The following is a 52,576-nucleotide window of genomic DNA, read 5'->3' on the forward strand; positions in this document are numbered from 1 at the left end:
TATCTTTCTCTGATTGACTAATTTTACTTAGCATAATGCATTCTAGCTCCATCCACGTCATTGCAAATGGCAAGATTTCATTCTTTTTGATGGCTGAGTAATATTCCATTTCATGGAATATGTAATGAAATCTTACCATTTGCAATGACATATATGTATATGTCATATATATGTCATATACATGTATAACATATATGACACACATATATAACATATGTCATATATGTGTGTGTGTGTGTGTATATATATATATATCTCACATCTTCTTTATCCATTCATTGGTTGTTGGACATTTAGGCTCTCTCCATAGTTTGGCTATTGTTGACAATGCTAACTTGCTTATCTCTTGATGTGAGATTAAAAATCAATAATGTAAAAAAAAAAGCACTAATATATTTAAAAACATTTTGCATATCATAAAGAACTCTCTGACTATTCTCATCCTTATTTCTAACACCCGAAAAGGTAGAAAGGACACCCATCCAAGGACTTAGAAAACATACGCGCCATTTATTTTGCTTTATAAACTTTTGTTAAAACACATAAGAGTAAGAAATGTTTTTTTGCTTCTCTGCCCCATCGGGCGGCAGAGTGACAGGGGCTCAGGTGTCAGCACAGGGGCTGGTGGCATTCACACCCACAGGAAGCAGCCCGCTTCCAGTATTGCTTGATGTGAATTTCACAATTCATCCCAATCAGGGCAAATCACAGAACAATTTGGCAAAAGCAATTGGCTTGGTCATCACAAAAATCTAGGAGCGTCCATTTCCCACCCTCTCCTCTGTCTACTCTGTGGGGAGTCATGCAGATTCTGGAAGCTTCTGAGAGCTGCCTGGAGAAGAGGCTGTCTCAGGGGAGGAACTGCAGGGTCCATGCTTGCCCTCCCAACCCTTGTTTATTTAGTCCTTCAGATTTCATTGTTTAGGACCAGAACTCAAGTGGCAGAGAAGAAGAGGGAGAGAGGGAGAGGGGGGGACAGAGAGAGAGAGAGAGGGATTTTCCAATGCCATGTCCTCAGAATCAGAAAAGCAAACTGCTCTTTGTTTTGTGCTTCCCACGTTACAATAAAATTATTTAAATGGAATGGATTTCTCCTGCTGGCAGGGTTAATTGGGGCTAAGGACTGAACCCCTGACCCAGAAGATTTTGCTACTATTAAAAGCCACTGCTACTCCAACTCCATCCTGTGGAAAACTCTTAACTCGATTCACTCCTATGACAGAGGCCCGAGCGACTTTGGGGGGCAGAGGAGCAAAGAGTGGGAATGACCGCAATGACAGAATAGTTCCAGCTTCCTCACCTTGTCCCAGATGAGTCTGAGCTCCCTGGCTGGAATTTCTGGGGACCCAGAGAGGGGCTTGGGAAGACTTGAGAGCTCTGAGTGGGGAGCAGTCTCTCTGGCACCAGGGACTTGGCTTGGTGGCTTGGGTAGGCTGCTCCTGGGACCACTGGAGATGTAGAGGTTTCCCTTGGACATATTGCCCTCGAACCCCTCATGCCTCTTTCACAAAAAGGAGCCATCACCAGTGGTGGAATCTGGGGGCACTGGAGTCCTGCCCCCCCATCCACTCAGAAGGGTCAGCCTGGGGTGGGGTAGGTAGCCAGTCTAACTGTTCACTCTCCTACCTAAGCACAGTGCCAGCCACAGGACCCATCTCTTTCATTCCCACTGGCTTAGTGGCATTTTGCAGAATTTTCCCAAAGCCTCCAAAATTCCACATGACATGCTGACTGTTCCATCTTGGGGCTTAATGTTTCTCAAATGTGCTCAAACCCAGGCCTTCTCATCCCTCCCTTGAACCACCCCCAAACCATCCTGCTCCCAGATGGCCAGGCCATATTGGTCCATCTCCCAAGAGCCAGACCCCTGACACCCGCCCTGGACTTGGGGAGTGAGGAGAGAAAAGGAGTCCAACAATTATAACTTCTCCTTTTCATCAGCAAACAGGATGCTGGACCCTGATTAGATATTAGTGTAGCTCCAAGCCAATCTTAGTCCTGGGCATTGGTGGGGCCCCTGGGAAGAATAAGACTTTGGCTTCTGAGGCTGGCGACAGGGGCAGGAAGCCCCTCAAACTGGATCATGGGGAGGACAGAAGGGCCCTTTTAGTCACCGTGGTCAAGAGCTCCTGTTCTGATCCAGGAAGATACAAGATCAAATCCTGACTCAGCCATTTACTAACTGTGGGTTCCAGAAAAGTCACTTAACCACTTAGATCTCAATTTCATCTTCGGTAACGATGAAAGAGACGATGCATGTGCTGCACTTAACACAGCGCCAGGAATGAGGCAGAGTCTGAGACGGGCCCTGGGGGGGCAATTCCTCCCTGACACCCTTCTGAGCCACGTGCACCCATCCATCTTCACCGCCGTCTCCAGGTGTCTTCCCTCTCACCTGCATTACATGCATCACCAGCCCCCATCTGGCCTGCCCGCTCCCTCCCGACCCGCCACACATCCTCCCAGCTAGTCATGGCCGAGGAGCCCACGTCTCAGTGCCTCAGTCTGGGGTTCAAGGCCCCCAGGCTTCTCCAGACAGCTCAGTCTTTTCATTGCCTTCCCCCCACGCCCTTCTTCTGACCTGAGTCCTCGCCCAGACTGTTTGCCCTACTTTGGAATGCTGTGTCTCACCTGCTCCACTAGCTGAAATCCAGCCCTTCCTTAAAGGCCTAATGCAGTCTGCCCCTTTCTTGGTGCTTTCTCTGGCCACCCTAGTCCCTCCAAGTTCCTGTTGCAGTTGCCCACCTTGGATTGTCCTCTCGGTGTTGACAGGCTGTAGGGAGCATCACCCCCATATCCACCCAAGTCCCAAAGAAGGGAAGAGCCATGGGTTACAGGTGGAATGGTGTCTTCCTTCTCAACAGTCTCCTACACTGTGCCTAGCCCAGCTAGTGCTTTAGAAATGCTCCTGGGATGACCGGGTGGTTGTCTGCAAGTCTTCTTCAGCCTCTGGAGAGGTGGCTGTGGAGAAATTAGCATGGCTGAGGTGGGTGACGGTGGCAAGTGGAGAGGAGCGTTGCAGGCAGGGGCAGCAAGACAGGGAGGGATCAGAGACCCCAATCTGACCCAGCCTTGAAGGGTTTTGTGTCTGGGCACTAGGAAAGTACTTGGAGAGAAGTACCAGTCTGAGGGGAAAGGGAGCTAGCTATGTCCAAGCAAGGTCCCATGTCATCTCCAGAGAGTTGTCCTTTGGGGGTGAAGAAGTTGGGGTTAGGTATGATGAAGGGGAAGGCAGTGGCTTTGGCAAGAGAAGAGTTGTCCAAGGCAACAGAGGATTTTCCAGCTGGGGTCTCCCCAAGTCAAAGCCCCATCATCCAGAGCAGGGGGTGGAGGGTAGCAATGGGATGTGGCCCGCAGCCCAAGTTCTTGGGCCCTTCGCCCTTTCCATTGCTGCCCTGAGACTGGCCTTGTTGTCACGGCTTCCTTCACTGTGAACAAGTGACCACCGGGGCTCTCTGAGGGGGCTGGGGGGCCGGCAGAGCCCCCGACCCCCAGCGGCTTGCTAGATGACTTCCTGCTTGGTGATGGTCGGCTGGGGGATGGCGGAGGGGGGCTTGACAATCGTGGCGATCGCTCCTGGCAGGAGCTTGTAGGGCTCAGACGCTGAGCCACCTGGTGGTGAGGGCTGTGGAGTCTCAGGGGTGGCTGGAAGGACAGAGAGACAGACAGGGGCTGCTGAGAATTCCAGCCCTTTAGGGAATAAATGAAGACTCCTGAGTAGGTTCTTCCCCCACTCTGAGACATAGTTCCCTCTTCTATAAAATGAGAGAATTAAACTAGATAATCTCTAAGGTCTCTTAAAATTCAAACCTTCTGAGTTCCAGATCATGAAGTCTAAGTATGGTGAGTCTGGGAGGCTGCAGATGGGCCAGGTGTGGTCAGAGCCTTTTGCCTAGGTCCTACCAACACCCATCTCCTCCACCATTTAACATGGAGATCTGGGCTGCTTCTCCCAGACCAGAGCCCAAGTCTGACTTTGTTTGAGGACAATGGGGCATGTGACAGTAATATCCTTTCTTGGAGAGAAGGGATAACAGTTGATGAGACCCAAGGGTCTGGCCAACTGGCTCAAAAAATACTATTTATTTGATATTTAGGTAGATGGATAATGGAAACTAATTGGCCTCACAGCATCACACATTTGGAAGTTAACTTTGACCATGACCCACTTGGCCAACTTTATTCAATGGACAACTTTCCCAAAGAACAATCTCAATGAAATGCAATCTCATTTTAGCGGACGACCTCCTCATCACAATGATAATCTTACTTTTTGAAGAACTTTGTCCACTGACAAACTCACACTTCTGAGATTTCACCTCAGAATGAAATATATGTATATATGGCCCCCAGTGGACATCCCCACCCAAGGAGTAGTCTCATCCAATTGTATAATGGCTAGTCTTACCTACTGGGCAGTCTTACTTCAAAGAACAATGTTACCTGATGGGCAACATCACCTAATGGAATTCTTGCCCCGACGGACATATTCATCCAATGGATCCCTCATCCCAAGGACAGCTTCATTCAATAAAGGCTATTAATTACCTTGCTGAGTAAAGGACCTCACTGAAAAAAACAGCCTTAAAAAAAGGCCAGTCTCACTCCTCACTCCTTACCCCAGAGCACAGAGAACTGCTGTATCCCAGTTCCCATCTTCTAGACCCATCCTTCTCCTGGCTCCCCCCTTGGGCCCCCAACCCCATCCCTTGCTGGGTAGAGCTCAAGTTGCCCACCTGCCTGCCCCCTGGGTCGGGGCCACTCACACATCTGTCCATTGCTGAGGTGAGAGGGCATTGTGTTGGCAACAATGACGTTCGTGCCCATGTGTTCCTGCATCAGGTGAGGGTGCAGGGGATGATGGGCATGAGGTGCATCACTGGAGGATCCTGCAGGTAAAGAGGGGACTCAATCAGGATGGAGAGTCTGAGATAAAGACCATGGTCCTTGAGGTACATCTTCAGGTGTGGCCAATAAACCTGTTCATTCAATACTGACATTGCCTGTTGGCTACCTATTTCTGGATTAGTAAGCTGGGGCTTACCACTCCTATCCATAGGTTTCATGAGGGTACCGAGAAGACCCAACAAACCAAGAGAACAGAAGTTGAAAGAAAGAAGGAGCGTGTAAGGAAGCTGTGAGATCAAAATATTATAATGAATAGTGTATTGATTGACTATTAAGATAAGAGATTTAACCAATAGCCCTCAAATCTCCTTGGCATGCAAGTCCTTCAAGAATTTGGTGCCAACTCACCTTTAGCCTTGTCCCCCCGATAGCCTCTGCTTCAGCCAAACCTACTTATGGCACCTGAGTGTTCCCTATACTTCCCTATTTCTATGCTTTTGCTCTTATAATACCATATAAGGTATAGGTTGGTTTGGTAATGGCTGTGGTCACTGGTGTGACAATGGTGGGATTTTAGGGCTTGCAAGAGACCTCTAAAGTATACTGTTTCCATGATAGCTATCAATTATTGAGCATCTAATATGTGCCAGGTACTGTTTCACAGCACTTTTCATGTTTAAAATAATTTAACCCTCATCACAGTCCTATAAGGTGGATATCATTATCATTATTGTCCCATTCTATAACCAGATGAGATTACAGGGCCCAGAGATGAGATTACAGGGCCCTGTTATCTCCCAACAGAGCACAAGCTCCATCTTGATCCTATTTTTTTTTTTAAGATTTTATTTTTAAGTGATCTCTACACCCAACATGGGGCTCAAGATCACAACTCCAAGATCAAGAGTCATAGGCTCTGCCGACCAAGTCGGTCAGGTGCCCCTGTCCTGACCCGGATCTCGATGACACTCGATCCATAATTCACAGGGTCAAAGTGAAAATGAAATGAGTTATCATCTGACAGTAGTTCTCAACTGGGGGAGATCTGGGGCCCTTAGGGGACATTTGATAATATCTTAAGATGTTTTTGGCTGTGCTGCTGAGGAGTGCTACTGGCATCTCATGGGTAGCGAGGCCAGGGATGTGGCCGAACAGGGTACACAACAGCCCCCACAAAAAAGAATGATCCAGTCCCAAATATAGGCCCAGGTGGCCCTTGGCCAAGCCATCACTAGTAACCACATCACTTCCAAAATCCTGAGTTCAAGCACCCTCACTCAGATCCTGCTTCCTAGCCTCCCAGCCCACTTCCTCTTGTACCATCACTGCAAAAACTCTTCAACCCGGCTAAATCTGTCAATTCACTGATGCCCACTTTTCAGTATCTATCACCATGGCCCCTACCTGCTGGAGCACCACGAAGCTGTCTTCCCTCCAGAGCTTTGCACTTGTGCTTGAGCAACAGACTCAATCAAACATGCAACTTCCTCCTGATAATTCCCCTTGGATATCTACAGTCATCTCCAGCTTTGTTGAAGTCTAAACAGTCTCTTGGCTCGTCTCTCACTGCTGCTACCATCCCAGCCTCAACCTGCTTTTCCCCTGGCTTCCTCATCTCAGTAAGTTATTCCATGAGTGCCCCTGTCACTCAAAGCAAACATGTGGGTTTCATCTTTGTTTCTTCCCTTCCCTCGCTTCCCAAATCCGGTCAATCAGCAAATCCTGTGCGTTCTTCCAGTCATGCCTTCGTCCCAGCTTTCACTGTCCTACTCCGGCCTGGAGACAAGTAATGGTTAGGGGTCTCCTGCCTCCACTGTGCCACCCCTGGAATGTACTTTCTACCTAGCAACCAGAGTAGTTTGCTAAAAAGAGTAGTCTGATGTTCACTCCTCTGCAATGAAAATGAAATCCAAATTTCTGACCGTGACCTACAAGACCGCATGTTGCCGATTTGGTGTCTGCCCATATCAGTTTTCATCTCATGACCTTATCCTTCTTTCTCGAACACACGAACCTCTCCTGCCTCAGGGCTTTTGCATGAGTTACTTCCGCTGGGAATGCTTTTCTTTTGGCTTTTAAATGTTCTATTTCCTTTCATCCATTGGGTTTTAGCTCAAAAGTCCCACTTCAGAGAAGTCTGTCTCTGTTGGACAACCTACCAAAATAGACCCCTTTCCAGTTACACTCTATCATATTACCTGCTTATTTCAAAATCTCTAGCTATCCTTTGGTTATTGTCAGTTTCCATGAGCCTTTATGCACGCACACACACACACACACACACACACACACGCATTCACACGCAACCTCCAGAAGGGCAGAGCTCTTGTTCTCTGCTGAATCTCCAGCACTTACAACCGTGACTGGCACACACTAGGTTCCCAGTGCCTGAATAAATGGACCGTTGGTCCCATTTTTCTGATGAGGAAACTGAGGCTTAGGTAGGTTAAGGGATGTGGCCAAGGCCACAGAGGGAGGAGTTGATGGAGCTGAGAGGTGGGGCCTAGGTATGAAGCTTATCTTTTGCCAGGGGGCCCGCCCACCTCTCAGCCCCTCCTGGGCCTGGCACGGACCTCCCAGCAGCATCTCCTGCAGCAGGTTGTCGATCTTGGCCATGCCGAAGAGCTTGATGAACTGGATCTGCTCGATCATCTGCCAGGTGATGCTCTGCAGGGTGGGCAGCAGTAGCAACAGCTCGCCGAAGCGGCCACGCGAGTCATACTGGCGGTCATTGATGTAGTCCTCCAGGCTCACCTGCACCTGGGAGCGCAGCCGCTTGATCTTGCCCGGGTCGCTCAGCCCCTTGGCGTCTGCAACGGGGAGGGCACAGGTGAGGGAGGGCAGGGGGGCCCAGTCGGAGCCTCTGGGGAGCCGAGATCCAGCTCTCCCCTGACTCCTGGGGCCCTGAGAGCAGGTCTTGAGGCCCAAGGTCACCTAGGGAGTCCTTAGCCGTGCTAGGACAGGTTTTGGGGTCCTCAGGAACCAGGGTACACTAGCACATCTGTAGCTTCCTGGACGGAGGCAGAAAAGCATTTCTGTCACATTTCCTGAGATGCAGAACCAGGAGATGGGGGTGGGGGGTGGGAGGAGTAGGACTTCAAGAACTTACCCACGAGGGCACCAAGCAACCTCCTCATTACACATGGGGAAATGAGGCAGAGAGCAGGGAAAGGACTTGGCCCATGTCATACATCCAATTGTTAGTAGATCCATGATGGGGACTTGGGGCTCCTGATCAGCATTGAGGTCCCACTGACCAGACCTCAACTCATGCTGCTCCCACTGCCTTAGAAGAGTCTCCCTGTTTCCCTGCTCCCTTGCCTGTGTCATCCTGGGGTCTCAGCTTAGGTTCCACCTCCTCCAGGAAGCCTTCTCCATTCCACCCTCCCAAGCCTGCTTTATGAGTGTCCATCATATCCCAGATTTCTGTGGCTTTTCTGTTGCTAGTGGCCACACGGGATGTAACTGTCTCTTCCACCAGACTATGAGCTCTGGGTGGGCAAGCATGTCTTGTTTGTTGTTTTAAATTTTTTAAATGCTTATTTATTTTTGAGAGAGAGAGAGAGAGAGAGAGAGAGAGAGAGAGAGAGAGTGTGTGTGTAAGGCAGGGGACGGACAGAGAACAAGGGAGACAGAGGTCTGAAGCAGGCTCTGCATTGACAGCACAGAGCCCAATGTGAGGCTTGAACTCACAAACCGTGAGATCATGACCTGAGCGGAAGTCAGACACTTAACTGACTGAGCCACCCAGGAGCCCCTTGTTTGTCATTTTAAATCCACTACCTAGCACCATGCATGGTCAATATTTGTTGAATAGGTAACTCGATGAAGGGATGGGTAGATGGATGGAAGGATGAATGAATGAAAAAAAAAATCAATGGATAAATTCTAGATCCTTAACCTAGAAGGGGATTCAAATGGTTGTCCAAGAGTTAAATTCAACCTTTATGGAAGTAATGCATTTATCACTCTTTAATGCAAAAGTAAGTTGCAGATAGAGAATTTCACTCACATTTCCATTCCAGGGCTCACTCCACTGAGCCACATTTGTGCATTCCTTCATTCAGTCAACAAACATTTATGGAGCATCACCTACATGCCAGGCCCTATACTAGGTCACCTGGCCCTCCAAGCCAGGTTGCTTACCCTGACTCAGCATCAATAATCCCATCTTATTGAGCAATTACTACCTGTCCAGCTCTGTGCTGAGCACTGCAGAGGATAAGCCTGGGCCAGGTGCTCAAGGAAACTAGAACCAGAAGTCTTACCCTTCAAGAAATGGGGAAGAGTGTGCAGTAGGTAAGAATATAGGTTTGAGTGCTAGATAGTCTGAAGTTCAAATCCAAGCTCTGCCATCTCCTGGTTGTGTAACCTTGGCCAAATTAGCCAATCTCCCTATGCCTCAGTTTCCTTATCTGCAAAATGGAGATAATAACAATTCCTACCTCAGAGGTACCGTGTTGCAAGCAAGAAGTGGCATAATCCACATCAAGTCTTTAGAATGGTGCCTTAGTGAGCATTCCAGAAACTGTGGTCATCTTCCTCTTCGTTACCGTTATTACTGGAGGTGATCTCCATGTTGGTGGGGTCTAGCACTAAGGGCAGTGGGCAATGCCTGGGCACATGGTGGGTCCCCTCTAACATGTAAGGAGGTAAGTTAGCAAGCAAGCCTTTGAAGTCCAGGCATCTTGATATGGTAAAATGAAATCGGGCTTTGCACAAAGACATAACTATAAGGACATTCTGTAAAAATGCAGGTGGAAAGTCAGTAGATGGGATGGGGAGAGGAGAGCCAACAACATTGTAAAGATAATCAGCAGACACCAGACTAGCCCTGAAAATATAGGAAGAAGATGGGAGAGAGAAGACGGAATGGCGAAAGGGAACAGTGAGATCCTCCACGAGTGTAGGAGGGCAACTGTGATCGGAAACAGCTACATCAGGAAGGAGAAGGCTTAGCATTTTATTTAGAGCCAGAAGAAACAGTTAAAAGAATCAGAGATGATGCCCCCCGGGAAGGAGGCTTTAGCAGGGAATGTGGAGTGGGGCGACTATTTGAATTTAAATGCGTGCAGATATTATTTTGGTAAAAACGTTTCAGGGAAAGAGAAAAGATGAAAGGAAAGAAAAGAAGGAAGGGAGGAGGTAGGGAGAGGAGGAAGGGAGGAGGGGACAGAAGGGAAAGGAGAAAAAGGACAGAACCAAGCCCCTGGAGCCCATGTGCCTTGTCAAGGCACATCAGCTCTCTGAACCTGGTTTTCCTCGTCTGGGAAACAGCGAATGCAAACAGCCTCTCCCAGTTGTTGTCCTGCAGAGGGAGGCTGTGAATGTAGGGCACACCACAGGAGAAGTGTGACAGAGGGTCTGCAGCATCGGGGGCGGGAGGGAGGGGCGGACTGTACCTGGGTCAAAGAAGATGATGGCTTTGAGGCAGGCATACTCATTGTCATCTATCTGCAGCTCCTGGAAGGGCAGCACCAGCTCGTCGAGGATGCGCACGGACACCCGGCTCATCTCTGCCAGCTCCGGGCAGTGCCGAGGGACGATGTAGTCATTGCCTGGGTGGGTTGGGAAGGAAAGGGGATCAGGACACCCCCTTGGGTGTACCCTTCTCCCCAGCTTTGCATAGGCCCTGTCCTTTGCAGCTGCAATGCAACTGGTGCCCATGGGAGAAGGCCCCATGGGGATTATCACGCCCATTTCACAGATGAAGAAATGGAGGCCCAGATGAAAGGAATGAATTGCTTGAAGTCATCGGACTGGGCCTGGAGCCTGGCTTTCTAGGAGCCTTTCACATCACCCGTGCTCCATTCTCTGACATGACCCGTAAGAGTAGTGACATTCGAGGGCCACTTAGGAGGCAACAACACATCAAGGTTAAGGGCCCAGATTCTAGAACTAGACTGCCTGGGGTTGAAATCCAGTTCCACCACGAACTAACCATATATATTTGGATAAATTACTTTCTGTGCTTCAGTTTTTTTTCATCTGCAAAATGGGGATAAATAACAGAGCCTACCTCCTAGGGTCGTTGTATTAAAGGAGTAGTGTTTGTAAAGAGTTAAGACTAGGATCTGGCCCATAGTGTGATCTATACGAGCATCTAAAATAATAAATAAACACACCATGGGAGCAGACGTGACACAGGCCAAGGTTTGTGCCATTCCTGCCTGCGTCTTGCCCCTGCTCCAGAAAGCACATCAGAGTGCAAGGGCAATTCCAGGGATAACCCCTACTGTGCTCTAACTTTAACCTTGGAGACCTTCCTTGCCTGGTGTCCACACTTCTTGCATCTGAGTAGAGGATCCAGATGGGAACACTGGGAAAAGTCTATTCCTTTTTTTTTTTTTTTTTTTAATGTTTACTTATTTATTTTGAGAGAGAGAGAGAGAGAGAGAGAGCACGAGAGCAAGCAAGCAGGGGAGGGGCAGAAAGGGAGGAAGAGAGAGAATCCCAAGCAAGGCTCCACACTGTCAGTGCAGAGCCTGACATGGGGCTCAATCTCACAAACCTTGAGATCATGACCTGAGCCAAGATCAAGAGTCAAACGCTTAACCGACTGAGCCACCCAGGTGCCCTGGGAAGAGGCTACTCTTGATCTTTCTCCCTTGCCCCTGCATGCCACCTTGGAAGTCTCCTGTGCCTGGGTGCATTCCATACTAGGCATGCCCTCCGCAGAGCCCTGGCTGGGGCAGGCAGCCTGCTTACCTAGAAGCAGAACGTCCTTGAACACCATGGATCGCTTGGTGGCTCCAAGCAGCAGGTGCTCACCGGCGTGGGCTCTGAGCAGGGCCACCTGGAAGAGAAAAGGGATGGTGTCTGGCCGTGGTACTCCTGAAAAGCTGTCTGCACCCCCTGGAAAGTTGCTCCTAGCTGTCTGCACCCCCTGGAAAGTTGCTCCTAGCCAACTCAGTGACCCTGGGAAAGCTGGCTTAATGCTTCCCTTGCCTTTACCTGCCTGAACTACAATAAAAGGGCTTCAGAAAGCTGTCGCCTTCCTCCCACAACGGAGAAAACCTGGAAAAGGTACAACAGGAACCTGGAAGGGAAGAGAACATGCACTCAGAGCTAGGAGGCCAGATGCGAACTTTATCTTTGAACTACTGTGGCCTTGGGCAAGCTGCCTCTTCCCTCTGGGCCTTGTTTCTGTGCCTGATGAAACTTAACAACATTCTGGGTGTTTTTGTTTTTGTTTTTGCAGCAGAGTTTCATCAGACTCTCAAGAGGGTCTATGAGCCAGGAAGTTCTAAAACCATAGGTCCTGAACTCCTACCCGTGGACCAGCTATAGAAGATTATGAAGAGTATTTTGTAAAATGCAGATTCTTAGGCTCTACTCCCAGAGATTCTGAGTCTGTAAAAGTGGGCCCAAGGATCTGTATTTAACAAGCTTCCCAGTGATTCTGATGTGCAATCGTGTTTGGGAAATCCCTACTCTGGAAGATCTCCAGGGTACCTGCTCACTTGACATTGTAAGATTCTAGGATTCTGAGAGTGAGTTCCAAGCATTTGGACATGGGTGTTGGTTCCCAAAGCAAAGGCGTGAGCACTGGTCCTTGGCAGGGGATGGGTTTGACATATTCCTTCCCTGCAGAGAAGACAAAGCAGCTTTGGAAGACTGAAGTCCGAGGCAGGGGCCTGGCCAGGAGGACACTGTCAGTCCTTTCCGAACCATCTGCTTTGGTGTTTATGTCAGGCCCAGAGGATGGGAAAAATGGCAACTGGTGAAAATAGTCACAGGCTGGTCACCTCAACGATCTTGTCTGCAAGGTTGGATTGGGGAATTTTGGAGACTTTTTTAGCAGGCTAAACTAGGACGCAAAAATGTTTTGATTGTTCCTTCTCTCATTTATCAAATGTTGAGTGCCTCCTAAGCGACAGACACTTCTTAGGAAGGAAGGACAAGACAGATGGAGGGAGGTGAGAGTCACGTGATAAAGAGATATGGGACAAGAGGGGCTACACTGGGTGGGGAGGGCAGAGAAATTCTAAGGAGGCGAAATTGTCTAGGGCATGGAAGGCAGCTGGCACACAATAAACCGTCAATAAATATTTATTTGAAAGAAGAAAGGAAGGAATGGGTGAAGGGATGAATGAATGAATGAATGAATGAGCAAATTAGTTAACTTCCTTTCTAGATCCAGCCCCTCCTGGGCAGCCACCAGCTCTTCTTCATCTATTCTCCCATGATCACACCTTATGAGGGTGACAAGAAAAGAGGAGAATGGTAAAGAGGCCTGCAGGTGAGTCCACATTCTACGACCAGGACAAAGGAGGCCAAGGATGCTTATTATCAAGCACCTCCCATTCTCGAGGTGCTGTGGAGGGCTTTCGCCACTGACCCCAGTGACTCTCAAACCGAGGGGGCAAGAGACCTGCAGTCAGATCCCAGCCCTGTGGCTGCCTTGCTCTGCGACCTGGGGCAGACCGCTTTCCCTCTCTAGACCTTAGCCCCTGTATTCAATGCTACCCAGCCTCCTGGGTTTCAATGGATTGGTGCCCAAAACAAATGAAGAAGCAAACAAACTTGGAAAGTGGCTCCTGGAGCAATGTTGACAGATTTGGGGTGTCCTTTGGAGGACAGTGTCCCCCAACTCTCCCACGTGTGTCCCAACTATCTTGGGCAAGATGGGCTCCTTATACACCATGAACGGGGAGCTGGGAGCCCTCCTGACATGGCAGCTATTCTGGGGGTGGGCAGGCAGGGGGTGCGGGGATGTTAATGATTGTCCTGCGTTGCTGGCCACCCATCACTGCTCTCTAAGAATGCTCTGAGCCCCAGCCAGGGAGGTTTGGGTGGGAAATTGAGGTTAACAATTGCTCAGCTTGGGGGTATCTTATTGCCCTGCTGAGCCCCTGGGAAGGAGCAGAAGGGATTAAACATTAATATAGACTCTCCAGCAGAGGAGACCAGGGCCAGCACATAAGGAACAGGGGTAAAGGCAGGGACAACTCGGCCAAGATCCCTGGCCTGTTATCCTTCCCAAAGTGGGGAGGGATCTATGGGACAGAGCATCCGATCCAGGTCCCAGTGTGAAGGTGAGGACCAGCCACACCAGTGTTTCCATAGTGTGTCGACCCTAGCATACAAATAGGTGCTCCAGGAGAGTCTGGCGGTCAGGGGAGTTTGAGAAGCCCTGGGTTTCACAAAGTTCAGTTTCACAAAGTTCAGTTCACAAAGTTCACTTCTCAGAAACTTTAATAGACTAACATACATTGCCAATGTTTTGTGCAAATGTGCACACTAGAGAAGCAAATGCACCAGGAGCTGAGGTCTGGGGCGCTGTCCACTGGTGCCCCTGAGCTCCCTCCCAGCTGAGAAGGTGACCCAGTCCAGCAACCCTTTCCCAGAAAGTGCAGAGGCCTAGGGGGTGCCTAGTCAGGAGCCATCATTTGCAATATCTCTGAAACTCACCTGTCCTCAGAAATGTACCCGTGCCTCCCTGGGACCTTTTCGGTATTCCAAAGAATGTACGTGGGAAATAAAATGCTGAGTGAAACCATCTTGGTGGGATACAAGAAAGTGACACTTAGGGAGGCCAGCTGCGGCCTGGGCACAATGGAGGTGCTCCATTACATGATCATTTCAAATAGTGACGTCTTTAATTTTTTATGAAGCAGATATTATAATTCCCACTTTACACATAAGAAAACTGAGGCTCAGAGAGAGGAAGCAATTTGCCCAAGATCACACAAAGCACCAGTCTTAGAGCCAGGGCTCAAGCTCAAATTTCCTGATCCCTGGCTCTGGGGCCCTGTCAACATGTCCCCAGGAGACCTGTCTCGTGCAGGAGTGCAGTGGCTAGAAGCCTGGACTTTGGAGCTTGCCTGCCAAAGCACACTTGCATGCACAGTGTTCTAATCCCAGCTGTGCTGGGTACTAGCTGTGTGACCTTGAGCAGGTTACTTAAGCTCTCTGTGCCCCAGTTTCATCACCTATAAGATGGGGATGATAATAGTACCTATCTCATAGGGCTGTTGGATGGATTAAATGAGTTAATATTTGTATAGTGATTTAAACAGCTCGAGACACACACGAGCACCATGTGTGTTTTGTTAAATAAAATCAAACCAGTCCAAGGCTATATCCCAGGTGGGCCAGCAGGATCTACCTGCCCAGTGCCCCCACTGCCCACAGACCATGTCTCCTCTCACCTGGTCATCCAGAGGGAGCTCGCAGAAAGCAGGAATGTACTTGGCCCACTCAACGAGCACCAGCAACTGCTCCTTCATGGACTCGCACACATCTGCGATGCTGGCGATCTTTTTCGCCCGAATGTCTCCGTTGATCCCGGAGACGGGGGAGGTGATCTGGGGGAAGAGAAGGAAAATGCTGAGGATGGCCAAGCCCTCCTACAGTCTCTGTCCTCTGCACAGAGCGCCCTCCCCCCAGATAGTTTCCAGGTCTGCAAAAGGGGAGATGGACTACAGATGCCTTCTAGGCTCCGGAGGAAGCTCAGAGGCAGGTGGAGAGCAGAAAGGATGCTGAAGAAGTCAGCTATGAGGGAGGAGGCCTCCCCCCAGGCCTTCACCTGCTGCCCAATTCCCAATGTCAGCTTCTTAGAACCCCAAGGAGACTCTCGGCCCTATAGGAGAAGCAGGGCAAAAATCATCATCCTCATCTGATGGGTAAAGAAACCAGCCCAGAGAGGTGCTGTGACTTGCCCAAGGTCACAGAGCAGGGGACGGGCTGAGCCCCAGTTTGCTAATCTGTCTGCTTGTGCACTAATCTGTTCTCTTAGGGCTCAGGTGATCTCAGGCCCTCATGACAGTAAACTCTGCTTGGCCTGCAGAATGCACGCATGCAAAGGGACGGACTAGAAAGTACCACAGTGTGCCAGACCCGAGTTTGAGTTCTGCCTTTGCTACTCAACTGGCTGTGTGACACTGGACTCGGTTTCCCTTCTGTGATATCCCAGGACCCTTCTAGCTGTTGCTTCAGGACCTGGCTGGAGAGGACAGGGGTGGAGGCGAGACCCCTCCTTGGTGTGGGGGATCCCCAGGTGGGTAGAGGGTCGTCCCGGTACCTGCTGGGACAGGACCTCGGCCTGCAACAATGCATTGATGGAGGGCAGGCTGCTGTCCTCGTAGCTTGATCGGCGAGTGCTGATCCGGTCCCGCTCATTTTGCACAGCTGGGAGGAGGAGAGAGCGATGAGGAGGGAGGCCAGGGATGGGGCGGAGGGGAGGGTGGTCCCCTGACTGCTGAGGAGCGGGTGAGGCGCGAGGGGAGAGAGCTCGACCCAGCAGGAGATACTGCAGGGCTGAACTGGAGTAAAGGAAACACGGTTGGAGGTGGGAATAGGAGGGAGCGTCCAGGGGGCAGAGCCCGGCTCAGCATGTGGGAATGAGGAGAGATGCATTCCAACCCAGCACGTGGGAGAAACTTCGAAGCACCAGAACTGCCCCCAACACAATGGGGTGCTGAGGGAGTGATCCACCTGTCCCTGGACGGATGCAACACAGTGATGCCTTGGAGAGGGTTTAAGATGGGTCTTGAGTATTGAAGAGGGGATCTGTCTAGATGACAGATGTTTAAGCTCTGTTTTGGAGAAGGGTCCCTTTTTTCCCAGATGAAAGTGGGTAAAAGAGGCAAAAAATGCCTCTGGGTGACACAGAGATGGCCCAGGGGTTCCTGAACACGGAGACGGAAGGCCTGGAAAAGGGGATCTGGAGGCCCCCACCTGCCTGGCACGTGCTCCAGGCTAACCTCAGAGACAGCAAGAAGCAGCCCTGGACCCCTCCCGTCCCACCGGTGCACTCTCCTCCAGGAACTCAGAGATCTGGGCCTCCACCTGCGGGGGCCCCCACACCTCCCTGCACATCCCCATCCGTGTCAGTCCCGGCGTAAGATTTAAGATGGACCTTCTGTTGCCCTGGCCGTCCCCTAGAGTCCAAGAGGCCTCACTGTGGAACGAGGCTTTGCTGAAGCTGGCAGGAGGGAGCACGAGGCGGCCGGAGACCTGGGTGGCTGTCTGGAATTTGCCACTTACTCTGTGTGCTGGTAGAAATCAAGTCCTCTCTTGGGGCCTCGGTTTCCCCATCTCTAAACTTTTTCCCTCCCAGACCCACTCCTCTTCAGTCTTGCCCACGTCAGGAATAGGCTAGTTTATTCTTCCTCTCCCAGCCTGGGAGTCCTCTCTTTATTTCACGGGCCGCCTCTGCTCACGCCCACGTGCTGTCCAGAATCCCCACAGAGTCCACGCACGCCCCCGCCCCCCCGCCCCCCGCTCCGGTCTGGACCCTGCTATGTCTTCCCTCGAGCAGCTCAGGCTCTCCTCCCTGGTCTCTTTGCTTTTGGCCTCGCCTTGACCGTCTGGGCACCTCGCAGAAGACGAGGGGATCCGCTAACACTGAACTCAGTCACAATCCCCCACTGCTCAAAACCAGTGATTCCCCAGCCCACGCGGAATGAAGCCACAACCCCTACCGTGGCCCCTCTTCTCGGGTCCCACTCCACCCGCTCTCGCTCAGCACCTCTGCCAAGGATTCTGACCCCACCCCCCAGCTTAGCCTCTTGACTTCTCGCCTGGTTCCGTGCCAACGTCACCTTTCCAGAGACACCCTCTCTGACCACCCTGCCCGACGTGGCATCCCTCCCTCATGCTCTGCCCTTTATTTACACTGCTTCACTTTTCTTTGGGGCCCTTATTGTAGAATCCTTTGTTCATTCTTTACTCTCTGTCCCTCAATGGGAAGGAAAGCTCCAGAACGCTAGCACTATGGTCCTGTTCGCTGCCGTAGCCCCAGTGACTAGAACGCAGCTTGGCACACAGTGGGTGCTCAGTACGTGTTTGTCAGGTGAATGCAACAAGTTCTGGTTCCCAGTTGGGCCCGATGCCCTCTCTCTCCGCGGGACCCCCACATTGCAGCCATCCAGCTTCCTCTCGATTTCACACAGTCTTGAAGTCGGAGAATGAAAATCAAAGAGTCTGAACGGAGCCCCGGAGTGGGTGGGGTATGACCGATGTCCCAGGTAAGAAATCTCTCCTGTGACCCACCTCCCGGGAGAGGACCGGCTCCTGGGACTGCTCCCCTGCACACGTGGCGGCCCTGCCCGCTGCCGACACCCCTCCCATGGCTGCCAGCGCCCGCACCCACCAGGGCGCCGAGTGGAGGCGGGCCCAATAAAAGGGCCGCTGTCAGCAGCTGCGGATTGGGCTCCTCAAGGTTAGCCGGTGTTATCAGTGCCCAGCGAGAGCTCAGTCACGGAATGATGTTTTCCAAATGTTTGCTCAGTATTAGCAGGGTCGGGGACCTAATGTAACTTCTATTGAATATTAACCGACCCGGCCAGAGGCAGAGAGGAGGATGAGCCTGTCTTCCCAGAGAACCCCTGGACGGGGCCCATGGGGGGCTGGGCTGGGGTTCTGAGGAAAGACCCATCAGACCACCCCGGCCCACCACCAACCTGTACCTGCTGCACCCACCCTTGGCCCAGCTTCCTGAGTGGGCTTCCGTCCAGGAGCTGGGTATTTGTCCTGGGTCTGCCAGTCAAGACCCAGGTAGGTGTTGTCTCAGGTTATAGGAGAGAATTCAAGACCTGCTGTTGGGCCCACTGACCCCCAGCTTTCTCCCCAGAGTCTTCGACCCTTCAAGGGAACCCACTTCTGGCCACCATGGAATAACCTCTGGCCAAGACTCACAGGCCTGTGGGATTTGGAGCCCTTCCCTGTGGTCAAGAGGAAGTTTCAGGAACCTAGACCAGAGAAGATGCCTCCAGGCTGAGCCTCCCAATGTCCATCCAGGGAGCTTGGTGTCTGCCCAGCTCAGGGGAGCCCAAGTTCTAGTCCTGACCCCACCCAATCATGTCACCTGTCTGGCTTGAATTTCCCCATCTGTAAAGTAGGGAGGGGGTAGATTTGACGCCCTTGCATACGCCCGGCCGGTCCGTAAATCCTGTGTTTGCAGCAAATGCTTTCCTGTCATCAGGGACCACTTTTGGGTTTCAATTCCTGAATCCTAAGGCCATCAAAGAAGAGAAATGAAAACTTGTCCCAAGTCTCTGGATCACGGAGGCTTCCACTGAGAATCTCTCTTGGCTTTGAGGACTTCCCAGCAGGCTGACAAGGGGTGTTGGGACTAGCAGACTTGGGTAGACCTGGTAATCCTCTTTCTTCCCAGAGCTTGACGGTGACAGCAACTGACTACTTTTCTGCCCTGGCCTAGTCTCGAAGCAACCAAGCTACTGCATGCATCATGATCTTCCGGTTGACCAAGGCATACAAATAAGCATCAACATCTACAGGCCAACACTCACCTGCCATCAGCCAATCTTCCCATCCTCCTGGCATAAAGCTGCCTTCCCTGAGCCATAAAGCACTGGCTATTTTCAAGGTTACGCCAAGGCAGAATGGCCTGGAACTCCCCTTCCCCTTCCAGGAGCCAGGACACGGGTCTGCTGTCTCCTTGGCAGCTCAAGGGGAGGACCAGGGAACAAACACACATGTCCCCATGGGGAGTGGTACATCAGTGAGTGTGTAGCTGGACTCACAGAGCTGGAAGGCACCATTATCACCTTCCGCACCTTATGGATGGGAAAACCAGAGTCCAGAAGGAATGCCCCTGGAGTGACACCCATGCCAACGCCTCTGGAGGTTTAGCAAGAGACACATATGAAGACTGAACACATGCAGGCACCAGGCCACATACGGCCCAGGAAGGCTGTCGATCCTTCTGCTGCCTGCCTGTCATAAGGCCTGAAACTTTACCATGAGACATCCACGCTCTCGAACTTGAAACCTTAGGCTGTTGGGGAGTAAAACCACCGGCTGTGAGAACCATAGACCACGAGGCCCCTAGACTCCAGTTCTCAGGCTTGTCCTTGCCTCCAGCCGCTCATCCACATGCCACAGTCCCGCCTCTCACATTCCTCATTCCACAATGTGGTACCCAACTCAGAGGAGAGAGACTCGACCTCACTGAGAACTGGGTAGGGGGAGGTGGGGGGTGTCGACCTTTGAAAAAGGCCCTCCCCATCTGAGAGTCCCCGACCCCTCCCAGATCTGGGAGCTACCATGGTGGAGTTGGCAACAGGAGGGGACCTTGGGGACCACCCACTGCTTCATAGGGGTCAGCAGGCCCAACTCCCTAACAGGACTCATGAGCAAGTCCCCTCAGGGGTGGCATGCAGAAATATGTCCTAGGGAGGGGTCGGGGAGAACAGGGGCTCCGAGGCAGAGACGGGGAGGGGTGCCCTCCCTTCGCTTGGGCGAAGTCGGCTTGGGCAGGCTGGTCCCAGCTTCCTGCCCTGGGGTGTGGTGTGTCGGGGGGTGTCATACAGGACCGGACAGGGGGCTGGGTGTGCCACACGGCTGCAGGCTAGGGGTGAAGGTCTGGTGCCCGAGCTGGGGAAGGGGAGAGGAGGGGAGAAGGAGATGAAGAAGTTAAAGGATTTTTGCTTCCTGAGCTCAGGCTGCCAACATTTTAACTGTTCCTGAGGCCTGGAGGTCATAAAGGAAGCAGCGTTGAGGGACCACGAGACAGCACTGAACTCTAGTCTGGAGCACTGGGCGCAAACCTCGGATCTTGCACTGACAAGCTGTGTGGCCTTAGGCAAGTTGCTGAACCACTCTGGGCCTCTGTTCCCTCCTCCAGGAAGAGGGGGAATGACAATTCCCCGGCCACCTAGGGTGCCACGTCATCACTCGTGGAAAAGCCCAGCCCAGTGACTGGCATCTGCTGGTGGCAGGAGGCCTGGAAAGACCTTAATAAACATGCTCTGGTCTTCCCCTCTGCCTCCACCCAGGTCAAGTCTGACACCTCGTTCCCATTCCCTAAAACATGAAAACTTTGGGCCACCTGATACTCAACACTGAAAACTAAGGAACGGGTGCACCTGTCCCTGGGACCAGAAGCTCAGGAAGAAAGCCCCCACTTCCCACCCCACGCTGTCCACATTTGCTGAGTCTGCATGGTGGATACGTGGACGTGTGTAATGTCATTCTCTGCTCTCTTCCTGTTCGAAATAGTATATTAAGAGAAAACGCCCAAATGGGCTTCCCGTGGCGGTGAGGCAGGTACGGGTGGTGACGGCTGGGAACCTGAGCGCCCCAGAGTGCGAGTTTATCTCTTCCAATCTTTCTCAAGACCAAGCCCAGCCCCTCCCTGTGGTCAGATTGCCAGGCCCTCCCTCCTCTCAGCCATTAGCCATTCACCCTGGAGCCTGTCGCCAAGTCATAAAGTGTGGCCGCAGTTGTAAATGACTGTCCAGGACTGCGGGTGTGGGTGGGGCGGTGGGGTGGGAGGGGGAGGGCCGAGGCTCACCTTCCTTCTTCATGCCAGCCCGGAAGCACTTCTTGAGCCTGCAGTAGCGGCACTGGTTCCTCTTGTCTTTGTCCACCACGCACTGCCGACTAAATCTGAGGAGGGCTTGGATGGTTGGATGGAGAAGGGACGGCCCTCCCACCCCAGGACTGAACTAGAACCCTGGCCACCTGTTGACTCCCAGCCTCCTCGCCTCCATCACAAGAGCTATGTGAACCACGAGAAAGGCCCTATGGACTCTCTGAGAATCCAACCCTGACCGGCTGAACATGGGGAAACTGAGGCTCAGAGAGGTGACCTGTTGCCCAGGATCGCTCGACCTGGTGGTAGAACTGAGTTTGGAAACTTGCCCCTTGAATACCAGGGCACTGCTATCACAGAATGTGATAGAGCCCACAGCAGGCTCCTGGTTACGGTTCAGAGTCAATACTTGGTTCACATAAGTGACTCTCTGGAGGGGACATAAACAGAGGCAGTGCCCCACAGGGGTTATGGGTGGAGCCCTCAGTATCATCCTGGGCTCTGCCATTCATTCAAGCTGGATGACCTTGGACAAATTCCTGGCCCTCTCCAAGTCACAGCTTCCTCATCTATAAAATGGGAAGAATAATAGTCACCATGTCAGAGGGGTGTTGACAGGTAGAAATAAGATAATATGTGGACGGGGCTTGGCACAGCGTCAGCACATGCCAAATACTCATAACCGAATGCCATTATTTTATTATTGTTGTTTCTCACCATGGGAGATGCTTTTGAAGGCAGGATCCCGAGGAAGGCTTTGGGAAGCCCTTGGGGTATATGGAAAGGCCTGGGGCCAATCCCCTATTTGCCCCAGGAAAAGCATCAGGTTGAGGGATGGGCCCCATCCTCTGAGGCTTCACAGTGGGCTTGATCCCAAGCCTCATGGATCCTCATTTGCTAAATAAGAAAAGTAACAATGGGCTTGCGGGGCCAGTTAAATACATGCAAAGATTCAGTTTGTCTGGCATATAGTAAGTGCTCAGTAAAGGGCAGCTGGTAGCTTTATGCTCAGTAAATGAGGTTCCTAGAATGGATGTTCCCATTTGGATCCCCAAAGCCTAAGAAACCAGAAGAAGCTTTAAGTCCTCAGAAGGAGGTTGTTTCTGGGACCTAGTCCGGGAGTAGACAAACTGGGGAACATCATTAGCTCAAGTGGACTCACTTTCCAGCTAGAGAAATCAAGGCTCCAAACAGGGGCTCCTCACCTGCAGGAGTACATGTGGTTCTTTCTCACACTCCTCCGGAAGAAGCCCTTGCAACCGTCACAGCTGGAGGCACCGTAGTGTTTCCCTGTGGCCCGGTCCCCACAGATGGCGCACAGGGCGCTGACACCCAGGCTGTTGGGTGCGTTGAGGTTGGCACCTTCTGATGGGGATGTGTCTACACCAGAGGAGACAAGAGTGAGAGCTCAGGAGGGACAGAAATTCACGTCCCAGAGGCCCTGCACCCCTGGTGGTTTAGATTCAGAAACCAATATGAGCGTCATGGGGATCTCCCCCCGGGGCTTCAGCCTCATTCAGACCGAGGTTCCCACTCCCCCAATGACCTTAGGCAAGTCCCTTGGCATGCGGAATGCCCGTTTTGCATCATTACTTAGGGATGGTTGTGACACTGACTTCACAGAGTCCTTTGTGAGGACCTGTTTCTCCCCAAGGTGGAGAGAGCTGGGCCCAGCTTTCTCTGGGAAGTAATGAAAATCTGGCCACCCGCTCCGATGCATCTGACCCTTACAGACCGTGACTGACGGGGCCGAGGGGGCTGTGGAAGGGACAAACACACTGTAGCATCTACTCAGGCCCTGCTCAGGTCCTGTCCCTCATTTCTCAATGTACCCACACGCCTTGCGAACTGTCCCGGGGAACAGGAAGACACGCACCAGAGACAGTGGCCCATTTGTCCTGCTGGGAGGGTCGTGGCAAGGATCTGGGTACCTCTAGAATATGTCCTGTCCCAGAGGCAAAATCTACTGCATCTCTATAAATCTGAGAAGGGGGATACGAGGCAGGTTGCAAAGATGGGGATGGGGTGCTTGGAGTCCTGGGTGCTACTGCTGATGCTGCTGCTAACTCACCTGTGACTTTGGACAAATTCCTTTCCCTCGCTTCAAGTCGTACTGGGCCTCAGTTTCCCTAACTGTAAAAGGTGGTGGTTCGACTGGTCTGGTTGTTTCCAATTTTTTTGTGTGTTAATTTCAGTAGCTGAAGCATATTTTTGTAAGCAAATCTTCCACCTCTTGGAGAAGATACTAAATGCCATGGGCCATCTCCCCAGAAAAACGCGTGCATATGTACACCACACAGTCAGGCATGCACACATGTTTGCATAGAAACCTTGAATCTGACCTTGAGTTCCCAGGGCACACCCCACTGAGAACCGGAGAGGGGCGTCGCGCTGCAGTCAAGAGCACGCGCTCTGTAGCCCTCCTGCCAAGCTTCAGTCTCAGCTTGCCCACTTCTTAGCCATGTGTCGTCGGCTAAGACTCCTACAAGGATTCAGTGAATCAATGTATGTGACGTGCTTGGTACATAAAAAGCACTGTATCAGCATTTGTGAAATAAAATCTTTCCTGCAAAATCAAACTCCTGGAGCAGGTGTTGTCCAACCTCCGGGCATAAAAGGACACCGCTGCATCTTTGCTTTCGCCTGGCTGAACATCTCCTAGACCCCTGAGGGTGCCCGGGGGCGCAGCCCCCTCCACTTGGTGAATTATTCCCGGAGATGGGGATAATTGTTAAGCCGTGTCGGTGCCCTTTCTCCCTCAGCCTCACCTCCCCCAGCCCCTGGGGAGATATGACCCCCACAACTCCTGGCCATTTCGGTGGAGGCTGGGGGCAGGGCTTCCTACACCCTGGGCGGAAGGGGCTGAGTGCCGCCTGGTGTATCACTTCACCCCTGGGTTCAGCTGATAGCCCCATTCTCCAATCGAGCACACCAAGGCTCAGAAAGGACAAGTGACTTGCCCAGGGTCATCACACTTGTTAAGTAGAGGATGCGGATTTACACCCCGAGGGGTGCTGGACGACTCTGGCCAGTGCTGCTGTTGTTGGGGTGCCTGCTGAGGCCTCTGATAAACAAAGACCCTGCTGCTGCTGCTGCTGCTGCTGCTGCTGCTGCTTCTGAATGTGGGGTGGGGGACAGTTGGGGATCTCTCCATGGAGTCCTGGAGGCACCAGCCCAGGATGTATTTAAAATGGGATCCCAACACTCAGACCCCTTCAAATGTCATAAGGAAACACAGCCCTTTCTTACAGATGCCGAACGTTCTTGAGAAGACCCATGTGGGGCCGGGATCAGTTACCAGTGCTAAGCGCCGGGTGCCTTGTATTATTTAATCCTCTGGTTACCTCTGAGAGGCAGGCGCCATTATTTATTCCCATTTGACAGATGAGGAAACAGAAGTTCATAGAGGAAAATGGCTTGCAGAGCTCACATAGTTGGGAAGGATCAATGCTAGTATCCGAGCCCAGATTCTTCTGGCTCCTGAGCGGGAGGCTGTTCTGTCTGGGGGACACCCAGTGGCGGCCTCTGCCTCAAGTGCACAGGATTCCTGGGAGGTGTAGGCTCTGAAGGGGTGATGGGGCTGGCCCCAGGGAGTAGTCTGGGGCTGGGAAGTGGCCTGGAGTGTGACAGCACACAATGTCCCTGCAGGGTCACACGACACTCTGCCTAGTGCAGAAGCTTCTTGTTTACCATTTCCTGTGTGTTGTCTCCTCAATTCCCTTATGCGGACACTCCTAAAAGGCGGCTGGCCAGCAGACCTGAGGTGATTAAGCCCATTTTACAGAAGATAGAGAGGCCAGAAAGGGGATATGATATGCCCAAGGTCACACAGTGAGTGAATGGCAGGGGCAGATGAGCAGCTGGTGAGGCCGACCATGGGCAGGGCAGTCACATCTTTCTGGCTGAGCCAAAGTGACCACACGCGTTACAGACCTCTGCTGAAGCCGCGCAGCCATGGAAGGAAGGCAGGTGGCAGGCTGACCTTGGCCACCTGCCAGCCACCTCTCCTCTGAGGCTGGCCTAGGGGCCTTCCCCTCTAGAAGCTTCCTGCCTTCCAGGCCTCCTCCCTTCCCCTACCTCCTTGCGGAGGAGACCCTCCCACCCGATTCAGATGTGCTCTTGGTGATATGGGAGCGGATATACAAACCTGAGGAGAAACACACTCAGAGAAGAAGATCTGCTCAGAGAGAAACAGACATGTGGCTGATGTGAATCTCCTTTGGCAAACGGCAATATCAAAACCCTGCATATCATGTCTGCATAATCATGTTTACCAGAGAGTACGGACACTCAGCACAGGGACGTGCACCGAGCACCTGTAGACAGGTGGGTACAAACAGGGCCACGAGACAGAACGTGCATACAGGACACGCATCCAGAAAGCACAGGGCACACGAACAGACCCACATCCGTGGCACATGTACATACATTCACTGCTGCCTATGTACATAAGCGAGACAAACACATGTGCCCCTAGAGACATCAACAGACACAGACACACTCGATGACCAAATACAAATGGAAATCGACATGGAACAGGCACGCACGGGCACAAATACGCCAATGAATTCCCGAAGGAATGTGTTTGCCAACACGGTACACCCCCACCCAACACACTTACACAGAAACTGGTGCAGGCACACCAAGAGGAAGTCATGAGCACACACACAGCACTCACTGCTGATTGGCATCTCACTGAGCAAAACTTCCCTTAAGAACTCCTTTTCTTCCTAAGCGGGGCGTTCACCCCAGGAAAGTCCCAAAGACACCCGGTTGTGTCTCCATCCAGCATCTTCAGGGACAGAAGACACCTTTCCATGTCTCGGGACCTATGCCCAAAGGGTTCGTGAAGGGGCCTAGTTGGGCCCAAGTACTGGAGCCAGATGCCAACGGGTAGCTCACGGTCGTGTCCTCACGCTCCAGTGACGCTCTGAGCAGACCTAGTTTTGAGGTAACAGGGACCAGAAGGGCCAGGCGGGAATCCCGGGGCCTACTTTCACCGGGGACTTGCCCGCTCAGGCCTCCCGCACCCAGAATGCCTCTGGTCACTGTACCCGGGCACATTTTTTTCACCTGGCGACACCCATACTGGCCTATAGGCCCAACCTGCCATTTTCTGTCATTCTCCCCCCGGCCCAGCGTCGAGTGCCACAGACACGCTCCGGTATCTTGGCATACCCACCCCCAGTGGCACGCCTGGGTACACCTGTCCCCACCTACCATTGCCCATCGTCAACACCTGCACATTCTCGAATTCCAGGGTGGTGTAGGCTGGGTCCAGCGCGGCACTATAGTCGGCCATGTCCATGTCGACAAGGGTTTTGGAGAGGCGCATCCTCCCCTTCCACACCTCAGCCGCTTGCCCTGCCCAGGATGCCCACCCCGAAGGCTCCGGGCAGAGCCCCGGCCCCCGCCCTCCGCCCTCCCACCGCCTCCTCCCAGGGGCCCCCTCTGCCTTCCTGCGTTTCAAACCGTCCTCTGGGAGGATCTGCTGGGAGTCTTGGCCTAGCCCCTGCGAAGGGGTGGAGGCTCTGCCGGGGAGGGGTGGGGGTTAATGGTTAATCGGCTCCCCCACTGGAGGAGAGGCTGGGCGGGGCTGCAGGGATTTGGCTGTTTGTTGGCTCCCGGTGGACACCAGGGTGCTGTTACAACAGCTGGGGCCCTAACTCCCCGATATTCAGGTATGGATTTTTGTAAAACGGGCACGCTAACTCACCGGCACTCATTTGACCCCTGACTCAGCCATGCCCCCAAGCAACTGTCACCCCGAGTCCGGCATTCTAACTGATGTGCTCAGACACTGGCAGCCCACCTCCAAGATGCCCTAATTCAGTAACCTCCCAAATCAGTGACTTCTACCTTCAATGCTCTTGAGATGGAGCTGCCTTGTGGCACATGAATTAAAAACCTAAATCCCAGCGCCCAGACACCAGTCTTCCAGATTCTCCTCCTGGGAACTCCCTTCCAGTTTCCCATCTCCCCTGGGGAGCAGCATGGATTCACCCCTGGTTCCCCGCCCTGCTCTCCATGACCCCACTATGGCCACCACCAGCCCCCATAGCACCAGCTGCTCAGGTCAGACGTCACCTCCTCCTGGTTCCTTCCCCCGCCCCCCTAGACAGCCAGAGACGAGGCTTGCAGCCCCACAGACCTGGATTACACTCAGGCGCCTACCCCCTACTAATCGGGACTTTGGGTAAATGATTCTCCTCTTGGGGCCTCAGTTTCCTCCTCCGTAAAAGGCATAATCGACCTCAAAGGGTGGCTTGAGTATTAAATGAGATGGTATCAGGCAACCATAAGGCAGCACCCAGCAAGTGCCCATCCCGTCTTCCCCGCCCCATCCCTTTCCTATCTCCCTCTTCTCTCCACCCATCGCCTCCCCCAGAAGGGCCGTCTGTGAGCCAATCACCCAAGCAGTTAGGTCCCTGTGCTTGGTTTCATGCTCTGCTGTTGCCAAAATTCTTAACGATTTCCGAACAAGGGGCCCTGCAAATTCTGCAGCTGGTCCTGCCAACCTTCCGCAGGCGTTCACCCTTTTCTTGTCTCTCCCTCCAGCCCCAAGGCCCTCTCCTCGGGCCCTGTCAAGAGCTCCCCACCTAGCCGGGGAGGTGAGGTCGCAATGAAGGAGGTAGAAAGCACAGGCGAGGGCAGAAGGGCCTAGATTTGGGAGTCTGGGAGCCTGTCCTCTCTGCCAGCCGGAGCACCAGTGGGTGAATTAACGATAGCTGAGTAGGGAGGGGTGCGGAGGTGAGGTAGTGACAGAGTGAATCAATGAACGAGTGGGTGAATTAGGAAAGGGTGAATCAGTGAGTACGTACGTGGGGGAGTTTATGTGCGGGTAAATCAGTGGGCGAGGTGGTGTGTGAGGACATGCAGAGGCACCCCCCTCATATTCTTCCAGTTAGAAGCCTTTTCTGTGCCCTGTGTAGGCTAGTTCTGCCCCCCTCCAAGGTCTCCCCAGGCCTGAGATGACTGGGGCTGTGGGGGGAAGCCATGGTTCTAGAGGATAAGAAAGGCTGGATTTGGTGTCAGGAGACCTCCGTTTAGGAGCTATCTCTGTCACTGTTCGGATGACTTTGTCCAAATCACATCTCCCTCGGGGCCTCAATTTCCCCATCTGTAAAATGGGGGAGATCTTGGCCCATTTGTCCGTTGGTCAAGACCCCCCAGAGAGGGAGGAAGAGAGAGCTCCCCTTCCCCCAATCTGCACTTTGACATTTGTTAAGGGCCAAAGGAGACTTCAGCCACTGGCGGATTCCTCCCGTGCCTACCTGAGGATGTCTGATCCTGGCTCCAGTAGCCGGTACAGAGTTCAGCTGGGCAGGAGACCGGATTGAGGGACAAACACAGAGGAGAAGGAGGGACAGCTCTGGGAGGGGCCCCCCAGGGCTGAGCCCAGGTCCTACCACCTGTCTGGCACCTGCGATGGGCCACACACAGCTACCCCCCTCACAAGCCAGCAATACGTGGCCTGCACATACAGCGATTTGTCAGTTCTAAGAGGCACACTTCCCCATTACCAAAATGGGGCGTGATTATCGGCACATCGGAGTTTAACGGGTAGCGAAAATAGCAAATTTTCAACCTCTATAGATGACACCCTAGATTGAACTAAATAAGGTCTATGATCAACTGGGGTGAGCCATGTCAGGTCACGTGCATGACCCGGCACACATAAGAACCACCAGACGGACAGTCTGCACATGACAAGCTACTAAGTTCGCAGACCGTGACACGAACACTTTACCAAACGCACAACACACATGACCCACTGCTTCTGAGTCACAGTCCAGAAACCTGTTTCATACCCTGCCCATGTCCCACTCTTGAACTCTAACTACTCACACACGAGCTTTTCCAATCTATTACGTATGTGGTTCCTTTTGCTCTTAGCCAACCCCAAGCAATGGCTTCTAGATACATGTCCCCCATATAAACAACACTCCACCTGTGAGATCAACTGGCTCTGTGATCTCAGGCGAGTTATTATTTTGGAGCCTCAGTTTCTCCTTCCATAAGATGGGCCTACTGTGTAGTTTGTTGTGAAGATCAAATAAAAAGATAAAATAAGCCACAGGCCTTGGAATCAGACAGAGCTAGGTCAAAATCCGGGCACTGCCAACTTCCCAAACTATGATGTCAGGTCCTACCCCACCCGGCCTTAGTTTTGGCCTCAGATAAATGAGTTGATGCCTTCTTCGCAGGGACGCTGTAGGCTATGCCACGTGTAGGCATCTGGCATAACAGAGGCAATTATCGTCACTGGCGATTGACTCCTTGACACCCTAGCCACACAATCGGTCGCAATCAGGACCCTGCTCGGGAGAGCTCCCAGGGATACAAAGGCTGGCCTCGGTGCTGTCAACTCAGCAGCCATTCTTTCCCTCTGCCCTGCCCCTTGGGCTGTCTGACCCCACTCCACATGAGGTGGCTCCCAGCAGATAACAGAGGCCCTCAGAGCTCACCAAGAGAGCCAGCTCCTTCATGTGGCAGATAGTGAAACGGAGGCCTCTAGGAGGGAAGGAGAGCTCTAGAAGGGAAGAGGGGCTCCTTTGGGGCAGCTGGGGGGGGGGGGGGAAGGGGTTGCCTCACACCCAGCTGTGGGCAGGGCACTCAAGCCTCTGGTGTGGACTATGGTTAAGAGCTGCCACTCTGGACCACTTCATTTTTCTTTTAAACTATAATAATGGCTAACGTTTCTGGAGAGATTCTGTGCTAGGCCCGGAGCTAAGAATCTTCTGCTCCCCTCAGTTTATCTGTTCTGCTTTACAGATGACAAAACTAAGGCTCAGAGACAGGAAGTGACTTGCCTAAGGTCACAAAGGAGGGGCTGTCATTTGAGCCCAAATCTGACTGCAGAGTTTAAGGGCTTCACCCCATACCTCTGCCTCCTTCCGGGAGTCCCAGAAAGGACAACAGAATTCTGGAGCCCTGGAGCCTGCGACTCTGTCATGTTCCTGCCGGGAGCTCAGGGGTCTGAGGAGCCAAGGAGCCTGTCCCTAGGCATGTGCAAATCCAGAGGCATCGTCCAGACACTGGCCACCCCAGGCCACCTGGCATCTTAGCTCCCCGTGGGTACTAACTACCCTACTATCTCCTGTCTCTCCTCGCCCCGCCCCACCACCCGGGGAACTGGGACTTATCAAGACAAAGAACAAAAGTCGTGGGGGAAAGAAGCCAAGAGCCATCTCCACTCTGGGGTAGGGCCCTCCAGTTTCGCCCCTTTGAAATTTCAAATTCCAGTTTGTGGACAAAGTCCTAACTTTCTCACAATATAGGTCCCCAACCACTGACCAAACTCCAGTCCAGGCAGCCAGCAGGCCCGGGGCTGGTCCGGCCTTGCTGTCTTTCCCCTGGCAGTTCTCAAGTCCAGGGGGAGGGGTCCTGGGCCAACTGGGGTCTGCCAGGCCATCCCCGCAGCCCTACTCCACCCCACCCCACAGAGACCCCTGCCTCCCATCTGAGAGGACAGCTCTCTTCCCGGAGCTGGGATCTGACGCTTGCTGGTGCCAACAGCAGATATCAGGTAGGCCCCCTCCCTGTTCTGGGCACCTTCTCTCCCCCCTGAATTCCTAAAGCACGGCCCATACAACCCTCCTCACCCTGAAACCCTCCTCACCCTGGATAAGGCCACATTGGCCTAATCCAATCATGACCTCGCAAAACTTCAAGACTGGAAAGGGTGTCTCAGCCAACCCACCCATTTGGTGGATGGAGACACTGAGGTCCCCAGGGTAGTAGCAGCTGGCTGTAGGCTGCACCACAGACCTTAGGGCCCTCACTGAGCCCCAGAGGGTGGAAGGAACATGCTCAAAGCCACACAGTGGTGGTGGGGGGCGGGGAGCTTTGCCTTAACAAGAAGACCGCAAGCTCTGTGAGGACACTGGTGCTTCATCACAGCCCTCAAGGGCCCTGGAAACACCTCCTGGGGACCGTGGATGGTGGAGCGTTCGTTCCCTCAATCACTGATGGCCACTGGGTTGCCACGGGAGTACTTCCGAGAGGAAGATGAGGGAACTCAGGGCTGAAGGCCAGCGGATTTGGAAGGAAACAAACTTCGTGTGGTTAACTGATAACTGACCCCATCCTTGGGCCCCCAGAAGCCTCCTTCCTCCCTCTACTCAGCACGATTAAGATGAAATTACCTGCCTGCTAATCATTGCTGAGCCTGTTGATTTTGCCTTAAAAAATTAACTGGGCATGAGTTTGTGGTTTGCCTCACCCCTAACCCTGAAAAGGCCTGGGTGGGCAGGAGGCCACCCGGGTTATGCAAGAGGCTGCTGGCCTCCCCACGCACATCCAGCGCCTCCTCTCCTGTTCTCCAAAGACTAGGTTTTGCTCAAGAGTCAACAGTCTGCTTGTTCCCTCTGCTCTGGGTCCTGAGCAAATTTGCTCTTTTACCAAAGAGAGATAAAGGCAGCTGGGGGGGGAGGGGGGGCTTTACAAACAGGGATGCAGGGCGGCAGCTTTGAGCATGGGATTCTAGAATCCTGCAGTGTCAGAGGCTGGAGAGTGCGGGCCAGAGCCTTTCAAATGGGATCTGAGGTTCCTAGGAGCCAAGGGAGGGTACGCACAGGCCTGCTTCACCCAGGGCCTGCCTCTTAGATGCTCTCCCATTAATACTTCCTTTGAAAGGTAGAGGCAGAGCCGGTGATGGGAACCTGAAAGATGCTGGGCCAACCTCAGGATATCCCTTCCCTCCATGTGCAGATGGTGGAGGGATGGGGGCTCATCCAGGGACAGGAGGTCGCCCCCCGTGTCCTAGGTCTCCAGCTAGCCTGAGGAAGACAGGGGCTCTCTCTGGACTCGGTGATGTGTTCTAGACATTAGGGAACAAGATGCACTGAAAATGCCCTGCTTTGCCGATCACCCCCCCACCCATGGCTGGCTCGAGCAGAGAGGTGCCTAGAGCCACTTCTGGAGAATTCACCTGGCCCTGAGTCCTGTGGACCCTCTGAGGAACAGCCATGAGCAGCAAACAAGGCCTCCAAGTTATGGCCCGCCTCGGCCGTGTCCTCAGTGTCAGACCACAGAGCAAGACGCAGGGCCCTTCCCTGACTCTGCTCCTCTCTTGAATCTGGTTCCTCGCCCGCGATTGGGAATAACAATACCTAACTCATAGGCTCGCTATGAGGACGAAACGGAGCACGGATGACCATGGCTGATGCTAAGGAAACTGTTTTGCAGGCTTTACACGTGTTACCACATTAACCCTCACAACCAATCTGTGAGGTAGGCAGTATTTTTATCACCATCTCGCAGACCTGAGGCACAGAGGTTTGAGTCATATGCCCAAGCTCACACAGTGTGTGAGAAGCAAGAGCTGGGATTCCAGCCTGAGCGGTCTGGCTCTCCAGAGTCTGTGCTCTTAACCCCGAGGCTACACCGCCCGTCCAGGTGCCCAATGCAAGTTGGCGAGTATGACATTAAAATAAGCTCCCTCCTGAGGCGGGTGCAGGCTCTGTGCATGGACTGTGCGGGCTGGAGAAGGCCTGAGATGGAAGGTCGGTCTCTGGGCTGGAGTGGTCAGGGATGGATTCCTGGAGGAAGTGGCGTCCTGGGCAGAAGGGACACCCAGAAGTGGAGAACGTGGTGAGTGATGACGGAAGGACATGGAAGCCTCTCTGGCCAGAGAGCAGGGCATTGTGGGAGATGCCGACTACAAGGCTCAGGAGGTAGGGTAGAGCCTGTGGTCTGGAGAATGATCAGGAAGCAAGCCAGGAGGACTTGGGTCTGTGTAGGCGGGGCCTCTCTGAGGGCTGCCTCCTGCCAGGTGGCTTGTGACTTCTGGGCTGAGGCTGTTGTTGTTCTGTTTATGTCCTTCCCTCCCCCCCCCCCCCCGCCCCGATTATGTTCCTGACTTTATCTGCAGAAGTGACCTTCGGAGTTAGATGGGGCCTGCCCAGCCCCTGTGGGGCCTGAAGGATGATAGCAAGCCCCTGCCTGGCCCAGGCCCTGGTCATGGTGTAAGGGGTGAACCCATATCCCAGGAACCACCCTGGGTCTCCCTGCACCCTTGTACTGAAGGGCCCCAGATATTTGCCTGAAAGTCACTGAGATGTACCTTTTGGGAGTCCTGAGATGCAGGCGAGGAATCAGTTGTACAGGTTGCTCACTGCACAAAGTTGTACAGGTTGTACAACTGCATACAGTTGTACAGGTTGCTCACTGCACGAAGCTTCTCTGTGCAAGGAGGTGAGTCAGTGTAGAAATCTAGTCCTTGTTCCACTTACCAAACCAAGTGCCTATGGAAATTTGTCTGCCCAGAGGACAGCACGTCTTATTTATTTTCAAAAAGGCTCCATGAGAGCCCTGCCTCAGCTCAGCTTCCAGCCACTGACCTTGGGCAAGGTCATTTTCCTCCCTGGCCTCGGTTTCCTATTTGAAAAGTTGTCTAGCATAAAGCAGCGATTCAGCCCTGACAGTGAATTAGAATCACTTGGGACCTTTAAAAGAATATTGATGCCCAGGACCCATCACAGACCAATGATCAAATCTTGGGATTGGGGTGAGTGGGTGCTAGGCATCAATATTTTTTAAAGTTCCTAAGTGATTCTAGGGGCGCCTGGGTGGCTCAGTCAGTTAAGCGTCTAACTTCGGCTCAGGTCATGATCTCGCAGTTCATGAGTTCGAGCCCTGTATTGGGCTCTGTGTTGACAGCCTGGAGGCTGGAGCCTGCTTCGGATTCTGTGTCTCCCTCTCTCTCTGCACACCTCCCCCCCACCCCACCCCTGCCTCGCTTGTTCTCTGTCTCTCTCTCTGTCTCTTTCTGTCTCTATCTCAAAAATAAATACACATAAAAAAAAATTAAAAAAAAAAAAGAGAGAGAGAGGCCTAGAGGTGCATCCATGGTCTGCAACTCACTAGTTGCAACTTCAGTGAGGCTCAGTTTCCTCATCTGTAAAATGGGAATGATGATAGCTTCCTGGTAATCAGAATGCCTACTCAGTGAGAAGATATTCAGATAGCACCTGGCACTATGGCTAGCATATAGAGACCTCCTGATTCTTGGTACCAGTGACCATTATTTTGCAGTTGGCAAACGAGATTGGCTTGAAATAAAGGGCCTTTCCAGGTCAAAGTCAGAGACTCAAAGGCAGGCTTTCTCTGTGACTTGTGTCAAGTCCTAGCACTTTGGTCTCAGTCTTGGCTATACTCCTGTTATATTGTTGAGGTATGTGTGATTGTCATTGCTACGTGATATTTTACCAATTTGTTAAAATTTTTATTTAAAATTTTTTTCTTAACGTTTCTTTATTTTGAGAGACAAAGAAAGAAGAGCAAGTAGGGGGAGAGGCAGAGAGGGAGAGAGAGAATTCCAAGCCGACTCTGCACTGTCAGCGGAGAGGCCCGAACTCACAAACCGTGAGATCACGACCAGAGCCCAAATCAAGAGTTGGACGCTTAACCAACTAAGCCAGCCAGGCGCCCCATGTTAAAATTTTGTAATTAATTTTTGAATCAGTACTTCATTCACATGGTTCAAAAATCAAGGGGCGCCTGGGTGGCTCAGCCAGTTAAGCATCTGACTTTGGTTGAGGTCACGATCTCACGGTTCATGAGTTCGAGCCCCGCGTCGGGCTCTGCGCTGACAGCTCAGAGCCTGGAGCCTGCTTCAGATTCTGTGTCTCCCTCTCTCTCTGCCCCTCCTCAGCTCATGCTCTGCTCTCTCTCAAAAATTAACATTAAAAAATTTTTAAATGAGAACAATAAAAAAACTTTGAGAAGTCTTGGTCCCCTTCTCCCCAGTGCCCACCAGTCCACTCCTTGTCCTCACCACAGGCAACCACTCCTCTCACTTCTTTCCGCCTCTTCCTGGTTTGCTCCACGCATACCAGATCGGGTGTTATCCCCTGTCCCTCCACTGCTCTGTACTTCGAGTTGATGATTTAATGGCACAGCTGCAGCCGCTGAGAGCAAGGCTTGGAGGAAGGAAGGGTTATTGCCCCCGCCTCACAGGGGAGGCAAGTGAGGCTCACCTTGCTGGGTCAACAGTGTTTTGAGCTGTCTCTACCTGGTTTCAGAGCCGTGTTTGTCCCCAGGCCCCAGTGTGGCCTTCCAGAAAACCTGACCCTGTGAGCTTTGGAGACTGACCTAAATCTCTCTGCTGCTGGCCTGGCAGGAGGTGGGGTGGGGATGGGCTGGTAGGGCCCCCACGGCGTCTGGACCCTGAAGACACAGAGAGGCTGAAGCGGGGAACAAAAATGTCCACAGCCATCCAGATGGTGACTCAGCCAGGGCATGTCCCCTGGATGGGACAGTTAGGGCCTGGCGGCCATGTCCTCTGGTGGAGTGGAGCCTACCCAGAAGTCTCTGTCAGCCTCCGGGAGACAGGAAGGGTCAGGAGGAGGAGAGGGAGGGAGGGAAGGGGAGCATGGCCAATGGGACAGCCCCGGGGGAAGAAGACTAGGAGGCCCCCTTTGTGGAGGTCGGGGAGGAGCATTTGGACTTCAAGCAGAGGGGACAATGCCATCTTAATCACTGCCTTCTGCTCAGGCGACCCACCGGCTCTAGTTCACTAACTCACTGACTTTGGGCAGTCACTTTCCTTCTCTGTGCCTCAATTCCCCAAACTGCAAAATGAAGGAGATTAGGTAGCTGGTCTTTAACTAAAAGACTCTGTAATGCTCCCCTCACCTTGTTGAGGGAATCTGGATCTGCCTTGATCAGAATGGCATCCGCCTATCAAAGACCCTGGGCCTTCCTGGGTTGGGGGCCAGGGGTCCAAGGCCTCTGCACTGCTCCAAAATCTGGACTTCTCCCCTGAGGCGTGTGTCTCTCTGCCGCCACCCCGTCCTCCTCTCCAGGTAGATGTGGAGTCCGGACCATACCTGGGAGGTGCTGGGGGAAGCCCTGGCCCCAGTCTGACATCCTCCTCCTGGTGTTATGGAATCCCGCACAGTGAGCAACCTCTTCATCCTGGGGGAGCCCCTGCTGCCACCCTGGCACCCAAGACCCTGTGAGGGCTGCGGGGCAGCGCTAATCTCTTAATACTGGTCACAATGAGATTTCAGGGATGGTAGGAGGTGGTCTCCATAGAAACCGTGGACCCGCCCAGGACCCATGCAAGGAATTAGCCACAGGGCTCAGCAAGGGGGTCCTGGAGACCCAACCCAAACAGGAACAGGAAGTACAGCATCCTGGACTCCTGGGTCCTGCCTCCGCCCTCCCGTGGTTTCTCAGACGGCTGGCGACAAACTGTACCCCTTGTACTGCCTCAGTGTTCTCCTGTGAAACTGGATGGAGCCACATTCACAGGGACAGCCCTGTCACCTTTCTGAGCCTCAGTTTCTTCATCCTCCAATTGGGGTTCCAATCCCTAACCCAGGGGCTTTTTGAGAACAGTGCAGGCTTCAGAGTCTGTCAGACATGAGTCTGAAGCTCAGCTTTTGCCACTCATTTGGCAGGCCAAGCATTTCACTTCTCTCACTTTGCTCATCAATACAATGGGCACAGCGATACCAACCTAGCATCACTGTTGTAGCTGACTGCTGGGTACGGATACTCAGTGGACGAGTCTCCTCCTCTGCTCTCTCTGATTGCCCCACCCATACTGCACATCGGTCCCCCACTCCTAGCCACTCGCCTCTTTCAAATCCCACAGCCTCCACCTTGGCTCTGGCCTTTGCACATGCTAGGCCTTCTGCCCAAAGCTGCTGTCACACCTTTCTATTTCCCCCTTCCCCCTCCAAGCTCCATCTTGGACTCCTCCTCTGGGCAGCCCTCCTGGTTCCTCCTTTGTGCTCACCCGGCCCCCAACACTTTACACCATCACAGTGTAGTCAAATGGTGGTTGCTGCTTGGGTCTCTGCCTCCTCCATTGGACTGTGTCCCATTTACTGTTAAATTCCCAGGACCCAGCTGGAACTTAATATAATGGGGTGGATGGACAAATGAGTGAATGAATGAAGGACTCTATCCATCCAATCATTTAGCCTTTATTCAGCATTTTCCACGTGCATCACTGCAGGTGTGGGATACAGCTGTGAAGGCAAGAGGCAAGATTCCTCCCCCACAGACTTGCAGGGTGCCCAGGTACATTTAAGATAAACATCGAATAATGTTTTAATATAAATATGTACCAAATAACGCAGGAAGCATACTTACACTTAAAAAATAAGTTGTTGTTTATCTCAAATTCCAATGTAACGGGCATTCTTTGGCATGTCTGGCCCTCCCTATTCCCTCTCTCACAGAGCTTACATTTTGACGGGGAGGTGTGATGCAGAGACAGTAAGCAAGCAAATAAATGTTTCAAAAGAGAATGTCAGGGGCGTTTAGGTGGTTCAGTTGGTTTAGCTTCCAACTTTGGCTCAGCGCAGAGCCCACATCTGAAAGTCTGTACCCCCCCCTCCCCCCCCCCCCCGCCCAGCCTCTCTGCTCCTCCCCCACTCGCACGTGCATTCTCTCAAAAATTTTTTTTAAAAAATTGAAAGAGAATTTCAAATATTGACGAAGTGCAATGGCAAGACGAAACTGCAGGTTGTGCTAGCGCCTGGGGATGACAGGGGGTGTCTTTGGAGAGGGTGATCTCCCTAGTGGCCCTGACCTACGTGGCACAGTTCTAAATCCCAAAGAGATGCTCCTTTCGTAAAGTCCTTTAAGGATTTTAAAGGGCTTGGTGGAGGCTATTCAACTTGAGAGGACTCCGAGGCGGGCAGAGGGCGCCTTGGAGGGAGGGGAGCTGCCCTGTCTCCTTTGACAGACTCCACAATTTTGCGTTTTGGATCTGGGCCTTCACAAACCTTCACCAACTCTCTGCCCACCCCTCGGTCAGCCAATGTCCTCTGCGGGGCTGGGAGCCAGAGGAAGGGGCCAAAAGGGCTGTGCAGAGAAGCGTGGCCACCCGGGCCAGAACTGGGAGTTCTAACTCCGTCCCCCACACCCCCATCCCAGTCCCGCGGTTGCCTGAGGGCACAGGGCAGAACCAGCTGTCGCTGCAGAACTGGAGGGCTTCGGGGAGGAAGCGGCTCAGACACGCCCGAAGAGCCTCGCTTTGCGCATCCCGGGCTCCCCCTAGTGGCCAATGCTGGATTGGCGCTGAGAAACTTTCAAATAACCGCACAGGTTTAACCAATCACAGCGGAAGTAGCATTACAATCCCACCAATCACAGGCCAAGACGGACTAATCTCTCCAAACCCAGAGGGAAGGCAGCTCGACCGGTTCACCAGTCACCGCTCTCTGGGTTTAGTCACCGAGCAAGCTAACATCCCCGCATTGACACACCAGCCCTTGGCCACTGCACCAATCAGAAAGCAAGATTTTAAAACTTGCTCCCCAAGGCTGGTCTGGCGCTGCCCTTACATCATCTATGAAATTTATATTCCCGACACTTGTCCCACGTGCCGGCGCCGTTGAGTAGGGTCCCAGACCTCGTGCTGGCTCCACTGATAGTGTGCATTTGCATTCAGGGGCATTTATGTATTTTCACATTTAAGGATAGTAATAGCATTAAATATCATCCCCCCCCCCCATTATAGAAATTAATGTATGGGTCTGGGGAGATTGGAGAAGGTAGGACCTTGGGAGTAGACACACCAGAACTGGAGTTCAGTTACTAGGTTAATGAAGGACAATTCACTCCCCCTTCCTCATGCTTTGAAAGAGAACAATAGTAATCACACCTGCATTGTCATAGTCCATCACCCCACACCCTGGGAGTCACTATCTTTGTGTTCCTCTCTCCCAAATCAAATCCAGTGCTTGCCACCTTTAACAGTAACTCAGATTTTCACCATCTTTCCACCTGTACCACACTCAACCTCGTCCACATCAGTATCATCTCTGGAGGTCTGCGAAAGTCTCTTCACTTCTTTTCTCCCTACCACGCACTCTTGCGGGGGGGGGGGGGGATAATTCTTTACACACAGACTGCATCAGGCCCCCCCATACTGAAACTTTAATGGCTTCCTACGCATTTATAATTAAACTCATAAAATTCAAAACTCCCGTGGACCTTGTGTGTCTATCCCTGCATCCCCAGCCTCCATTTCATTCCATTCTCCCTAGTCCGTGGCTGCAGCCACGCCAGCCTTTTGTGTCTGGCTCAGCGTCTTTGCACATTCTTTTTTTCTTTGCCCGGAAAATGGTTCCTTGGGCCCTATCTTTGAATTCCTCTCCTTTCCAATTACCCTTCTCTGGGTATCTTTTCAAAGCAGTGACAAATCCTATCTCAGCCGAAGCCCAAACTGCTGTGTCCAGCTTCAGGGAACAAACAAAACCTGACCACAGAGTTCAGCCGCAACTCTACGAAGTAACAACACCCTGCAACCAAAAGGCATCCCGAGTTGCTGCCGGGGAGCAGCACTAGCTTAACAGAATGGTGCGGTCAGACGGTCTTATCCTTGGCGGACCAGAGTCCCTTCTCTGAGAACAGGTGCTGAAGGCCCCTTGGTGGGGCTGGTCATCGTGGTCAGAGACAGACTCAGTCTCCTTTCCTAGACCCACCTTTCAGATTGCTTTACTCACTATCTGCCGGCTGTTCTCACCTGTTCCTCCTCTCTCGTTTCAGGCGCATGACCGAATTACTCTTTCTTGCTTCCTTTGAAGTTAGACGTGACCATGTGACTTGTTCTGGCCAATGAAATGAGAGCAGAAACAACTGGTGCGTCACACCCGGGCAGAAGCTTGAAGGGCCAGCACTGGGGCTGTTTCAGAAGCACGTAGGGATATGGAGTCATCAGGGTGGGGAGTGCACCCCACCAGCCCCTGACGGACAACTACTGTAAGTGAGCCATCGGCTCAGCTGTGTAAGCCACTGGGACTTAGGGCCTTTTTGTCATTACAGCACAGCCTCACCTAACTTGACTGCACAGGATCTTTCCAAAGGTCACTAATTTTCCTCTGGCCCTTATGATTTTTGTTGTATTTGGAAACCTCCCATACTAATACTAAACATTTTTCTTACATCGACACAATTATTTTTATTTAGATTTATTTTAGAAGGAAATGTTATTACTACCAAATGAAACACCAGTATCTTAAGTAGAAAGTGATGGGAAAATAAATGGAATGATATAAACTATTATAACATATCCTGAATTAAATAATACTGTTGCGGGTGAAAGCCTCTGAGCCCTTAGTCTGTTCTTTATATGTTAAAATAAAAAAAAAAAAAAAAAAAGGAGGTCTCTAAGTGCGTGTCAGTCTTTTTGGGCCCAAAAAACTGGCTGAGCCTGTCAGATGTTTGGAAGCGTCTGTATAGAGGCTGAGAGCCCAAATTCTGGAGCCTGACTTTCTGGGCTTGAATTCTGGTTCTGCCACGGACTGGCTGTGTGATCTTTGGTGAGTTACTTAATTGCTCTGTGACTATTTTCTAATTGGCAAAACAGGGATGATAATGATATGTACTCATTAGGAGGCTGTGGGGATTAATCATGCTAATTACAGACAGGACTTAGAACTGTTTCTGGCAGGCAGTGAGTTCTGCACAGGTGTGAGCCATAAAATAATGGCAGGATCAAGATCCACATGAATTTGGAGAAATGTTTTTTTTTTTTTTTTTTAGAGAGCCTGCATGAGCAGGGGAGGGGAAGAGAGAGAGGAAGACACAGAGTCCGAAGCAGGCTCTGTGATGTACAGAGCCAGACATGGGACTCGAACTCACAAACTGAGATCATGACCTGAGCCGAAATCAAGAATCAGACACTTAACTGACTGAGCCACCACGCGACCCTGGAGAAATGTTTGAACTCGATGAAGAGGAATGAGAAATCCTCCATACTGGTTAAAAATAAACCACCTGGACAGTGTGCTGGGGAGAGCTACCTTAGTGGCAGGTGACGTGACTAAGTTCTAGAGGTTTTATTTGGTAGTAGCTGCACACACCTCTAACCTGATTTTGTGTGACATCAGGAAGGATGTAGCGCTCGGGTCAAAGGAGCTAAGACATCCTCTGCATTCTACCCTTAAGGGACCATGCATATGACACCAAAAGCAAAGAAAACAAAAATAAACAGGTGGGACGACATGAAACCAAAAAAGCTTCTGTACAAAAAGGGAAACCATCAACAACATGAGAAGGCACCTGATGGAACAGGAGAAAATGTTTGCAAAGTCTATATCTGATAAGGAATTAATATCCAAAATATATAAAGAATTCCTGTGTCATAGGATGGGACAGGATGCGAAAACCATGTCCTTTGAAGACTAAAGAACCAAAGGAGTTCCGGGCTGGCTGTTGGGGATGAGGAGAGGGGCAATGTAGCAGAATGGTCAAGGCCACTGCCTTCCATATATCAATGCTACTATTTACATAACTGACCTTGTGAAAATTATAAGCTCTTCAAGCCTTATTTGCTTCATCTGCAAAATAGGAAACAATAATAGGACTTGTTAATCAATTGCTTTGTGGAGTAAATGTGATAAACCTTATAACCTGTCAGATAGTTGCCTATCATGTAGTTGTGTTACTTATTTAAGTCAAAGTACTTTATGTTGGAAAAGATGCTTCTCTCTTCTCATAGCCCCAGAAAACAAACCAGGACCAACAGACGAATGCTACAAGGAGAAAGGTTTGTGTCCAGAATTAGGATTTTTCTACCAGATACGATAGTTCTAGCAGGAGAAAAGCTGCTTTATTAAGTAGTGAGCGTCTTGTCATTGGAAGCATCAAGCCCAAGCTAATTGACTACCTGTCAGGAAGTGCATCTATCCTGGATATTGGGAAGTACTACCTACCCTGGAAAGGATCCCAGTAATCAGTCAAAGGTTGAATCAAAGTAGCATCTCTCAGGTGCAGAAGTCTTAACTAAAATTCGATCAAAACCAAACTCATGTTGGAAAAACTGGGTCTCCCCATGCAACGAATGAAACTGGACTCCTAGCTTACACCATATATAAAAATTAACACAGAATTGATTAAGACCTCAACATAAGAGCTAAAATTATAAAACTCTTAGAAGAAAACATAGAAAATATTCACAACACTGGATCTAGCAGTGATTTCTTGGGATACGACACCAAAAGCACAGGAAACAAAAGAAAAAGTCGATTGACTGGACTACATTGAAATTAAAAACTTTTGTGCACCAAAGAACACTATGAATGGAGTGAGAGAGTAATCCGTGGAACGGGAGAAGATTGTTGTAAATCACATAGCCGGTAAGGGGTTCATATCCAGAGTATATAAATTCCTGCAACTCAACAACAATAACAAAACCAGATTTTAAAATGGGCAAAGGATGTGAATAGACATTTCTTCAAAGAAAATGTACGAATGACCAAGAAGCACATGAAAAGATGCTCCATATCACTAATCATGAGTGAAATGCTAATCAGTGCAAAACCACAATGAGATACCACTTCATACCTGTTAGAATGGATAGGATAAAAAACAACAAAACAGATCATAACAAGCATTGGTGGGTATATGGAGAAATCAGAACCCTTTCAAACTGCCGGTGGGAATATAAAATAATGCAGCTACTATGGAGAGCAGTCTGGCAATTCCTTAAAAAAAATTGAAACTAGAATTACCATATGATTCAACAATTTCACTTCTGGGTATATACCCAAAGGCATGGAAAGCATGGTCTGGAAGAGATGTTTGACACTCATTTCATAACCAGTGTTATTCACAACAATCAAAAGGTAGAAGCAACCCAACCATCAAGCAACAGATAAACAGGAAAACAGGAAAAATCACATGTGATATATACATATAATGGAATATTATTCAGCTTTTTTTTTAAGTTTATGTATTTATTTTGAGAGAGAGAGCAGGGAGGGGCAGAGAGAGAGAGAATCCCAAGAAGGCTTGAGAAAGTTATTTTGAGAGGGGAGGGGCAGAGAGAGAGAGAGGGAGGGAGAGAGAGAAGTGGGGCTCACCTGAAGTGGGGCTTGAGCTCGCCCAATGTCAGACACAAACTCATGAACCGTGAGATTGTGACCCGAGCCCAAGTCAGATGCTTAAGGACTGAGCCACCCAGGCACCCTGGGGACTTCTTTAAAATTAAACTTTTAATTTTGGTATAAATGTGGATTCACTCACCTGGGTTTTAAAAATATTTTTTTTTAATGTGGCTACTAGAGGTAGAAAAGCGGAACAACATACAGAGCCTAGGAACAGGTCTACATATATTTGAAAATGAGAGACAAAAGGAAATTGCATTGCATGTCAATGGAGAAAGGATGTCCTGGTCAAAAATGGTTCAGGGCCAATTGGTTCTCCGTATGAAGGAAAATAGAATGGCATCTATTTTGTACCGCACATAAAAATCGGTTCCTATGGGGGCCCCTGGGTGGCTCAGTCGGTCAAGTGTCTGACTCTTGATTTCAGCTCAGGTCACGATCTCACAGTTCATGAGTTCAAGCCCCCTGTGGGGCTCTGTACGAACAGTGCAGAGCCTGCTTGGGATTCTCTCTCTCCCTCTCTCTCTGTGCCTCCCTTGCTTGTGCATGCACGTGCGTTTTTTTTTCTCTCTCTCAAAAATAAATAAACTTTAAAAAATCAATTTCTATGAATAAACACCTAAATATGAAAAACGAAACTTTAAAACTTGAAGAAAACAGTACGTATAATATCTTCACAATTGCAGGGCACTGCGGGATTTTATGGACAAGATACAATAAGCACAAGCCATAAAGGAAAAGATTAGTAAATTTAACAACCTGATTTATAATTTAACCAGAACGTAACTACCGTGTAACTGTAAACTTCTGTACAACAAAAGAGGCTCTAAAGGAAGTGAAAAGACAAGCTGGGTCTAATCAAAGATATTCTTGGCTAATAGAACTGAAAAAGGATTTGGATCAGGAAGAAGTAGTTCCTGGGGCACCTGGCTGGCTCAGTCTGTAAAGCACGTCAGTCTCGGGGTTGTGAGTTTGAGCCTCTCATTGGGCATATAGATTACTTAAAAATAGAATCTTAAAAAAAAAAAAAGTAGAAGAAATACTTCCTTCAAATGATAAGAAAAGGTAAATAATGTAACAGAAAAACGGGCAAAGGATGTGAACAAGTACCCTGACAGTTCAAAGTCAAACGGCAAAAGAGCCTTTCCCTCTAGTAGTAGGAGAAATACAAGTTCTTATTTTACATCCATCATCTTTCGGAGTGCTCCTGAGACGCTGCTGACTGACGTGGCAGTTGGGGGGCAAGATGGAGCAACTTACCAATGTCTCATCACAGTGGAGATGTCCACTGCCTGAGCTCCAGAAATTCCACTCCTACGTGTTGCCCTAGAGAAGCTCGCAGCCACAGTTCTAAGGATGTTCTTTGTGGCCCTGTTTAAGATAGTGAGAAACTGGAAACAACTCCACTGTCAAAAACCAGAATAAGTACACTTGGGACATTCAGACACAGCACTTTCAACGAGTGACCTCTAGTCCTGCTTGTATCTGCATGGGAAGATCCAAATAGCTCCTATATGAGTGAACAAAAGGAGGTTGCTCAGGGACACGTATAACATGCCGTTTGAATACATTTTTCAGATATAAATAACATTATCCATTGTTTACGTAGCCACATGTAGTAGAAACATAAAAACATGCCTGGTAATGATAAACGGCAAAAGTTGACCGCGGTCATCTCCGAGAGGGGTGGCAGGGGGATGGGATTGGGGAGAGGTACAAGGGGGCTTCAACGCTAAGTATAATGTCTCACTTTTCATGAAAAAAAAATGAATGCAGTGAAACAATGGTCATGGAGTAAGATTTCACAAAACTGAGTGATGGGTACATCGATGTTCACAATGCTGTTCTCTGTACTTCCCTGTGTGTTTGTAATATTTCCCACTTCACAAGAGAAAAGGAAAGGTATTATGAAAAATTAACTTTCTACACATCTGCAACAGACAATTCAAATGTAATTTTTGGAACATTTTTTTTTTAGATGTTTACTTATTTTTGAGAGAGAGAGACAGAGACAGAGTGTGAGCAGGGAAGGGGCAGAGAGAGAGGGAGACAGGATCTGAAATAGGCTCCAGGCTCTGAGTTGTCAGCACAGAGCCCGACGCGGGGTTCCAACTCATGGACAGCGAGATCATGACCTGAGCTGACAGACGCTTAACCAACTGAGCTGCCCAGGTGCCCCTCAGATGTAATTTTTAAAAATCACACTATTTAAAATATCTGAAAAAAGTATTATTTTTTTTTAATCTAGGCATGTATCTAAGCTATAGCATTTCTCTGCTTGGGGAGCAGGGAGAGCTTTACTGGATGTTAATGTTCAAGGGGCTCTGACGAACCACGTGGGCACAATGGAGGTGTCTGTTGAAGACACACTGTCATACGTTAAGGGCTCTGAGAAGTGTTCTGTACTGAAATGTGCACAGCTCTCTTCAATCCAGCGTTTTTCAGACATTTAACAGTAGAATCTTTCTTGTCTGAGTGGCCTTGGGAAGGTCGGCCCTAGTGACCTCCGCGGTCTGACATCCTAGTTTTGCCTGTGCCGCTAACTTGCTGTAGACTTTTGGCCAAATCACCTTTCCTCCCGGAGCTTTGGCTTAAGATATTAAATGGGTGTGTGAAGATGAGACTCTTAAGATTTCTTACCTGTTTCCAGATCTAATGCCCCCTGTGGGAGCCCCGTGTTAGGGTGACATTTCCACTTAATTTTAGCCCTCCTCTCTCTGTTAACAAATTTATTATTTTTTAAGCAGGTTCGTGGAAGGAGAATTATGAAAATGCACCAAGGCAAAATAAAAAATGATTAAAATTATCCCATATTGCCACTACGGGCCCTTTTTCAAAGGTATGATGAAAGCAAGCATTTATGGAGCACTTCTGTGCAAAAGCACTGTGCTAGGGTAGGTCTGTTCTTATCCTCATTTCACAGATGAGCAGACGGAGGGGCAGAGAGGTACTGTCACCTGTCTAAGGCATGTGGCTTCCATGGCTCTAACCCAAGTCTTCCTGACTCTGCAGCACAAGTTCTCAGCCACTACCAGACAAGGTCGCCCCATCGGAAGGGGGTCTTCATGACCTGCCAAGATTCCTTTTTCTTCCTGCTTCCTGAGTCCTTCAGGGTTCTCTCATCTCCCCAGGGGAGCTGTGGACATTATCTCTTGCAAAAACAAAGTCTGTGCCTTCACTATAGAAGGACCTGTGTCCCTCCCCCAAACCCAGTCTACCTTATCTCTGGAAAAACTATGACTTGCCCTAGAGAAGGGGGAAAAATTAACCCCTCCCCACCCCAGCTCCACCCCCAAAATCACTGGATTTGGGGTAAATTCAGCAGGCTGGAGACGGAAGAATGGATGTGTAATGAAGTTTCAAATTGACTATTGTTTTATGTGAATGTCTGATAAAGAAAACACAATGGCCACCAGATGGGGGCTGGGAGGTGAGATTTCCCAGGTGGAGAATTCTAGAAGACAGGCCTGGAGTTCTGGAGCCAGGGTCCTCCAGACAGGCAGGCAACAAGGGTGGGGACACCAGAGATAAATGTAGGCAGGGGAGAAGAGCCAGCCAGGGACACCAGCCCAAGTGGTTTGGCTAGGACTGGTCTAGTCAGCATGGGACATGGAGGTGGGATGAGTTAGCAGTGAACTCGGCCACTCCTATGGCATCCAAAGGGCTAGAACAACACTGTTCAACGGAAATACAATGGAAGCCACGTATGTAATTTTAAATGTTTCAATAGCCACATTAAAAAATGGTACATCTATAAAACAGGAGATTGGGGGCGCCTGGGTGGCGCAGTCGGTTAGGCGTCCGACTTCAGCCAGGTCACGATCTCGCAGTCCGTGAGTTCGAGCCCCGCGTCAGGCTCTGGGCTGATGGCTCGGAGCCTGGAGCCTGTTTCCGATTCTGTGTCTCCCTCTCTCTCTGCCCCTCCCCCGTTCATGCTCTGTCTCTCTCTGTCCCAAAAATAAATAAAAAACGTTGAAAAAAAAATTTAAAAAAACAAAACAAAACAGGAGATTGTTCTCAGAAATAATGAGCTTTTCCTTGGTCTCAGCAATCAGGGGTATCAAACTCAATTGCCCTCAGTGATATATGGTATATAAGCATATTTCACACTTTGCTGTAGGAAAAACAGTGCAGCAAACAATGTTTTATGTTCACTAGTATAACTTCAGTGTGGGGACATTAAGGAATGGTGGGGACTGCAGCAAGTTAGAGAAAGCACACCCGGTTGAAATTGTTTCAGTGGACTTTTGCCTCGAGGCCATGGGAAATCAGTGTTGCCAGAGCTTCCCATTTTTTGAAAGGGGCAGGAAGTTGGGATTTCTAAAGGTTAACAGTCAATTCAAATTGTATCAAAAAAATCCAAACTGGCTGGGCTGGATCTCAACCTCTGATCTCCCATGAAACCCTCCACCATGTTTTACAGAGAAGGAAACTGAGGTTGAGAGTGGTTAAGTATTTTCCCATCTCCTAACAGAGAACTAACTGTCTCTTCCGGTCATTTCTACTACCTCTCCTAATAACCAGCGTTGACTTTTTTCACTATTCTTTTTGAGAATTTACTAGGTGCTGGGTTCTGTGCTGAACATATGATACCATGAAGGAGGTACTGTTTATGATGCCAGATTTAAAGTTTATTTTGAGGGAGGTGAGGAGGGACAGAAAGAGAAAGAGAACCCAAGCAGGCTCCGTGCTCTCAGTGCAGAGCCTGACGCGGGGCTTGCACTCATGAAACCGCAAGATCGTGAGCTGAGCTGAAACCAAGAGTCAGACACTTAACTGACTGAGTCAACCAGATACCCCATGATGCCAGACTTAGAGAGGGGAAACCAAGGCTCAAAAAAGTGGAATAAATTGCCTGAGATCACGCTGTGGGGCTTGACCCTGCATCTATTTTGATTACAAGAGTCTAGATGCTCCCTCTGGCTATGCCTCTCCCACCCCTACAGCACAGGAAACTCAGAGAGCAAGGAGCCTGGGGGTTTTCAAGCGGGGCTCCTCCAAACGACCTGGAGCGACAGTTCGGCCAGCTTCCTGCACCTCCACACTTACTGTAAGTGCCTCCATGGTATCCTTCCTGGGAATTGGCTTCCGGGTAAGATTTTGTTTGAAGAGACAATGCCACTGCCATTTTATTTGTTTAAATTTGGAAACCCTGGACCTGCCCTGGTCCCTTGGTTTACAGAGGAGGAAACTGAGACCCAGAGATGGCAAGTGCCTGAGGTCCCTCTGCAAGTCAGGGCCAGAGCAGGGACCAGAATTGGGGCCTGGAGGCCCAGCCTGGGAAGCTGCCCGCTGGGTGTGCCAAGGCCTCCCTCCAGCTCCTCTGGGCTCTGCCCAGGGAAGGGCCAACTGTTCTCTGTCTCACCACAGACTCCGCCCTTCCTCATGCCTGTTTGGATAACTTTTCGACCTGTTCCTTCACAAGCTCTCCCCAAGGTGTGGCTGCCTCTGCTGCTTGTCCCAGGGAATCCTGGGGCCTTGGCCGTGTGGCGGCTCAGGCTTGGCCGGGCCCTCAGCAGACAGTTGTCAAACAGTGGCTGTCTGAGCAGAGGGAGGCCTGTTTACCCAGGGCAGAACCCAGGCAGAGGCTGCAGCTTTCTCCCCATCCCGCTGGCCCATCCAGCCCCTCAGCATACTAACTCAGCTGTCCCTGTCTGAATTTGCTCATTCTACAAATATTTATGGAGCACCTACTGTGTGCCAAGCACTGTTCTACATGCTGAGGATTTAGCAAGCAACAAGACACCAGATTCCCTGCTCTCATGGAACTTACATTGTAGTGGAAGAGACAGATGATAAACAGATCAATGAATGCACAATTCCAGAGCTGTAGAAGATAACAGGATCGATAGTGATGGGTGGCGGTGGGGCAGTCTTAGATTTGGGTGGTTCAGGAAGGCTGCTATAAGTGGAAAACTTTTCAGCTAAGACCCAGACTATGAGAAGATCTTCTATTATGGGAAGATCCAGGGAAAAGGATGTTCCAGGCAGAGGGAACAGCAAGTACAAAGGCCCTGGGGCAGGAATATGCTTGACCTTATTGAAGGACAGTTAAAAGGCCACCGTGGCTGAACTAGAGTGAGAAAAAGGGACAAAGACAGGAGAGACCAAAAGAGGGACAGCCAAGAATCAGACTGCACGGGGCCTCTTAGGTTAGGGAAAAGAACTTGGGAGACAGAAAGGTGCTGAAATGTGTTCAGCAGGGATTTTAAACATGAACCTTAACTCTGCTTTTCCCTTCTGGGGCTTTCTGCCCCAGGGCTCTTGTTTCCACATACACTTGAAGGTGTTTGAAATAGTGTTTAATTATTCTTTTTTCCATTTTAATTTTTTTTTCAAAATTTGAATCAAAGCTGTATAGATGCACAGTTGAAAAAAATAAAATACTCTTACCAAGCTAATAATCAGTAATAGTACTTGTCCACCGACTCTTTCCTGAACCTGATTCCCACCATCCAGAGGCAGCTATTTTAGGTAGTTTTCCTCTATATTTCTACATATCTTGGTTATACTACTACTTCTCAGTTTTTCAGTCTTAGATGTAATGTGTTAACTTGCTAATAGGAAAGATCCTATAGAACTATTTCCCAATTTGGAGATAAGCCTATATTCATCATTTTAATAACAACGTGGCTATTATTCACAGCTGATGTCATCTGTATATGAACCAAGAGCTTTTCCTGCACGGTCTCAGTTAATCTTCACAATAACCCTGTAAGATACGTGTTGGTCAACATAACAATACTTGCACTTTATATATGACATTGGTTGTACCTGCAGAGCTATCCTGAGAGGTAAGCAGAACTGGCATTATTAACCCATTTTTCACAAGAACACATGGAGCTCAAAGTGATACAGTTCTGCCCATCACAGTGGGGGTGCAGTGGTTAACATAAAAGTCATCTTCCAGCCAAGATGGAAGGAGCTGGGGTTCCTGTGTGAAGGACATCACACATTTGGGTGTGTTTGTTACACCAGCTAGCATCGCTCTTACTAACGCAATGCCTGGATTTGAATCCTAGCTCTGCCTCTTTAAGTCTGTGTGGCTTGGGGTAAGTTACCTTTCTGAGCCTTTGTTACCTCTTCTGAGAAATGGGTATGATGGCAGTACCTACCTACCTCAATAGGCAGTTGTAAGAATTAAAGGAAGTGATTTTTACATACTGTTTAGAATTGTGCCTGGTCCATAGTAAGTCCTATAGAAATTATCAAATAAATCAGAGGTAGAATATGAATGAGCCAAGACCCATATCTGGGGCCATGTGATGCAAGTTCAGTATCTGACCCCAAAGTCCTAGGCATTTGTGTTTTTCTTTGCAATCTTTACCATATCTACCTGTTACCTGTACTTTATTTACCTGTAATTATTTACTTGATCTTTTTCTTTCTTTTGATGAGTATCTTAATTTTTAAAAGTGTATTTTAGGGGCGCCTGGGTGGCGCAGTCGGTTAAGCGTCCGACTTCAGCCAGGTCACGATCTCGCGGTCCGTGAGTTCGAGCCCCGCGTCAGGCTCTGGGCTGATGGCTCGGAGCCTGGAGCCTGTTTCCGATTCTGTGTCTCCCTCTCTCTCTCTGCCTCTCCCCCGTTCATGCTCTGTCTCTCTCTGTCCCAAAAATAAATAAACGTTGAAAAAAAAATTTAAAAAAAAAGTGTATTTTATATTAATGCTTTAATATAAATGCTAGTTATAATATAAACGCTAGTTATAAAATTTTCTAACACACAGTAATATAAACTCAACAAGATTTTAAAATGTCCATGTACTACCTAAATCAGCCCCTGTGCCCTGTGGGTACACCTAAGGAAAAGTACACTATTTGTAAGTCTATAAAGAACCTTTGGGAACATTCTGTCCAGTGGCATTTAAACCATTTTGACCATGACCCTCTATACAGGGTGGTAGTCAAAACAAGGACTCTGAAGCCTGACTACCTGGGTTGGAAACTCCGCATCGCCTCTTAATGCCTGTGTCACTTTCGCTGAGTGACTGAACCTCTCTGTGCCTCCATTTCCTCATCTGTAAAATGGGAATGACATTAATAGCATCTACTTCACAGGGTCATTGTGAAGAGAAGGAGTTAATATGTGTAAAGCCCTAGGAAGTGCTTTATAAAAGTTTGTTATTATCACAACCTTACACACGCATCCATAAACATATATAAATGAAACAAAGTGTTCACACATGCAAAATTTACTCTTGCTACAGGAGATATAGTAGGATGTTTTCTATTATATTTTACTTCATTTTTTAAAATGTGGCCATCTTTGTGAAATTTCACTAATCTGTTTGTGATTAATAATTCATGTTCTTTTCTGTAGGAAACGCTATATTTCAAGGAAAATTTTTCTTTGTTTATGTAATCTCTACACCCAACATGGGGCTCAAATTCACAACCCTTGAGATCAAGAGTCGTATGCACCCCTGAGTGAGCTAGCTGGGTGCCCCTAAAAATACTTTTTAAAATAGTACATTTTTATTAAAAGAAAAGGCAAGAAATGAAAGTGAAAGAATGAGCTGATTATGTGAACAGCAAATGTGCTGAAATTATTTTGTCTAGCATAGTGAGGGGACATTAACGGACTTGGGATCCCTAACAGCTTGGACACGCTGATCTATAATTTCTAATGAAGGCTGTTGAATTAAACTCTAGGAATAATGTATCTGCTTAAAATTAAAAAAATATCTGCTTCAAAGTCTTTTTAAAAAATTACATATTAAAGCAAGAGTCAGTAAACTAAAACCTCTTGGTCAAATCTGGCCCACTGCCTATTTTTGTAAATAAAGTTTTATTGGAACACAGCCACATTCATTAATTTACATGTTGCCTATGGCTACTTACATGCAGCCAGGGTCCTATAACAGCAGAGCTGAGTACTTGCCACAGTTCCTGACCTGTGAAGCCCCAAACATTTCCCATCTGGCCTTTTACAGAAAAAGTTGGCCGATTCCTGTATTCAAAGCCCTGAAGCTTAAATTAAATCTTATTCTATTTCTATCTTGTTCTATTCTGTTCATAACTCTGGCAAACTTTAACAGTTATATTTCCCCCAACATTGTACTTTGAAAAATGTCAAACCCACTAAAGATTGACAGAATAGTACAGTGAACACAAACATATCCTTCACGGAGATTCACCAATTGGTAGGTAGCATTCTGTCACATTTGCTTCATCACTATCTGTGTATCCGTGTATTTTTTATTGAAATATTTGATGTTAAAAATTGTATATTCACATTTGCGATATATATATGACTGTGTGTGTGTGTACATGCATGTGTGTGCATGTACATGTGTGTGCACGTGTGTGTGTGTGTGTGTGTGTGTGTGTGCATGACCCCAAGCCAGAGGTGGCCAGCTGTGTAGCAATAAATTCATGTTCCCCCTTCCATAGTTTATAGAGCTATTCCTGGAAAACAGCTGGCCTACTAGGGACCACACAACCCAGATTCCTCTGCGTTTGGCCAAAGTCATGTGACTAATTCTGGCCAATGGAATGTGAGCAAAAATGATAAATGTCATCAGGGTCACTTCTGGGATCCCTGGATGACTATGTGACAGAGGCAAATAAACTTCTAACTTACGT

General features: G+C 50.0%; 1 protein-coding gene across 5 annotated transcripts; it reads right to left on the reverse strand.

The window, feature by feature from the left end:
* Positions 1 to 514: 514 nt before the first annotated feature.
* HNF4A (hepatocyte nuclear factor 4 alpha) lies at positions 515 to 39,672 on the reverse strand. 5 transcript variants are annotated; one of them, XM_047854670.1, is made up of 10 exons: positions 39,586 to 39,672; positions 22,339 to 22,513; positions 21,113 to 21,207; positions 15,875 to 15,981; positions 15,003 to 15,158; positions 11,557 to 11,644; positions 10,251 to 10,406; positions 7,392 to 7,658; positions 4,737 to 4,889; positions 515 to 3,645 (listed from the first exon to the last, which is right to left on the reverse strand). In XM_047854670.1, the coding sequence occupies exons 2-10, from the start codon at positions 22,350 to 22,352 to the stop codon at positions 3,503 to 3,505; spliced, it is 1,179 nt and encodes a 392-aa protein (XP_047710626.1). In that variant the 5' UTR covers positions 22,353 to 22,513; positions 39,586 to 39,672; the 3' UTR covers positions 515 to 3,502. The 5 variants fall into 5 exon arrangements, with proteins under 5 accessions (XP_047710626.1, XP_047710625.1, XP_047710623.1 ...); XM_047854669.1 differs by lacking the exon at positions 39,586 to 39,672 and adding an exon at positions 35,968 to 36,063 and having other exon boundaries at positions 4,767 to 4,889; positions 7,422 to 7,658; XM_047854667.1 differs by lacking the exon at positions 39,586 to 39,672 and adding an exon at positions 35,968 to 36,063 and having other exon boundaries at positions 7,422 to 7,658.
* Between the last annotated feature and the right edge of the window lie 12,904 nt (positions 39,673 to 52,576).

Source organism: Prionailurus viverrinus, chromosome A3 (genome assembly GCF_022837055.1).
Source record: "Prionailurus viverrinus isolate Anna chromosome A3, UM_Priviv_1.0, whole genome shotgun sequence".
Lineage (NCBI taxonomy): Eukaryota > Metazoa > Chordata > Mammalia > Carnivora > Felidae > Prionailurus > Prionailurus viverrinus.

What these genes read in the sequence shown, in the direction of transcription:
- HNF4A (XM_047854666.1), bottom strand. Translation starts at nt 36,007, where the DNA reads ATGTCAGACTGGGGCCAGGGCTTCCCCCAGCACCTCCCAG. An exon ending in CCGAGGTCCTGTCCCAGCAG is followed by an intron (nt 15,159 to 15,874) that starts GTACCGGGACGA and finishes CTCTTCCCCCAG; the next exon opens with ATCACCTCCCCCGTCTCCGG. An exon ending in CAAGGACGTTCTGCTTCTAG is followed by an intron (nt 10,407 to 11,556) that starts GTAAGCAGGCTG and finishes CAACCCACCCAG; the next exon opens with GCAATGACTACATCGTCCCT.